This window comes from Aphidius gifuensis, linkage group LG1 (genome assembly GCF_014905175.1).
Source record: "Aphidius gifuensis isolate YNYX2018 linkage group LG1, ASM1490517v1, whole genome shotgun sequence".
Taxonomy (NCBI): domain Eukaryota; kingdom Metazoa; phylum Arthropoda; class Insecta; order Hymenoptera; family Braconidae; genus Aphidius; species Aphidius gifuensis.
This window is the reverse complement of record NC_057788.1, coordinates 16,132,789-16,204,877: the sequence shown is the minus strand read 5'-3', so window position 1 is coordinate 16,204,877 and position 72,089 is coordinate 16,132,789. Positions and strand designations below refer to the sequence as shown.

The window sequence follows — 72,089 nt, the reverse complement described above, 5'->3', positions numbered from 1 at the left end:
ATAGTCTAGGTCTTGGATTCACTGAGTACCAAGTGAATCCAAAAAGGCTGGACCTGGGTCGACCAGGAACCACGTACCACTTCTTGGATCAACCAATAACACCAAAATTTAACTAAATTAAATCTCGGATCGACCAAGATTAAGTGAGGCCAATTGACAACAAAAGCTGGACCTGGGTCTACCAGGAACCAAGATGATTTATCAAGAAGACCAAGCGAAGATACTGGATCGACCAAGTATTACGTAATAATATCTAATCACAAAGAAAATATCGGATCGGCCGTTATTTCTCAAACTTATTTATTTTCTATAATTTAATTTTAATATTAAATTGTTATAAACAATATAATAATTATAAATAATTATATTATTAATAATAAAAGATATTCAGGTTGACCGGAATAAATTTTTTTAGACAAAGGCAAGCAAAGACAAAGGATTTCCTTTGTTACTAGGCTGAACACAAAGGATTTTTATTTTCCCCCCAAAATTACGCGTGTGTAAGAGAGAGAGGTCTATGAATTGCTCAACAGGTTTAAACCCGCATGGGCCTGTCGACGCACACAAAGGAAAAATATTAAATACACAATTTATACACTAAAAAATTAATAAAATTAAATGACAGTAATTAAATATATTATTAAATAATTAATAGAAGTGAAACTTTATAATAATTAATGCAAAAAGAAAGAGGAGAGAACTACAGTGAACAAAAGAATCTAATGACTTGGATGACCAAGTGGACAAACAAAGAAAACTATGTAAATAATTTTTTACCATGTACTGAGATAACACAATTATTAATACTTAATTTACACTTTATTAACACTTTTAATACACTTTAATTTTTCACGGCGTCTAAACTGACAGCTAGTCACAATGGCGGTACGTACACGGTTAACGCGAGAAAAGATGAGATGTTAGTCGCCGGTTAGCCGGCTTTTTCGTCTCCTTCTCTGCCATAAGGCCCGCGCACGCGCACTATAATATCTCCGCCATACTGCCAACTAGACGCGCGAGAATTTAAAACTATTAAGGCTACACTACAATAATAAAGTAATAATAAATAAATGTTTAAAAATAATTTATGAGTAATATCGCGTCTGTAATAATTACATAAATATTCTAGCGGAGTTTTATAGATAATATCGCGCTAAAATTTTATGATAAAATTAATTGACGGAGTTTTTACCTAAAATTATTAATTGTTGATATCGCGTCGCGTAAATTAATTAAATAAATAATACGACGGAGTTGTCCACAATATTTTATAATTATTTATTAATATCGCATCTAGTTAAACCCGACGGAGTTTTTAATAATAATTATTATCGTAGTAAAATAACAATAACAAGCATGTCTCTGTTCGGGCGCCATTTGTAACATGACATTTCTGCCAGTTATCTTCTCGGACCGCTTGTTACCGCCATTTTACCTGTAAATTGTCCTTTCTAATAAATCAAACTAAAATCCAATAAATCCAACATAATAATTATAATAATTTATATCCAAAAACGTAATAATTAAAATCAGGGGTTTTCAAATCACCTTAAAACCGGAAAAAGGCATAACACAATCTCGCGCTCAGAACACAATCATACCTGGACAATTACACAATTAAATGATGAATAAAACAACCGAAACAAGCAATCTAGAGGAAAGCCGCAGGGTCGCTCAGTGTGTGGGTTTTGGTAGAAGGGCCGGATAAAGCTGTTATAATTATTTTACCTGAAAATAATAATTAATAAATACCCCAAATTAATAACAAAAGACACCATTAATTCATTTACTTTATATTTATTTATCAAACAAACTCAATTATCAACGTAACTCAAACAGCCAACGTAACTCAAATACAAAATAACTAATCCAATTATATCTCAAAAATCCTAATCTAAAGGGACCGCGTCCAACAAAATATTTTAATTAATTAATAAAATAAATCTAATAAACGAATGTATCAAAAAGTATCTGAATCAACTCGAGGATTAGCCTTGAGTTGATCATAAAAACCAAAGCTAAACAAAAGGTAACACATGGTGGTTGATCCACCATGTTCAACACACAGAAATAACCTCAAACTCACCGTCGCCAGACGACTGGTTAAAACAGAGGTCCAGTCAGTCTGACGTCTCAAAGACAAGAGAGCGAGTTTTCACTCACTAATTATTTTCCTTAAATTTTACAAATCGAAAAGAGGGGGAATTTGCCCTATTCTAATGTGACTTGATGTTGATGATGTCGCTAGTTGAAGAGTCGAACCATTGTCTATGTGGCTTAGCCTTTAAGGCAACGAGAATCGTTACAATATATATATATATTTTCAAAGTTTACGTATCAATTTTTTTTTTCTATTTACCAGCTTGAAAAACACTTTGATACGATGTCAATATCAAATAATAATTTATATAAAGATTAATTTACATTAAAAAAATAATTTCAATAAATAACAATGAAATATCACTGTAATGTTCATTAAAAACTGTTTAATTGTTATAACTTGTCGTCACTCGTACATCAAAACTATTCAACAGTATCCTGGAAAATAAATCAACGGGCCTGTTGGTTATGTGCAGAGGGTGAGTGAGTCGATGATGGTGGGAGAAAAAATATTCGTGAATGCTTACGTTCTATTGGCAGCACCAATTGACTCGGAAAAAAAAGAGAAAAACAATTCGTAGGTCTTTTATGTTAAATATAACAATCTATATGAGAAAGAAAAAAATTAAAAAAAGAGAAACAAACAGAGAGAAACATTCCATAAAAACTGTGTATCAATGTTTTTTCACGAAAAAAAAAATTTTTTTAAGCTTTAATTATTTATAATTAGAGATTAAATTTATTCGGTAAAATTAAAGAAGAAATAAAAAAAATTGTCATTGTGATTAATAATAATTTTTTAAATTAAATTCAATTATTCATTTGTACATGAAATTAACTGTAATATTATAAATTATTTAACAAAGACCACAAAAAAAAAAAAAAAAAAAATACTCTTGAAATTTCAACAACGTTACAATAAAAAAAAATATAAAGAAAAAGATGAGAAACAAAAAATACAGTTAAAAATTTTTCATTTTTTATTTTTGGGGTTCATAAAAAACCTAACTGTCTTATTGGACATACCTTATTTATGATCTTGGTAAATTAAATTGTTTAAGAATTGTCAATACTTTTTATTATTACCGGTTAACAATTTATTAATAACACAAATATATAAATATATTTTTTCAAAGTTTACGTACCAATTTTTTTTTTCTATTTATCAGCTTGAAAAACACTTTAATACGATGTCAATATCAAATAATAATTTATATAAAGATTAATTTACATAAAAAAAATAATTTCAATAAATAACAATGAAATATCACTGTAATGTTCATTAAAAACTGTTTAATTGTTATAACTTGTCGTCACTCGTACATCAAAACTATTCAACAGTATCCTGGAAAATAAATCAACGGGCCTCTTGGTTATGTGCAGAGGGTGAGTGAGTCGATGATGGTGGGAGAAAAAATATTCGTGAATGCTTACGTTCTATTGGCAGCACCAATTGACTCGGAAAAAAAAGAGAAAAACAATTCGTAGGTCTTTTATGTTAAATATAACAATCTATATGAGAAAGAAAAAAATTAAAAAAAGAAAAACAAACAGAGAGAAAAAACATTCCATAAAAAACTGTGTATCAATGTTTTATTTTTTTCCACGAAAAAAAAAATTTTTTTAAGCTTTAATTATTTATAATTAGAGATTAAATTTATTCGGTAAAATTAAAGAAGAAATAAAAAAAATTGTCATTGTGATTAATAATATTTTTTTAAATTAAATTCAATTATTCATTTGTACATGATATTAACTGTAATATTATAAGTTATTTAACAAAGACCACAAAAAAAAAAAAAAAAAAAAATACTCTTGAAATTTCAACAACGTGACAATAAAAAAAAATATAAAGAAAAAGATGAGAAACAAAAAATACAGTTAAAAATTTTTTATTTTTTATTTTTGGGGTTTATAAAAAACCTAACTGTCTTATTGGACATACCTTATTTATGATCTTGGTAAATTAAATTGTTTAAGAATTGTCAATACTTTTTGTTATTACCGGTTAACAATTTATTAATAACACAAATATATAAATATATTTTTTCAAAGTTTACGTACCAATTTTTTTTTCTATTTATCAGCTTGAAAAACACTTTAATACGATGTCAATATCAAATAATAATTTATATAAAGATTAATTTACATAAAAAAAATAATTTCAATAAATAACAATGAAATATCACTGTAATGTTCATTAAAAACTGTTTAATTGTTATAACTTGTCGTCACTCGTACATCAAAACTATTCAACAGTATCCTGGAAAATAAATCAACGGGCCTCTTGGTTATGTGCAGAGGGTGAGTGAGTCGATGATGGTGGGAGAAAAAATATTCGTGAATGCTTACGTTCTATTGGCAGCACCAATTGACTCGGAAAAAAAAGAGAAAAACAATTCGTAGGTCTTTTATGTTAAATATAACAATCTATATGAGAAAGAAAAAAATTAAAAAAAGAAAAACAAACAGAGAGAAAAAACATTCCATAAAAAACCGTGTATCAATATTTTATTTTTTTTTCTCTTAAGCACTCTTTTTTGCTTAAAAGAAATATGATTATTTTCACGAATTTAATCTCGTTCATTATCGTTGACAAGTGGAAAAACATAAAATTTTGTTTTATTTTCTTCACTAAAACATTCAACCATGACGCATTTTCGTTTTATTTGGTTCAGTGAACAGCATATAAATTGATTACTTTCAATAATTTTTTTGCAAAATTTTATGCTGCTCCAATCGTTTTTTTTATGCAAGACTTCATCATGTAAATTTTCCAATTTTTTCCCGAGCACTTGATAGTGATCATCATTAATTTGTAAAAGCTCTGTGATTTTCATGAATTCATTATCTGTTGTTTCTATTATACTATTGTTCCGTTTCATTGACGCATGCGATTGATAAGCGTGATATATATTGTTTTTTAACACAAACCGTTTATAAGACTTGACAATTATTTTTCCATTATCCAGCTGGTTTAGTCGTATTTTTTCTTCTTCAGACAACATTCTTTTACTAAATGCGCCTTTGGTAGTAAAGCCTTCATTGAAACTATTTTGTCCTAAGTTACTACTTTTGATCAAGGATAAAAATAAAGATTTCGCTGACTCATTGCAATCTGGCTTTTCAAAGTCATTAGGAGCTTTTTTGATATATGCAATTCTGGAATAAATTTTTACAATTTGATCTGGTATAAATTGTGAGCCATGAAAAAGGCGTTTTAATACGCCATTGAAAGTCTCGAATGGAAAGTTAGACCATGCCCATACGGCTCCAAATCGTTCAACATTCTGTGGAATATGTAATAGTAAATGCACATTATATCTCATATTTTTTTTACCATATAATATTTCAAAATTATGTACGAATTCTAGAAGAGCTGTTTTGGCGATTATGAGTTCTTCAGTTGAAATATAATCTTGTGAAAATATACTTATACTGTATACTAACAGAAACCAATGTTCAAAGTATTCAACTTTCATTATACTTTCAAAGCAAGGTAATGAATAGTACAACAAAAAGTATTTGAACTCTGCGGCAGTCCATAATTTTATTTTATTAATAGGTCTTATATTTCTTCTAATTTCACAACACGGTTTGATTGAGTTCAATCGTTGAGCAATTTTATCAGAACTTTCTCTGTCTCCTAAGTACCATTCTTCACAGTGATAACGCGAGTGAAATGATAAAGTAAGTAAAAATTTGACTACGCCTTCTAGAACTGCGTGCATGTAATCTGGTGGGCAATCTTCGGGTACAGAAAAATGATCAAGCAGCATTAGAATTGATGGTCCTTTAATTCCTTTTAAAGCATCACTGCGATTGAGTTCATTTCTTATTTTGACGCAAGCAATATGGTATGCTCTAGTTCTCAATGCATGGACTGATCCAGGATATACTCGTGAACTTTTTGTTCCTTCAGCTATCTCACCTGGATGAAGACACATTGAACATCCAAATTCACCATTAAATTGTTTGGCATTCTGGATCATTGGGCGAGCGATTGAATCAACGGTTGCTAAAATGACATGAATTTTTATCACCACTTCATGATTAGACGTTATTGGAGTTGTACGAAAACCATTTGCTGACAATTCATTTAACTCATTAATAAATGGTTCTAAATACATGTTCATTGGTGGCTTGGAATTACCAAACCATATACCACACAATAAAATGTTATTGTTCCGAATCCGATATGGTAACTCGTTGGTAGCTACTTGAATCGGCCATATTGATGAATTCGATGTATTGAAAAGATTCACTCCGTCTGTGTTCCACTGAATACTCATGTCATTTTTTCCAATTATTCCTTCAGATTGTAAACTTCTGTATGCCGATCCGTGTATCACATCGCTCTTTTTTTCATTTATATCTCGACGCATCAGTCGATAATCATCACTTTTTGTTAATTGTATTAGTTGTGGAAGGAGTGGTAAATTATAAAAATACGATCCCGACTGTTTTAATTCTTTTTGATTATATTCACTTTTGCATTTATTGCAAAAAACTGAATCATTCTGCGTAAAATTCAAAATTTTGTGGCAGGGCAAACAATAGAAAATTTTATGGGCTTCCGGTATGATGAAATCTTTTAAAAACTGATATTTTGAAGTATGTGTATCTCGTGGAGAGTGTAAATTGGTAAGTTCAATTAAATCATTGAGTCCTTCTTCAGTTATGTTATGCCTTAAAGCGTATGCCATAATGATGGATGCACTTTCATTTTTTGTCAAGGATCCCACGTTCATGATCGAAAGTTTATGCTAAAGTAGACAAAAAAAAAAATATGTAGAAAGTTTCATGCGAAGAACATATGAAAACATATTGCTATGAATCAGGAACATTTGTATATAAGTGTATATTCTAATGTTGTCAATATCAGACCAGGAATATATATCGTAAATTTTATATGAATAATACAACTTATATTTCATACCTGAGAGGTTGTACTGCTACTATCCAATTCTAAATTTTCATCAAAATCCCAATCATTTTCTAAAATATTTTGTTCCCAATTGTCACTTTCATCATTATCCGATTCTTCAACCTCTGACCATCCAGTAGTGGGTTCATCATGAAAACTTAATGAATCTATATAACTGTCATTAGTCAAGCTGTATACATCCGGTGTAAAATTAATGTAGTTTTCACTGTTATAGTGAACATCATTTTCGTGTTCTTGATGTAACAATAATGGAACTGTCGGAAATACGACTTGATTTTCACGAGTTTGGTTTTCTGAAACTTTATCGAAGTTGAAAAAAAGACTTTCTTCGAATCGTTGATGGAACGGATTTTCTTCCTGGAAATACAGGTAAATAAATTTAAATATTAGGTGTAACATGAAAATATTTCAATGAGTATATTAAAAATGATATAACAATAATAATGATGACGCCATAAATGTATCGTAGAACTGTGTATACTATGATTATCAAATGATAGAGTACAAAATAAACATGGAATGAAAATACAAGCAGTAGCAAAAAAGAGAAATGTATGCGTAAATTAGTATTTTACATGTCAATATGTATATGAAACAATTATACATATACAATTGATGATTATACCATCAACATAATAATCATGATACCATCGAAATCATAATTGTCATATTACACACGGAGAAAAATAATTTGTAAATTTTGCATTTTTTTTGCGATTGAGGAATCCGACACAATTTATTTAAAAATTTACATTTTCTTTGGTAAGATTTACATTTTTAAAAACAAAACTGAATAAACATTTTTTTTTTGTAAATTTTACATTTTTATTGGGTGAAATTTAACGATAAAAATGTTAAAAATTGATTTTTTTTTTTTACTTAAAATGAATTTGAAATATTTCTTTGAAAAATGCGAATATTACAAATAAATGCGGTGAAAAAAACAAATAAAATAAACATTAACGATTTTAGATATTTTTTTGGTAAAATCTGCAGCTTTTAATTGTAATTCAGAAAAAAAAAAAAAGACACAAAAATAAAATGCAAATTTTACATCTAAAAACTGTAAAGTATATTGAAAAAATAAGTTTATAGAAATTAACAAATTTGAGAGGTAGATTTTACATTTTTTTATTGTAAAAAATTGAGGTTGTCTAATTTCTCGGAGACCTAGTAAGAAACATGTGTGCGCGAGAAAGTTCATTTTCAAATTCATCTTTTCTTTAACTATACTGATTTTCCTTGGATATTTTATTTATTTAATAAACAAAATACATATTATTTCATTATTAATGAATAAAAATGTCCAAGGAAAAGCAGTAGCTAAGAAAAAGATGTAGCTAAGGAATTGAGGTTGCCAAAAAATTATGTTTCATGGAAATAATTCCTTAGTCACATTAATTCCTTAGCTACATCTTTTTCTTAGCTACTGCTTTTCCTTGGACATTTTTTATTTATTTTATAAATAAAATTTATGTAAATTTATTTTTAAAAAATACCAATGTCCAAGGAAAAGCAGTAGCTAAGGAAAAGGTGTGGCTCCGGAATTGATGTTGGTTAATCTATCTGAATACTGTTATTACCTATCCTCATTTATTCCTCAGCCATAATTTTCGAAATAAAATAAAAGAATTTTCGCAAATTGCCGAGGAAACAATAGACTTCAACACAATTTATTCTTACATGAGTTTTTTGCGAAACGATTTCAATTATTCCAACAAATTGACTTAACACGACTTTTTAATATTTGTAATGTGCAAATTTTTATTTTTGTGTTAATTCTTCAATGTTACTAATTCATCAATAAAAAGTTTTATTTTCGTCGTTATTGGAGGTCATTCTTAATATGGACAAAAATTTTCCATTTGCATTTTTTTTTACTAAGCATGTCATACAGCAAAAAAAAATGTTAATTTTACATTTTTTTATACAAACTGTATCTCTCCGATGAAAACAATTTTTAATTGTAATTTTTACATTTTTTTTTGCAGAATCCCTTATTTACTAAAAAAAAATGTAACTTTTACATTTTTTTTCAATAAGCCTGATGTTTAGTGAAAAAAAATGTAAATTTTTTAATAATAATGTGAATTCCGGCTTTGATCTGATTACATATTTTTTTTGTAGTTTTTACACATTTTACGTTACGGATTCCCCAATCACAAAAAAAAAATGTAATTTTTACATTTTTTTTTGTTAAGTTTACAAATTATTTTTCTCCGTGCATTTGAATAAAAGAGGATAGTTACTAAACAAATCCAGTAAAATAGCTCGTGAAATTAGGGATGTGCGATACTCGGCGATATATCGGATACTTTTACTCGAAACTTTTTGGTCCGATATACCGAGTAACCGATATTTTTTACCAGATAACGGTCAAAAAATACCGGAGACTAGAGATTGAGAATTTCAGCAATTTTATGATATACAGTTATATTGCCAAAAAACATACCAAAAAGTATTATTTTATGAACAATTATATGAATTAAAATGATGAAAATTGTTATTAACTCGAAAAATATACTTAATAATTTTATCCAATATTAAATATTGTTTTGTATTTATTAAAAATACATATATATATTTATATTAATATATATTATTATTATTAATGAATATATTAATGAAAAAATTTTATTTAAAACAATTTAAATTTAAATAAAAAACAAGAACAGTATTAAATATTATTAATACTGATATATTCAAACAAAGTAATAAATAAAATAAAACACTCATTAAACATTGGTCTGTTTTTTTTATTTTGAAATTACTCGATATTCGATATACCAAGTACTTTTTAACCCAATATATCAGATAACCGATATACCGGATACTTTTAAAAAGTATAAAACAATATAGTGGACTCACCTGGTCAGTAGAATCACTTAGCTGATTTTGACGTTGACGTTTGTGTCTGCGCAGAGTACTAGGTGGCAAACTGTCTTCGTCAAAGCCACATGTTTTATATTTTTTATACCGGCTTCTTGGTTGATTTTCCATACTGATAGATCAATCAAATTTTTCAATAATAATTAACGTTGAATTATGAATAATTGACGTTACTGCAACTCAAAGAACCTACACGAAAAAAAAGACGTCGAAGTATTATTTTATCTCTCTTCATTGATGCTGCTCAACACACAACTCTTATTTCTCCCACCATCATCAACTCACTCACCATCTGCGCAGGCCCGTTGATTTATTTTCCAGGATACTGTTGAATAGTTTTGATGTACGAGTGACGACAAGTTATAACAATTAAACAGTTTTTAATGAACATTACAGTGATATTTCATTGTTATTTATTGAAATTATTTTTTTTATGTAAATTAATCTTTATATAAATTATTATTTGATATTGACATCGTATTAAAGTGTTTTTCAAGCTGATAAATAGAAAAAAAAAATTGGTACGTAAACTTTGAAAAAATATATTTATATATTTGTGTTATTAATAAATTGTTAACCGGTAATAATAAAAAGTATTGACAATTCTTAAACAATTTAATTTACCGAGATCATAAATAAGGTATGTCCAATAAGACAGTTAGGTTTTTTATGAACCCCAAAAATAAAAAATAAAAAATTTTTAACTGTATTTTTTGTTTCTCATCTTTTTCTTTATATTTTTTTTTATTGTCACGTTGTTGAAATTTCAAGAGTATTTTTTTTTTTTTTTTTTTTTGTGGTCTTTGTTAAGCATTTACAAATATTTTTTCTCCCACCATCATCGACTCACTCACCCTCTGCACATAACCAAGAGGCCCGTTGATTTATTTTCCAGGATACTGTTGAATAGTTTTGATGTACGAGTGACGACAAGTTATAACAATTAAACAGTTTTTAATGAACATTACAGTGATATTTCATTGTTATTTATTGAAATTATTTTTTTATGTAAATTAATCTTTATATGTGTGTCATGATGAAAATTAATTATATTTATATATTTGTGTTATTAATAAATTGTTAACCGGTAATAACAAAAAGTATTGACAATTCTTAAACAATTTAATTTACCAAGATCATAAATAAGGTATGTCCAATAAGACAGTTAGGTTTTTTATGAACCCCAAAAATAAAAAATGAAAAATTTTTAACTGTATTTTTTGTTTCTCATCTTTTTCTTTATATTTTTTTTTATTGTCACGTTGTTGAAATTTCAAGAGTATTTTTTTTTTTTTTTTTTTTTTGTGGTCTTTGTTAAATAACTTATAATATTACAGTTAATATCATGTACAAATGAATAATTGAATTTAATTTAAAAAAATATTATTAATCACAATGACAATTTTTTTTATTTCTTCTTTAATTTTACCGAATAAATTTAATCTCTAATTATAAATAATTAAAGCTTAAAAAAATTTTTTTTTTCGTGAAAAAAAATAAAACATTGATACACAGTTTTTTATGGAATGTTTTTTCTCTCTGTTTGTTTCTCTTTTTTTAATTTTTTTCTTTCTCATATAGATTGTTATATTTAACATAAAAGACCTACGAATTGTTTTTCTCTTTTTTTTCCGAGTCAATTGGTGCTGCCAATAGAACGTAAGCATTCACGAATATTTTTTCTCCCACCATCATCGACTCACTCACCCTCTGCACATAACCAACAGGCCCGTTGATTTATTTTCCAGGATACTGTTGAATAGTTTTGATGTACGAGTGACGACAAGTTATAACAATTAAACAGTTTTTAATGAACATTACAGTGATATTTCATTGTTATTTATTGAAATTATTTTTTTAATGTAAATTAATCTTTATATAAATTATTATTTGATATTGACATCGTATCAAAGTGTTTTTCAAGCTGGTAAATAGAAAAAAAAAATTGATACGTAAACTTTGAAAATATATATATATATATATATTAGGGTGTTTTTTTTTTTTTCAATATTTTTTTTTCTCTTCACCCATCTTTATACAAGTTCATACAACTCTAAATCATGCCCAGAAAAAATTTGAACTCAATTGAAAAATATTTAGAGGTGGTTCAGGAGTCATTTGTTTTTTCCATTTAATTAACATGGGGTTAATACACTTCATTCACTATTTTGATCATGGAGGCTTTAATTTTCGACCGTTCAAGTTCACGTTGGTCTCATTTGATAGAGTATTAAATTCTATAGCATATAATATTCATAGTTTTGATCATTTACAATTAAAAAAAATAGTGAAATAATGCTTCAAAAGGGTAGTATTTACAATTTTTCTGAAAAACAAAATTGTAAATGATCAAAACTATGAATATTATATGCTATAAAATTCAATACTCTATCAAATGAGACCAACGTGTACTTGAACGGTCGAAAATTGAAGCCTCCATGATCAAAATAGTGAATGAAGTGTATTAACCCCATGTTAATCAAATGGAAAAAACAAATGACTCCTGAACCACCTCTAAATATTTTTCAATTGAGTTCAAATTTTTTCTAGGCATGATTTAGAGTTGTATGAACTTGTATAAAGATGGGTGAAGAGAAAAAAAAATATTGAAAAAAAAAAAAACACCCTAATATATATATATATTTGTGTTAATAATAAATTGGTGACCGGTAATAATAATAAGTATCAAAAATTTGATTTACCGAGATTATAAATAAGGTATGTTCAATAGGACAGTAAAGCTCTCTGCAAACCTAAAAATCAAAAAATTTCTTCTGTCTTTTTTTTTTTCTGTATATTTTTTTTTTTATTGCGACCATGTTAGAATCTTAACAATATTCTTTTTTAAATAATTAAAAATATTACAGTTCATATTTCATCATATTTATTTGAAGCGAAAAAAGTGCTTGAGAGAAACAAAAAATAAGAAATTTATACACGGCTTTTCTTAGTATTTATTCTCTCTCTCTCTCTCTCTCTCTCTCTCTCTCTCTCTCTCTCTCTCTCTCTCTCTCTCTTTGTTTTTCTTTTTTAATTTTTTTTTTCTCACTGCTAATCTTTCATTAATTCGAATTATACATGCCTTACTTGCTTTCTGCAGATATAAGGTTATGGGCTAGTTTTCGTTGAGATATCTCTTTCATTTCATAATTCTAATGATTTTATATAATATTATATTTCATATCAAATACACATTTATTAACAATTACAAACTTATCATATATTTATAAATACATAAAAAAAATTTTATATACACCATGTTTTTAATCTTAAATTTTCAATAGCAAAAAATATGTCTAGTTTCTTCATTATAATGTAATGAAGAATTAAAAAATTTATATTATTTCGTACTTTTTATTTTATTTCAGGTACCTGAAAATGACAAAAAACATCGAGAATCAGAGCTGTATTTTAATACAATTTACTGAAGAAAGCAATGAAGAATTTGTTGGGTTAGAAGAATGGATCCAAGACGAAAATTTAGAAGAATTTTTTTTTGATAATCTTGAAAAAGAACCAAAAATAATAAAAGTAAAATGGCCGGAAAGATATCAAAAATTAGAAATGAAAAGTTACTTAAATAATCCAGAAAAACATGAATGGTTGAAAAATAAAATAGGATCTTTACGGTCAAGAGGCACTTGGATAAATATGATTGAAAAACAGAAAACAAATAAAAAATATGGAACATATGAAAGTGAACGAAATAAAAGAAAAATTTATACAAAAAAATTATGATAGTGAAGATGAAGAAAAAGAATGAAGAAGACAAAATCAAACGAAAAAAAAAAATTGAGAATCAACTGATAAATCCGACAGCAGTAGCAAAAAAAAAAAAAACTGATTCTTGCAAAGTAAACAATAATAAAGTTTTGAATGATGAAGATGATTTATTATGTAAAATTATTGAAAAGGAAAATGCTGAAAAATTATAATTAATCAATAAAAACAAAAACTTATTACTTGAATTGGAAAAAATAAAAAACAAGAATGACAATCAACTTGAAGTAATATCGGTATGTATGATTTAAATAGAAAAAATTGCTCCTCATATAACATTGATAAAGATAGTTACAGAATAATTTGACTTGTAATAATAAACATTGATATATATATATATTTTTTTTTTCGGAATAAAAAAATATTTATGTTAAATTTCAAGTAATTACTTTAAAAAAATGAGCAATTTTTTGTTAATTTTACTCTTCATAATAACATTCATCTATCGAGTATTGATTAATTGTTTTTTTTTTTTTTAATTGAGTCCAGGTTCCAAGTTCAAGTTTGAATATAAATAATGATGAACAATCGAATAATTCAAATCCCAAACAAAAACCAGCACTATTTCAAAACACATTGGTAAGATAAATGATATTTTATATAAAATAAGTAAAACAAAATTATCTTTTTATGAAAACTTAATATCCATATTACTATTTTTTCAATTATTATTGAGCATCATATAAAATATATACACAAATATATATTCATGATTGTATTTTTTTTTTTTTAATTTTTCTGAATATAAAAAAAAAATCAGAAGTATTTTAATTGATGTATAAATACTAAATTCATTAAATAACATCAGAAAAATATTATTTTCATAATAATATTTTTTTTAATCGTACCATACAAATTTTATTTTTTCTTAAAAATTTGCAAAATGAAAATTAAATAATGTTTCTAAAAAAAAATTTAAAAATTTATATATATATCAATGTTTTTTTTTAAAAAAATCAGAATTATTTCATTAAATTATATTGGATTTTTCAGACTTCGAATGTTACTATGGTAAATGCTGAACATGATCCACAATTATCTTGTTTAACACCAATTACAAGTATTGAAAATTTATCAACACAAACAAAAACTTCAACTATTCAACCAGCATCGTTTTTGTCAGAACCAGTAAGTTTTTATTAATTTAAAAGTTAACGACAAAACATATACATATTTATTTTATCACCTTGTACGTAATATTAAATAGTTTTTTAACTTTGGACAATTATTTCTAGTTTTTTTTTGTGTTTTATTCCAGCTTTTAAATTTTAACATCGTTTTTTTTTTTTTCCTTTATAAACTTAATCAGAAAAAAATTATTGGAGTAAAACTTTTTTTTTATATTATTGTTCAATTTATTTTTGTTTAAATTATTATTAAGAAAAAAAAATATCCAATTCCATTTTACAATTTTCAAGTTATTTATTTATAAAATGTATTTAATCATTTTTCCTGTAACATTTTTATGATGTTGATTGTAATAATTTTTTTTTTTTTTTTTTTAATTTATTTTTTTATTTTGTAAAATAAGTAAACTGTTCAATATAAATATTCGTTTTTTTTTTTTTTTTATAATATTTAAAATAATATGATATAAAATTTGAAAAAATTTAATAAATGATAATTTATTATTTTAGACTTTAGAAAATACTCCAGAAAATATTCAACAAACACAGTGGACTGATTCAACAACAATAAGTCATTTGAATTCATCAACACAATTTAAAAATTTAAACTTTGGGTCAAAGAAATTTCTATCAAAACCAGTAAGTATATAATATTTATGAATGAATTTATTAAATAACGTCAAGAAACAATTATTTTTATATTATTATTTTTTTTTCATAATGATGAGTAATTCTAGATTTAGTTTATAATTTATGTTTGCTTTTGTAATATATTTCGTTATTTATTTTAAATACTTGTATGTTATTTTAAGTATATCTCTTAAAGAGTATGTATCATCAAATTTTTGTTTTCCAATGAACTAACAAATAGAATTAATAAATTTAAGATCCATAAGATCATGATGTTTTTTTTTTTTTTTTTTAAATTAGAATTATTTCATCAAATTATATTGGCTTTTCCAGACATCAAATGTTACTATGGTAAATGCTGAACATCCACAATCATCTTGTTCAACACCAATTACAAATATTGAGAATTTATCAACACAAACAACAACTTTAACTATTCAACCAGCATCAATTTTGTCAGAACCAGTAAGTTTTTATTAATTTAAAAGTTAACGACAAAACATATTCATATTTATTTTATCACCTTGTACGTAATATTAAATAGTTTTTTAACTTTGGACAATTAGTTCTAGTTTTTTTTTGTGTTTTATTCCAGCTTTTAAATTTTATCATCGTTTTTTTTTTTTTCCTTTATAAACTTAATCAGAAAAAAATTATTGGAGTAAAACTTTTTTTTTATATTATTGTTCAATTTATTTTTGTTTAAATTATTATTAAGAAAAAAAAATATCCAATTCCATTTTACAATTTTCAAGTTCTTTATTTATAAAATGTATTTATTCATTTTTCCTGTAACATTTTTATGATGTTGATTGTAATAATTTTTTTTTTTTTTTTTTTAATTTATTTTTTTATTTTGTAAAATAAGTAAACTGTTCAATATAAATATTCGTTTTTTTTTTTTTTTTTTTTATAATATTTAAAATAATATGATATAAAATTTGAAAAAATTTAATAAATGATAATTTATTATTTTAGACTTTAGAAAATACTCCAGCAAATATTCAACAAACACAGTGGACTGATTCAACAACAATAAGTCATTTGAATTCATCAACACAATTTAAAAATTTAAACTTTGGGTCAAAGAAATTTCTATCAAAACCAGTAAGTATATAATATTTATGAATAAATTTATTAAATAACGTCAAGAAACAATTATTTTTATATTATTATTTTTTTTTCATAATGATGAGTAATTCTAGATTTAGTTTATAATTTATGTTTGCTTTTGTAATATATTTCGTTATTTATTTTAAATACTTGTATGTTATTTTAAGTATATCTCTTAAAGAGTATGTATCATCAAATTTTTGTTTTCCAATGAACTAACAAATAGAATTAATAAATTTAAGATCCATAAGATCATGATGTTTTTTTTTTTTTTTTTTAAATTAGAATTATTTTATCAAATTATATTGGCTTTTCCAGACATCAAATGTTACTATGGTAAATGCTGAACATCCACAATCATCTTGTTCAACACCAATTACAAATATTGAGAATTTATCAACACAAACAACAACTTTAACTATTCAACCAGCATCAATTTTGTCAGAACCAGTAAGTTTTTATTAATTTAAAAGTTAACGACAAAACATATTCATATTTATTTTATCACCTTGTACGTAATATTAAATAGTTTTTTAACTTTGGACAATTAGTTCTAGTTTTTTTTTGTGTTTTATTCCAGCTTTTAAATTTTATCATCGTTTTTTTTTTTTTCCTTTATAAACTTAATCAGAAAAAAATTATTGGAGTAAAACTTTTTTTTTATATTATTGTTCAATTTATTTTTGTTTAAATTATTATTAAGAAAAAAAAATATCCAATTCCATTTTACAATTTTCAAGTTCTTTATTTATAAAATGTATTTATTCATTTTTCCTGTAACATTTTTATGATGTTGATTGTAATAATTTTTTTAATTTATTTTTATTTTGTAAAATAAGTAAACTGTTCAATATAAATATTCGTTTTTTTTTTTTTTTTTTTTATAATATTTAAAATAATATGATATAAAATTTGAAAAAATTTAATAAATGATAATTTATTATTTTAGACTTTAGAAAATACTCCAGCAAATATTCAACAAACACAGTGGACTGATTCAACAACAATAAGTCATTTGAATTCATCAACACAATTTAAAAATTTAAACTTTGGGTCAAAGAAATTTCTATCAAAACCAGTAAGTATATAATATTTATGAATAAATTTATTAAATAACGTCAAGAAACAATTATTTTTATATTAATATATAGAGTAACTCTTAAAGGGTATGTATCATAAAATTTTCATTTTTCAATTATTTTTATACTTTTTTAGACTTCAAATGTTACTATGGTAAATGCTGAACATCCACAATCATCTTGTTCAACACCAATTACAAGTATTGAAAATTTATCAACACAAACAAAAAATTCAAGTATTCAACCAGCTTTGTTTTTACCAAAACCAGTAAGTTTTTATTAATCATTTATTAATTTAAAAGTTAAAAACAAAACACTTAAATTTTTATATTTTTACCTTGTTCATGATTATAAGTAGTTTCTTAACTTTAGTCATTTTATTTTACTTTTTATTTGTGTTTTATTCCAGCTTTTTAATTTTTAATTTAAAAAATTACTAGACAATTTTTTTTTTCTGAATATATTATTGGTTATTTATTTCTGTTCGTAAAATCTACTTTATGGAATTAACAAACCTTTTTTTAGTATTTTTTAGTCAATTTATTTTCAAATGTAATTTATCATTTTTTCTGTAACATTTTTATGATGTCGATTTTAATAATTTTTTTTTTCTTTCTATTTCATTTATCTTGTAGAATAAGTAAACTGTTCTATATCATTTATTGTATCATTTTAATAGTAGTTTAAACATTCAAAAATTTAATTACAATTATGTTAATCAATGATATCGATTTATTTTGTTTTTTTTCAAACTTCAATGAATACTATAGTGAATTCAAGTCCATGAACATAATCAAATTATTTAAATTTTGTGCCAGTATAATTTTTAACAAAATCATTAAGTAAATGTTAATTATCAGTGAATTTAGAAAATAACATCAAGAAAATATTATTTGTATTATTATTTTTTTTCTGTAATAACGAGTAATTTTTTTAACTATAGTTATTTAATTTTTTTTATTTAATTTTTTTGAGCTTTGAATAATTTTTTTTTTCTATTTTTTTATAAAAATTTATATTTAAAAAAAAAATTTTTTTAAAAGTTATTTTGAAAAAAAATTTACCAATAGAAGGTGTTAGCTGTTTTGTATTCCTTGTTAAATAATTCATTGTCATATAAAATACACTGTTGAATTTTTTTTATTTTTTAGTCAATTAAAAATCTATTTATGTTTTCTAAACATTATTATTATGTTTATTTCATTTTGAACAATGTCCAAATTTTTTTTAAGTCAAACTTTTCTAGCATGTTAATTGAGTAATTGAATATTTATAATGCTCTATTTAAATTTTTTTTAGAATGTTTTAATTGTTATTATGATTTCTGTATCTTAGTGATCTATTAAAAATTTTATTGCAATTTTTAATTCTCATATAAAATTAAATTAAATAGCATTCTCAGTTCGTACGATATATTATTTTCTCTTGACTCAAATTAGACATTGTGTTAATGAAGAAAAAATGACATTTTCTTGTATAGATAAATATTGTTATTTATTCAAGCTCATTAGTGTAATCAAATATTGTTCGCTTTCGATCATAATTTTCTAAAAAAATTTCGTTAAATTTCTATTGATATTAAAATTCAAAATCTTTGTAAAACTTTGTTTTATTATTTTTTTTTTTTTCTAGATAAGAAACTCTTCATACCATAATAAGTCATTGTTTCCTGTTACTTATGGTCATTGTTCAAATAATAATTCGATGCTATTATCGCAAATTAATTCTGTGTCGACATTAAATGATGTTAACTATAATTATCAAGAATGGGATAATTTTTATCAGCCTACTAATGTATGTATTATATGTTTAAAAGTCTATTCATTTATTTATTATTTTTCTGCTTAGTAGTAATTATAAAATATTTATTTCTGTTTTCTTTTTCTTTTTTTTTTATAACTTACCATAGACAATAAAGAAAAAAAAATTTATTATTAATTTTTTAATTAATGTTTATCTTCATTATACAGTTAACCAATTGGAATCGTCCTAGCCAGATGACACGTGATAATATTTTTCGCCCTTACAATATGAACAACACAATTACTTCTGGTTTTTATGATGCTTTAAACAAAAGTTCTACAGAATCTGAACTAAAAACTAGCGATGAGGTAGTGTAGTTATAAAGTTTTTTCGATTTTTATAGAAAAAAAAATTCAATGACATTTTATTAAATAATGGTGAAGTGGAGGGAGTAGGAAAAGAATTTATTTTTTTTTTATTTTTTATATAGTTCTAAATGTAAATGTTCAGTTTTTTTTTTATATCGATAATTCAATCGAATTCGTTCTGTTCTTCTTGCAGATAACTGGATTATAAATAGCGTAGACTAAAAATTAGCTATAAAATTAACTAATAAATTTATTTTTCTCGAATTTCTTAATATTTAAAAGTTAAAAAACTTACATGTAATTAATGTTTTTCGTTTTTGACAGATTGATATTCGTCAGTCAAAAAATTTTGATTCGGGTTCTCTACTCTTGATTGGTGAGCCTACACCTCTATCATCTTCTTTATCTCTTCGTGCAAATGCCCTCCAAAACACCGAAAATAATCAGGTATTAATATATCAGACATATATATATATATACAGCATAAGTTATCAAAAGTAAAACTTGTACTACATTTTTTATTTTTATGATGATTTGAAAAATTATCATGTTAAAATTTCTTTATTATTTTTATTTTGTGTTTTAGATCGTTCAAAATGATTTAGATCAGGTACATACTAATTTACATGATGGACGAAATGATGCCAATAGTGTTATTAATAATGAGGTAGAAATAATAATAATGATAATAATAATAATAGTAATGTCATAACGTGTATATATATACTGTAAAACGTTAAATGTATTTTTATATAATAACGAATTAAAATTAGAATTTAGTATTTCTATTGGTTTTATTTTGTGTTTTAGATTGTTGAAAACGATTTACAAAACAGACAAAATATCGATCACGATAATGCTAATAATGAAGTAATAATAATTATAATAATAATAATAATATTAATAATAATAATTATGTTATAACGTGTTCATATATACTATAAAACGTTGTAACATGACATTTCGAGTCAGCTACCTTCTCGGACTGCTGCTATGGGAATTAATATATTTAAATAATTATTCTTAAATAAATAATTATTTATATTGTACATGAAATTTATTCGTCTGATTTATAAGCCAAAAATTAATATCAAGAAAATAGTTTATAGCAAAATACAATAATCATAATATCCGGAACATAAAACTAAATCAGAATAAAACAATAAAATCTGTCGAAAACCCAACTGCAACACTGCAACGAAACGAAACTGAACGAAATCTCAAACTTAAACTTAAACGTAGTCAAAATCGAAAACTGAAAACACAAAACTTACGACAGACCTCGATCAATCAAACCTCCCATAGGCTCAGTCTTCGAGGCAAACCAAGAGTCGCTCAGTGTGTGGGTTATGGAGAGAGGGACGGGTAAAGTCGTATAAAGATTTATAAAAATAAAACAAAAGATAATTTTATTTAAACAAAGCAAATCATTTTACTCAAAACTTAATTTTAAAATATTTACAACATAAACTAACCAATATCGCAAGTACTAGTTTACCTCAACTTAATCGTAGTTTATAGTATATAAACCCCCAGTAAACATCAACTCTGATCAAAGGAAATTACCATGAAGAAAATAAAGAAATGACCCTGAACTGACTACCTCAACTTAATCGTAATTTATGGAACATAAACCCCCAGTAAAATCAATCCAAGATCAATATCAATTAATCAAAAATTGTTTGTAATAACTAAAATTCATCAGGATGAACCCAAACTTTAACAACACGAGGCCAATCCTCAGGGTTAACCCCAAAATCGTAACGTACCTTTCGAAACGAAAAATAAGCACGTCTGCTCAGTATGATGATCGAAGCAAGAGAGCCAGACCAACTCGCTTAACATAACATAAAGCCCTCAGACTATATCTAAATTCTCCCCCTTCTACTTCGTCTGTAGTAAACTATTGTTACATAATAATAATAAGTTAAATGAATATTGACAAGATTATAATATGTCTCAAGAATAAAAAAAAATAATAATAATAATAAATAAATAATCATCACTGGCAAGGAGCTTGACAAATAAATAAATAAATTAAATGGGTTTTTAAGGCCAGCGAGTGAATCTCGCTACAGCCCCCCCCCCAAGACTCGTTGACGGTGATCAAAACTCAATCCTGCGGTTCTTGGCGTTGAGATGGTTCTCCTGGTTGAGTCCTCGTTCGTAGGGTTCCTGAAACAACTGGTTGGGAAAAGGGAACAATAAACTGGACAAGTAAAATTTTAGTGTAACGAAACTAATTTTAATATCACTCAGCAATGGTACAATGACCCTTTAAGTTTAGGAGGCTATGGCTCAACCGACTAGCCTGAGTATATTTTTATTATTTTTTTTTTTTTATATATAGGGATTAAGCCCCGAATAACAAGTCTTTTTTCTTCCAGTCATTTATATTGGTTATTACTCTTTTTGGTAATTAACTAAAGGGGGTTTCTCCCCGAATAACAAGTCTTTTTTTTTTCATTTGTACTACTCAGTATCATACTGGTATAACACCAAGGGGTTTTTCCCCGAAGACTAGCTTTATTGCTGGAAACGACACGTTGGTAATGTACAGGGAAGGTGCCCATGTGAACTAGATCCCTGGCAATAGTAGTTCTTCCATGCAGGATCACCCACGTGGTTGTTTTGTGGCCATCCCATATATTCATCCTGGACTACCGCCCTTGGTACATACTGGTTCCAGTGAGAGTGGAACCTGCTTAATTCTGGTGGATCTGCTGGACCAAAATACCCACTTTGGCTGTCGGGATATCCCGAAACCCAGTCAAAAGAGTGCGAGGTACTCTCGCCAAACCCTCTTGACATATCAGCTGAGTTAGGTACCAACCTTTGTTGATCCCACTCTGAGCGAGATCTCGCGAGTTCCGCTCTACTTGGAGCCCGACCAGCACTGTCAGGTCTGGTACACTGGTGGGTGTGATGTAAATGTGACCGGCACTTCCAGCAATGTGGCCTCTTTTTCCATCTAATTTTCTCACCAGACTGAGTTGAACTACCAGCAGCTCGCGGAGTGTTTGCCTTTGCCTTTTTTATGGCCCCCATAGATGTTGTTTGCACTTCCAATGGCTTATCTATGGCCTTCGAAATCGATGATGCTTCAGAGGGAAGCAATTCAGCTGATGATGGTTGTTCGGATACTGGCGAAATTGTCTCTTTGCAGGTTGCCCCTACAGTTGTAGCGTCTCCGGAGTTTCTCACCTCCAGTGGTGGCATCACAACAGCTGATGATTCCATAAGTGGAATACCAAAACCGAAGGTGAGCTTCTCCAATGGAATCGACACCTTAATTGCTTCTGGTCGGGGTTCGGCGTCTACTTTTCTTGGTAAGATGCCGGTTTTCCCCAGTATTGATTCTGGTGCTTCCCATGGTTTTGGGTTTGTTTTAAACCTCTCGCGGTCTACACAGACATTTACCACCGACATTATGGTAGGCGTGGTTTTGGATTGGCCTGGATTCCTCAACTTGCGGGTGTTTATCATGTCGGCAAGATTGGAGGAATCAGATCCGAAAACGCTTGTGTCCAAATCCGAATCTGCTCCTGGCGTACAATCAAGCGTATCTTCAACTGGGTTTGGCACTAATGGCTTGATTAGTTGTGCAGCTTCTTCTGGTTCCATGGAGAGAAGATCCACCTCATGTGGCAATGTACCTGAATTTCCTGTGGCTGGTTCTAACTCCTCAGTGAGGTTTATGAACTCAAAGTGGTCGCCCAGTTCATTGGTTGCTGCCTGACGTTGTCCCATAACCTGCTCACAGACCTGTGATATGGCTAAAACCAAACCGGGGTTCTGAGTTGAAATGGCCTCTAATTCCCCACGATGTGGCTCCAACAGATCTACCAACACCAAAGGTACCACAGGTCTTTGCGTTGCCTCATCCGATCCTGACGTTTCTCCCTGTTCACTACCAGTATCGCTATCTAGAAGCCTTCGCCCCTTCATCGTTCTAGACAAGACCTCTAGATTCTTGCCTGGACTCGGCTTTGTTCTTCCTCTGGTTGACCTCCTGCGTGGTATTCGGTAGGACTTCAGTTCTCTCATCTGATAAAAGAAATAACCTTGGTGTTAGTGGCATGACACGGTATTAACTCGGAGGTTTATTTAATTCTGTGTTATCCACGGTTTTAGATCAGAGATCGCGACTTGTCCTAAAAATTTTCCAGCGAAATCGGTCAACTCATAACGATTTGGTGAAAGTTTACGCGTTACAACGAAAGGGCCTTCAAATGGTTTTTCGAGGTTAGCCGAATAACGTTTGGCCGCGTTGGAGAGTGGGTGAGTTTTCCTCAATACCAATTGTCCTTCAAAAAATTCCACGTTCCGGTGTCGCGCGTTATACTGGTTGGCCTGCCTATCTGTTGCTTCTCCCCGGGCAAAGGTTAAAGCCTGACGAAGTGTGTTCAGGCGCCTCATTCGCTCGTTCCACTTCTCTATGGGGATCGGAACCAGGGTGGTTTCACCCTCGAATTCCCCCCGAAGTGAATTTGGTGGTCGTAGTTCCCTACCTGAATTAGCAAATGCGGGATTCGTCATCAGCGCATCGTGATAGGCCGTATTATACGCGAAACGAAATTCTGATAGGTGAGTATCCCAATCTTGGTGATTACCATCCAAGTAGGCTCTTAACATTGTTTTAAGGCTTCGGTTAACCCTTTCCACTGGATCTGCCTGTGGATGATAGGGTGGTGTGGTCTGCAGGGTTATCCCTGCCCACGTTGCTAACGCTTTGATCTCTTTATTGGTGAATTCAGTGCCGTTATCCGTAATTAATACGCGGGGGACTCCATGGCGATAGATTACTAAGTCCTCGAGTTGTTCTCGAATGGATCTACCCGTAGCAACACGCAAAGAGACTAACTCCACGTATTTCGTCATCTGGTCTTGGATTACCAAAAGGTAAGCTTTACCGGTCCGAGAGCGTGGCAAAGGTCCCATGATGTCAGCCGCGATTACTGACCAGGGTTCTTGGATGAGCCGTTTACCCATTAGCCCACGCGGTTTAGCCGCATCAGACTTGGTTTTCTGGCAAATTTCGCATCGTGATACTATCGCGGATACTACCCGAAACATATTTGGCCAATAGTACTGGGTGGATACCCGTCGATACGTCTTATCGATTCCCATATGCCCGGTATGGGGGGGGGTATGACATTCCAAGACCGCCTGTTCGTAATGTTCCCGCGGTAACACCAACTTCCAAGCAGATAGGTCGGGAAATTCAGTAACAACGAAAGGTAACGGTCGGTGGTGGTACAACCGGTCCTCTATTATTTTCCAGTCCGGGTGACTATCAGGAAAATGTAGAGTTTGACGGAGTTTCTTTTTGTACCAAGCATCTCGAGTATCCTCGAGTAACTCGGCTTGTTTAAGGGATTCAGGGATGCGGGATAGTGCATCTGGCACGTGGTGTAACGCCCCTTTGCGATGCACTATGACGTAGTCATACTGCATAAGTTCGAGAGACCAACGTGCCAAACGCCCCGTGGGGTTGCGCAGATTGTTCAACCACTTAAGGCTACTGTGATCAGTGATAACCGTGAAGGAGTAACCCTCCAGATAACATCGAAATTTACGGATAGCCCAAATCATCGCGAGACATTCTTGTTCGGTGACTGTATAGCGAGTTTCCGTATCGGCCATCGTACGACTAGCATACGCGATGACTTTCTCGTCTTCCCCGAACTTCTGAGTTAATACGGCCCCAAGTCCTACACTACTAGCGTCCGTTTGAAGGGTAAAAGGTAGTGAAAAATCTGGACATGCTAGCGTTGGTGCTGAGGTTAACCTCACTTTTAATAATCGAAAACTTTCCGCCTGGGGTTCACCCCAAATCCACGGAGTGTTCTTTTTTGTTAATCGCGTCAAAGGTTCGGCTACAGAGGCAAACTCTGGTATAAAACGGCGGTACCACGAAGCCATTCCAAGTAGCCGGCGTAGTTGCTTAATGTTCGTAGGTGTTGGGTAATTAATTACTGCCGCGGTTTTCTCAGGATCGACCTGGAGACCGTCGCGGTTTACGATAAATCCCAAATATCGAACCTGCGAGCAACAGAAATGGCTTTTCTCCCGGTTGATCGTAAGGTTCGCGGTTTTGAGGTCCCCTAAGACTCTACCTAAGTAAGTCAGGTGTTCCTCGAACGTTTTTGTTACAATAATGATGTCATCGAGATACACAAATACAGTGGGATAATATCGGTGTCCCAATAATCGATCAGCTAGGCGCTGCATCGTCGCAGGAGAATTGGATAAACCAAACGGCATGCGCAAAAAATGATATAAACCGTAACCTGGAACGATAAACGCGGTGATCTCCCGAGATTCAGGAGTTAGAGCAATCTGGAAGAAAGCTTGGCTGAGATCGATGGTAGTTATATACTTGGCCAAACGTAATTCGTCAAGGATAGACGTCATATCCGGGATCGGATACGCGTCCTTTTTAGTTACAGAATTAACTTTACGAAAGTCGATACAAAACCGGTATTCGTTCTTGCCTTTCGGGACCATCACAACTGGGCTAGCCCATTCACTTTGTGATGGCTCAATAATCCCGGTAGCGAGCATTTTGTCGACTTTGGCTTTCATGATCGTGCACATAGCAGGGTTGGCCCTGTAGGGTTTTTGACGTATTGGTGGATTGTCGCCTACGTCAATGTTGTGCATGGTCAGAGGAGTCACCGGAAAGGGTGAATCTGCTGAGGGTAATTCTGGAAGGTTGAAATCGAGGAATTTCCTCAACTCTAAGTCTTCCTCTGAGCTTAAGGTTTGTAGTCCGTTACACTGGATGATTTTGGTGGCGTTTATTACTGGAACGAAAAGGAATTTACGCTCTGGATCGTCGCGGTAGTGCCAAGATCTATCACCGAAATCTATCACCATACCAGCAGTCTGGAGAAAATCTAACCCAAGTATGAAATCCTCAGATAACGAGGGAAGGATCAGGGCCTCCATTTCTGTTATCTTTTCTTCAATCATAACTGATAAGGTAACCGAGTGATTAACCATTTCGATCTGACCACCAGCAGTCATTATTCTACGTGGTGTAATAACCTTCTGTTCTAACCCGGATTGTTCAAACAACTGTGTTGCGGTTTTACCAGCAAACGTTCGATTTGCGCCTGAGTCTACAAGTGCGCGAATAATGAGCGGCCCAATGACTATGTCTAGATGAAAAGCCATGAGTTTAAATGGTGGTGGTTTGACCTCCTGAGGTATGAACTCTGGAGCCGTTGGTGAAAGTTGGACTGAATTCGCCTCCTCCGGAGTTAGAATTCTGCGGTTTTCCGCGAATCTCCAAGGAGTTTTGATCGATGGTGCCGGTGGTAGTGGGGAACTAACGGGTTGAGACTCATAGACCGGCTCTATGGTTCTCGGCTGGCGTTTCCCGGATTACACGAAGGGCACGTCATCGTGGTAACTCCCGAACGTCGACAACGAAAACAAAAACGACGTCTAGGTTCTGGACAGTCGCGATGCAAGTGGCCAAACGAATCGCAGTTCCAGCACTCGATAGCATTATCCCCTGGTAGAGTTAATCTCTGGTTCAAGTAATACCCAGCGCGTGGCGGGTTGATAGAATCATCAGCTCGAGCAACAACTGGAGCGATCGGGCTTGTAACCTGGGTCGACTGATCAACTGTTACCGGCGAATTCTTGGTTTGATCACGGTGTTTACTACGTAAAATCTCACGACCGATTTTGAGAGCCTCGAACTCGTCAATGAAATTAGGTTCTACCTGATTGTCAAGAAGCTCGCCATCCTCATATAAAATACGGAGGTTATTTGGACGAATTGGTCGAGATGGAGCAAAAGTGGTAGTGCGCAACGTTGGACAGGCGAAACCCGGGCAAAGAGATAACTCTGGCCTCGGAGGTGGTCTCCGGGTTTGAGCGTTTTGGTCAATTTGTTCCTGTCGGAACGCCTCTTCCTCTACGGCTCGCATTGTTGTGAATGCTCGCGACGAGATCATTTTTTGTAAAGGAGGCAAGAGATTACGGATCGTATAGATGACGCGCTCGCTTTCAGGCCAAGGAGGTGAAGTGCGCTGGAATAAACCTCTCATACATGAAATATAGCTGCGTACCGACTCTTGTGCCCCCTGGGTCCTCTTATCAATTTCCTCGCGTAAGGCTCGTTGATAATCGAGGTCAGAAAAACACATTCGAAGAGATTCCTTTAGATTCTCCCAGGTTCGGAGTTCATCCGAATGGGTCATGAACCAGGTCAAGGCTGATCCTCGTAAACAGAAAGATAAGGCTTGTAACAACTCATGGTCTCTTGCACCTATAATCAACCGCGCTTGATCAACACGATATAGAAACTCCTCAACATCTTCTCCAGGTTTGCCTGAGAAAAGGAGGTTACAGTTTAACAAGGTACGCAAAATCATGGCTTGGTGACGAGAATCTGGTTCTGAAATACGACCATCCTCGACCGAAGGTGTGGCGACTCGCCTACTTGGCAACACAGGTAATCCTGATATATCATCGGGATATTCCCGTCGGCGAGATAAATTATAACGAGTGCTGCTACTTGGTGGTAATCGATAATCCTCAACAAGTCTCCGCTGAGCTGGAGGTTCGCAAAGATTTATTTCCCGAATTGGTCTACGCCCTTCTAAGCTATGCGGATAGCTTGTTGGTTTCGGAGGTTCCACACGAGCTGCTCCATCGTTCACTTGAATTCGAGGCAATTTAGCAAGTTTAGTTCTACCCAACGTTGGTGTGGGCTTGGCGAGCTGATTCCCGTAGGATCCTGGAAACGACGTAGGGTTCAACCCTCCAGAAGTGACATTCGCATCGGCCTCGGCTGTTCCAAAGGTTAATCCTTGGTTACGGCTAGGAATCGCTTTGGGAGGTGGCATATTGACTGCGTCAATATCAGCAAACATATCCCCTAAATCGGTGATCGACGATTTAACCGAGCACGTTGGTGACAAACGCCGGCGTTCACTGCGGGTTCTCCCGTCAGTATCACTCTCGTCAACCGAATCAAATAACCCTGGTACCACGAGACTTTCCCCATCACTGGTCGTAACCAACTCCTGCGTCTCCTTCACAAGATCAAACGAGGAAGAATTTGTTTTGCCCTTAGGTCGGCCACGAGGTTTCTTAACCACGTCCAATACTTTGGGGATAGCCCCTTTCTTAGATTGAAACGAGATTGACTCTGCCATTCGAAAATTAACGAATCTAGCAAAACAAGAGAATTTAGTATTAATGTACTGTGATTACCCGCCGAACAATTTTCGTATAAAATAAGATCGTGCTGATCGCTTAACTAAGAGACAGATAGCTCAGTCGTTGGGTTAACCCAGGTTTAGGGGAGATCTAAGCACTACGTAATTCAACCGGATAAATACAACAACAATCAAATACTAAACTTCTTCGGCAATAGTAAGTCTGATTATAATTACCATAAACGATTTGTAAACGCAAAACTTTACTCAAAATCGTAAGCTACAATTTATTTCTTTATCAATTAAATAGACAATTGTCAATAATATGATTTTCTTAAACTCGAAATAATACTTGATCGAACTTCTCTGAGAAGAAAAAAAAAAACGTGTTGTCAACAAGAACTGAGTCGAGCGTCTGTGGTCGGAATGGCTCAGGCACACAATATAAAGTAAAAAAAAAATAGAGGGATTTTCTTCTCCTAGTTTCTCAGAGCTATCACAATAGTAAAAAAAAAGGTAGGGGAAAGGAAATGTAACAAGGAAGCTATAGAGAGGGGGCGTACGGCGGCTCGTCGTTGGCTCTGCTAGTCGGGGGTGCGGGCCAATATTTTCCCCCTCTTTTTTTTTTATATACAGTAACAAGCAAAACAAAATAAAACAAAGGTTTTTTTTTTCCTCTTTTTTTTTTTTTTTTTTTTTTTTTTTTTTTATAGCTAAAACTCGAGAGATTAACTAAAACAATAAAGATAACTCTTACCGGTAACTATAATTTCAGAGATCGACTCTTTCTTTTTTTTTTTTTTTTTTTTTTATAGCTAAACTCGAGAGATTAACTAAAACAATAAAGATAACTCTTACCGGTAACTATAATTTCAGAGATCGACTCTTTCTTTTTTTTTTTTTTTTTTTTTATAGCCAAACTCGAGAGATTAACTCTTTATTTTATAACTAGAACTCAAGAGATTCACTCTCTTTTTTTTTTTTTTTATATTTTACAACCGAAACGCAAGAGATTGACTCTTTATTTTGTAATTAAAACTATAGAGATAACTCTTTATTTTATAACTAAAACTCGAGAGATTTACTCTTACGGTACTTTCGGTTAAAATAATAAGTATTTATTGTTTTCCCCGGAGAGAAAAAAAACGTCGTGAGTCAAGCGTACACTCACGACAATGGGCTTGAGCGCGCGGCGAATGTGAGACAGAGAAACAACTGTGGGGGTGTGTTTAAGTCACGCGTCGGTTTACAGACAATGGCACGAGCCATGAGTCCCTTAGACTAAAGAAAGAATTTATTTTTCCTATCAATTACACCCCGATCGTATACATATATATATATTTATTTTTATTATATATTTTTTTCTTTTTTTTTTTTTTTTAATTGTTTTTTTTTTTTTTTCTTAAAACACGGGAATACAACTGTCCCCGCAGTGGTTTAACCACCGGGAGTTTTAAAAGAAAGGAAAAGAATACACCACTATGTAAGTTCTAACTTACCTTTTTTTTTCTCCCAGTTGTGTAGTCAGGTTTATCCCCGGTTCCAGTCTAATAATATACACTACACACACCGTTAACCATATATTGTTTTTTTTGTATATATATATACCACACGTAGTTAATTTAATTGTTAATTTTATATATCTTCAACACTCAATCCAGATACACAGAATTTTCACTCAAACGCGTTTGACAGCTGCGTGGTTAGAATGCAAGTGGCGAGTCAGCCGGCTGATTAGTTAGTCGACATCTTCTCCACTTGTATCCCTCCGCGCGCATGCGCGGCCGAATAAAACCGATGCTGCTTCGTGTGCTGTGTTTGCCCGCGAGTAATTCGAACGCTAATTTCAACAATCTCGCTTCTGGGTGATTTCCCATTGTTTTAATTAGTTCATTAATAATTCTAATTAATAGATTAATGGAGTTTTATCTCCAAAAGCATCTCACGGTGGTATTTTTCTTTTAGGCCCAATTTAACCGGGTTTATTCCCGTAATAGTATTTTAATCTTCGGAGCTTGTCTCCCATAGTCACCCCAGTGTTTCTCCATATTTTGTTGGTTTCCCAGAGTAACAGGGTGTTCCAGTCTCTAGAGTTTACCTCCGATTATGACGACAGTCGTTCTCAACCCAAAAAAATTTTTCTTTATTTTTTTTTCTAGGTTTAGGTTATTCCTTCCTCTTTATATTTTTTTTTTCTTTTTGTATATATTTTCCTCTTTTTCAATATACGTCTTCTTTTTTTTTTTTTTTTTTTTTTTTTTTTTTTATTTAAACTGAGGATCTTCCTCGAGCTTTTTTGTGATTGAGGATCTTCCTCGTTTTTTTTTTTTTTTTATATATAATTTCCACAACAACATGTCCCTGTTTGGGCGCCATTTGTAACATGACATTTCGAGTCAGCTACCTTCTCGGACTGCTGCTATGGGAATTAATATATTTAAATAATTATTCTTAAATAAATAATTATTTATATTGTACATGAAATTTATTCGTCTGATTTATAAGCCAAAAATTAATATCAAGAAAATAGTTTATAGCAAAATACAATAATCATAATATCCGGAACATAAAACTAAATCAGAATAAAACAATAAAATCTGTCGAAAACCCAACTGCAACACTGCAACGAAACGAAACTGAACGAAATCTCAAACTTAAACTTAAACGTAGTCAAAATCGAAAACTGAAAACACAAAACTTACGACAGACCTCGATCAATCAAACCTCCCATAGGCTCAGTCTTCGAGGCAAACCAAGAGTCGCTCAGTGTGTGGGTTATGGAGAGAGGGACGGGTAAAGTCGTATAAAGATTTATAAAAATAAAACAAAAGATAATTTTATTTAAACAAAACAAATCATTTTACTCAAAAACTTAGTTAAAGATATTTACAACATGAATTAACCAATATCGCGAGTACTGATTTACCTCAACCTAATCGTAATTTATGGAACATAAATCCCCAGTAAACATCAACTCTGATCAAAGGAAATTACCATGAAGAAAATAAAGAAATGACCCTGAACTGACTACCTCAACTTAATCGTAATTTATGGAACATAAATCCCCAGTAAAATCAATCCAAATTCAATAACAATTAATCATATTTTGTTTGTAATAACTAAAACTCATCAGGATGAACCCAAACTTCAACAACACGAGGCCAATCCTCAGGGTTAACCCCAAAATCGTAACGTACCTTTCGAAACGAAAAATAAGCACGTCTGCTCAGTATGATGATCGAAGCACGAGAGCGAGACTTACTCGCTTAACATAACATAAAGCCCTCAGACTATATCTAAATTCTCCCCCTTCTACTTCGTCTGTAGTAAACTATTGTTACATAATAATAATAAGTTAAATGAATATTGACAAGATTATAATATGTCTCAAGAATAAAAAAAAATAATAATAATAATAAATAAATAATCATCACTGGCAAGGAGCTTGACAAATAAATAAATAAATTAAATGGGTTTTTAAGGCCAGCGAATGAATCTCGCTACAACGTTAACTGTATTTTTATATAATAACGAATTAAAATTAGAATTTAGTATTTCTATTGGTTTTATTTTGTGTTTTAGATTGTTGAAAACGATTTACAAAACAGACAAAATATCGATCATGATGATGCTAATAATGAGGTAATAATAATAATAATAATAATAATATTAATAATAACAATTATGTTATAACGTGTTCATATATACTATAAAACGTTAACTGTATTTTTATATAATAACGAATTAAAATTAGAATTTAGTATTTTTATTGGTTTTATTTTGTGTTTTAGATTGTTGAAAACGATTTACAAAACAGACAAAATATCGATCATGATGATGCTAATAATGAGGTAATAATAATAATAATAATAATAATATTAATAATAATAATTATGTTATAACGTGTTCATATATACTATAAAACGTTAACTGTATTTTTATATAATAACGAATTAAAATTAGAATTTAGTATTTTTATTGGTTTTATTTTGTGTTTTAGATTGTTGAAAATGATTTACGAAACAGACAAAATATCGATCATAATGATGCTAATAATGAGGTAATAATAATAATAATAATATTAATAATAATAATAATAATAATAATAATAATATGTTTACTTATATTGAAATCTTCATAATTTTCAGAATGAACGAGATGAAAATAGACCATTTTCTCATGAAGTAGATGGGATTCAAGTAGGAGATAACATCGATCGTTCAAATCCTCGGGTAATTTCTCAATAGTTTATAAATTTTAATTTGAAATTTAAAATATATTTTTTTAACGATATTATATTTTAAAGAAGATTTTGTTTATTTTTATTTTTTTAGGTTTGGACTCACTTACATGGAGCAGTATATATCAAACAAGCAAAACTTCGTCGTCTTTGTCTGGATGGGAAAGCTGAAAAAAGGAACTTAGCCGGATCAGTCAGTCGACAACTTATGAACATGCTGGTACCAAGAGACGTACTAGCTGTCCATTCGTTGTCTGGCAAAAGTTCCCCAGCTTTTCCAGATAAACCCCTTTTACCGCGAATTGATTCACGGATTACTGAAGCGATTTTTCGTAAGTTCTCATTTATTAATTATTTAACTGTTATTAATTAAATTTTATTATTAATGTAATACAATATATTGCAATTTTTTTTTTTTTGTTATTGCAGAGTATATCAAAAAAGAAATTATGCCCAATGCAGTAAGAGCAGACTGCAATGCTGGCATTACTGGCATCTGTGCTGATGCAGCTAAAACTTGCAGACGACGTCGTAATAGAAATGCCAATTAAAATAATATTATATCGTAAGAAGAGTGCCTTTATTGATATATCATGATTTTTTTATAAAAGTTGAAAAAAAATTCAATATAATACATATAAATAACATTTATCAAATCTAAAAACATTGTTTGCTTTAAAATATTAATAATAATAATGATAATAATAATAATAATAATAATTTATTTACTTATTTACTTACTTACATTAGATGCTTTACATGAATTTGTTCTATAAGATCTTGACACTAATCTTATTGGATTTCATATCAATAAGAATTTTTCTTACAGGAGTTTGTCTTACATGGTATATTTTTCTATTGGATTGTTTTATAAGGATAAGTCTTATAGACGCTTTTTGATAGGTCAACGATGTCTTATTGGAGAACAATGTCTTATTGGACCCGTCATCAAACAATTCTTATAGGATTTTATATCAATAAGAATTTTTCTTACAGGAGTTTGTCTTACATGGTATATTTTTCTATTGGATTGTCTTATAAGGATAAGTCTTATAGACGCTTTTTGATAGGTCAAAGATGTCTTATTGGAGAACAATGTCTTATTGGACCCGTCATCAAACAATTCTTATAGGATTTTATATCAATAAGAATTTTTCTTACAGGAGTTTGTCTTACATGGTATATTTTTCTATTGGATTGTCTTATAAGGATAAGTCTTATAGACGTCTTTTGATAAGTCAACGATGTCTTATTGGAGAATAATGTCTTATTGGACCCATCATCAAACAATTCTTATAGGATTTCATAACAATAAGAATTTTTCTTACAGGAATTTGTCTTACATGGTATATTCTTACAGGTTTATCCTATAAGAATCAGTTTGTCAGTGGAGAAAAATTTTCTTATTGGAAAACGACCAAATTCTTATAAGCAAAGCGTATAAGACCTAGAAATAAGACAGCCTTATCAGACTGTTCTATACGATTTTTTCGTACGTGCTCTCATTATTATTACTAATCAAAATAATAGTTGTATGAAACGACTCATGTTAAAGATTGTAAGTACATTAGTTAACAAATTAACATTGGCAAGCACAACTGTAGTTGCGTACGCTGGTTATTGCGCAGGATTGTTTTGCCAATATTTTTGAATCTTTGCTGCAATCTGCGATACTGCAAGGCAGTATTAAACGTATGACATTGTCAGACATTATCGTCAAACTATCCAACGCTGAACACTGCCTCAAAATATTGCGGTAAAACATTTGGATATTGCTTTATGATTTTGTATATTATATTTTATTGTTGTGTGTGTGCTACTACGAAATTGCTATATTTTATTAAAGAAAAAAACCAATCAACGAATTTTAAACTCTTCAATTGTGAGTATTTGTAATCATTGTTGAAATAATACATATACAATAATAATACATAATACATAAATAACAGTATTTTATAAGAATATTATTGATACATAGTGTATTAGCTTTCAGTGTCTGTACTTTTTACCAAGTTAATTATAAAATAATAATATTTATTGATGATAGTAATATATAGAGCTTTTAGTGCCCCTAATTTATACAAAGTTAACTCTCGATGCGATCTGAAATACTTCCACGAATTCCCAGTCAGTATTTCAGATCATAGTGTGACAGAAATTATTCACCAACCAACTAGTTATTAAATTTGTAGCTATTGTTTGCTTTTAGTGCCCCTAATTTATACCAAGTTAAATCTCGATGCGATCTGAAATACTTCTACGAATCCCCAGTCAGTATTTCAGATCATAGTGTGACAAAAATTATTCACCAATCAACTAGTTGATAAAGTTCTAGCTATTGTTGGAATAACATTGATAAAATAATTGAGAAATGATAATGTTTATTGATGATAGTAATATATAGAGCTTTTAGTGACCCTAATTTATACCAAGTTGAATCCCGATGCGATCTGAAATACTTCCAAGAATCTCCAGTCGGTATTTCAGATCATAGTGTGACAAAAATTATTCATCAATCAACTAGTAATTGAATTTGTAGCTATTGTTGGAATAATATTTATAAAATAATTATAAAATAATAATATTTATTGATGATAGTAATATATAGAGCTTTTAGTGCCTCTAATTTATACAAAGTTAAATCTCGATGCGATCTGAAATACTTCCACGAATTCCCAGTCAGTATTTTAGATCATAGTGTGACAAAAATTATTTACCAATCAACTAGTTATATTAAATTTGTAGCTATTGTTGGAATAATATTCATGATATAATAATATTCATTGATGATAACCATATATAGAGCTTCTAGTGCCTCTAATTGATACAAAATTAAATTAATTATACCGCAGCAAGAAAATAATTGGTGTATATACCGAAGAACCTAGCTTTAGACAGTATTTTAGATCGCAGTGAAGTGCCTATTGATAGATGGCGTAAGACACCTGCGTGCGCCGTTTGTTGATAAATTTTTTAAAAAGATGCCTTCGTAATGGTAAATTAACGGCCTTGCCACTAAAATCGGTATCACTCTGAACTATATAAATTTCTAATGGATTTTTTATTTTTTTATTTCACTTATATTTTTAAAAAATAATTTTTTTATTTTTTTTTTTTTTGGTAATACAATCATTCATGAATTGATTGATTATTTTTACTTTTAAGCTGAATGTTTAAACAAAAGAAGTGAAATAATATACAAAATCAAAAATATAATTTTTGTAAAAAACAAACTCGTTAAAGTTGTTCTTTACGTTAGCTTAGTACTACTGTATATACTAAATTTTTATTCAATTTAACAAAAAAAAATAAAAAATTAAAACAAACGATGATAAATAGTTTAGGAGAATTAAAGCTGCCTGTGTTTGAAAAATAAAATCGAAATAAAAAAAGATCACGTTTTATCCTTATTACACAAACAAACTTTAACGCCGCGGTTTTCTTCACAATTCCAAGATAAGGTTTTTCAGACGAAAACTTTCCAGCAAAGATGCAATTTGGTGATTAACAATCTCACTATTTTGCATATATCTTGTTATTGAATTAACTTTTCAGCTTGTCTTTAGATGAGCTTGATATTAGATTTTTTGGTATTTGCAGGGTATTTCATATAAATTTTTTTGGAAACGTAAATTATATTTCTGTTTTTCTGTATTTTTTTGATAACTCCACCTTCCATTATAGTTATCACAACACTAGTACAGCTGTAATTGAGTTGCTGATGAATAACAATCAATAAATCAATCAATGCAAACGACAAATATTCTTGTTTACCTGGGATAGGCATAAAGAAAAGATTTTTTAATTTCTTCATTTTCAATTTAAAATAGGCTATTTTGGAGTTACATCACATATTTGAGTCCTCTTAAAGAAAAAATTTGTCAGCTGTACCTGATTAATAATCAAAAAAAATTTTTGTCAAATACGCCCTGGTAGAAATATTTCTCCGACGTTTCTCCTTCTTTTTTCCAACTTTTCTCCGCCATTTCTCCACCTCTTTACGAAAATGACCCATAGTTGGAGAAATGGCGGACAAATTTCTCCAACCTTTTTCCAGCCAAAAATTTACTCCATTTTTTTCCGACTTTTCTCCAACTTTTTTCCGCCATTTCTTCAACCTGAAATTTACTCCAACTTTTTTTCAACTTCTTTCCAACTTTTCTCCAACCATGGGTCATTTTTGTAAAAAGGTGGAGAAAGTTGGAAAAAAGGCGGAGAAAGTTGGAAAAAGTTGGAGAAATATTTCTACCAGGGCGTGCATACGATATCTGTTTTCTAATAATTTGACGTTTCTATTGAAAAATTATTTATTCGCATGTGATACAATATCGAGTCTTAGATAAAAGTATTGTCGATTATTTTGAATGGACATATCATGAAATTATATTAAGTCTTAGCTGTCTGTCAACCTGATCTTGGAATTGTGAAGAAAACCGCGGCGTTAAAGTTTGTTTGTGTAATAAGGATAAAACGTGATCTTTTTTTATTTCGATTTTATTTTTCAAACACAGGCAGCTTTAATTCTCCTAAATTATTTATCATCGTTTGTTTGTAAATTGAATAAAAATTTAGTATATACAGTAGTACTAAGCTAACGTAAAGAACAACTTTAACGAGTTTGTTTTTTACAAAAATTATATTTTTGATTTTGTATATTTACAACTGTATGAGTTTGTATACAATCATATATGGTTGTATATGATTGTATATGGTTATATAAAAACCGTTTATCCCGGGTAGATAGTTTGTCAAAAAAAAAAAAAATAAAATAATGAAACATTCACATCATGTGAATTTAAAAGTACATTATCAACACCATCAGTTAAAAGATCATTAATTTCTAATGCTCCATGTGATACTGATTTGCCCAATCATTTAAGCTATGCATTGTAACAACAGATTCAGACTCATATTATTATTTAGAAAAAAATCAAAACATTAATGACAGTATTCATTTACAACTATCTCCAAACTCAACATGCAACTGTCCGAAAAATCAAGATGATGATGATTGTGATGATAAAAATACGACATTTAGATTGTCCAGATGTTACATCAATAAATCGTTGACATTCAGCCTACATTTGAGGGTCCAGATCGTAGAACACGCTGAGCGCTCGAAGCCCAAGAAAACGCGACTTAAAATAGGTAAAAAATTAAAAAAAAAAAAAATACAATCTTATAAAAAATTAAAAAATACATATTTTCCTTTTAATAATTTTTTTTTTATAATTATTAGTTAACGCGTTAAAAAATAAAAACGAAAATTTTTTTTTTTTTTAAATATATTAAGGGAGTACTTTTAAGATAATCCAAATAGAAAGTTTAGGAAAAAGCGTAGTGTTAATTGCAACAAAAAGTCTATATCGGAGCCCGAAATTTTTGCCTGATACTGTACAAATCCCAGCCAATCACAGCCAAGTTGTGTTCGGGAAAACGCTCGGATTAATGTGTACTTGTGTTTGTGTGAATCTATGATGCTTGTTGTGACAGCTGTTTATTTAGTTGTAAATTGAGATTATCAATATTGGAATATGCATTTATTTATTTATTTCATTTGTTAATATAATCAATTTGTTTAAAAATAATTGGAAATTTTAATTCAATAAAATTACAGTTTATTTATTATCTAGATGTTTGTATGTATATGTGTGATATATAAAATAAGTGGAGAGTTTCGCACGACCCATCATTGTCGCTCGGATACACTCGGCCTCACGTTCATGTCAAATATTGATAAATATTGCAAACTTTAACTAACAATATCTCTGATTCTAGAAAGTTCAAGCGTTTAATTTTTTTTCCAAAATTTTCTAAATTATATCAATTTTGACATATTAATTTTTTATTAAATTTGTAAGAACCGTTTTTTTGTTAGAACTAAAAATATAAAAAAATTAAAAAAAAAACCTATACCTGCAATGTTAAACCACGTAAAAAGTTCACCTGTTTAGACTCAATTATCTCTAATACTAGATTGTTCATCATCACAAAGTTAAGATCATTAGATGCAGGGGAATTTCAAGATTTATATATCCAAAAATTAGAAAAATTGTAAGAAAACTAATCGACGGATGTACTCCCTTAAAGTTTATATAAAGAGTGAAAAACACGGTCCTGTGTGCCGCTCGACTATACACTGAAAAAACGTTCCCGCTGCAGGCACGGTCTATTAGACCGGTAATGGTAGACCGCTACAGTAGCAGGATGTCCATGTAAATCTGGTTTTTTTCAAAAAATGAATTGACGCATAGAAGGACGTCGGAGTTAACTTGATGAAACTTAGAAAAAATAAGAAGCCCTGTGGTCTAGTAGTCAAGGCAAACGCCCGGAAAGCAAAAGACCCGGGTTCGATTCCCGGCGGGGGAACTTCGTTATTTTTGGTTTTTTTTCAAAGCACCCGTATATTCTTGGTAAACTGTACTGCTGTGGCAACTGAATGCGCACATCTGTATGCGCGGTCATATACGGTTTACGACTTTGACATCACTTATAGGTTAGGATTGAAATTTAGAATTTTTCAAATGTTCAATTAAACATTTCTTTTAATGCAATACGTAACCTTAGCCTCTAACCTGAAAGGAGGAAAGGGAAATAAGATAACCAGAGAACAAGTAATTTCATTTTTACCATTTATTTATAAAATTACCAACACTTAAAATTATTAGAGAGCAAAAATACGAGATCCATCTGTCGGCCATCTTTATGGCTGGCGACTCGAGCCACGTCGACCTCGTCCTCTGCGTGGTGGACTTAGTGCTCTGGCTTCATCTTGATGAGGGAACCTTCCAGAGTGAGCAAAATCGAGATCCGTTTCGCTTGGTGGTGCTGATGGCAAACGTACTCCTCGTGGTACATTGCACCCATAAGCTGGAACATATGGACCAGCAGCCAACCAACGTGCTGAGCACTTTGGACACGTAGCAACAGTGTGTCCTTGGCGCCCACATCTTCTACAGAACCCCTCAGGTGCTGGTGTCTTGGTGCACTGCGAGTACCGATGCCCTGGTTCACGACAGTTGTAGCAAACAGCTGCTACAGTGCCAACTGTCGGTGGTCTTACAGCACCACTCATTGGCTGTACTCTTGTGACGACAGCACCTTGGTCGGGAGCATTTCTTGCGAGAGCCTGGCTTGGTTTCTGTTGGAAGTTTTTCTTCATCATCAAGTCATGATGTCTGTCTTGATCGAAACCACCTCCAACATACGCCTTGTTACCAACTGGTTGCTTCGCCTTTTTAATACCAAAGGCTGGCATTTTGAAGTCGCCAGTTGGTGTCGGGATCCGAGGGGAGGGAGTTCGTGGATCTCTTGGAGATGCACGAGAGCTCCTGCCAGTCGAGGGAGTACAACTCATCGTCATCACGTGGACGTTTCAGTGCAGTGACTCCTCTGACGATATCACGCCATAATGCGGGATCCTTCGCGAACTGTTCTACCAGTGAACGTACTGCGGTATCCACATGTCCGAGATCCGAATCGGGTGTGTTGACAACCCCTGGACTAGACATCGCTGAACGTTCTGACGTTGAACCCTGGGTCATGATATTATCGACCTCAACGTCATCGCGATCTTTTTCGCCAACCACTTGGTCTGGTTGGTCGTTTACAACGAGATCCGAGGACCTAACCTCTATTACGGGATCCATGCTGGCTTGTTCAGGGGTGAGAGGCATCTCTGGAATTAATTCCATAGCGCTCCACTCCTGGATTTCTTCGGCCACCTTCTCCAAGATGTTCTTGGGTTAGTCGATGTCCAAGTTAGCCAGAGAACCGGTCAATGGACTCATTGCCCCGAGAGCTGGTGAAGCTGTGGTGAGTGTTGTCTCTGTGGATACAACACCTCCAGCTACATGCTGTTCGTGATCTCTGGACATCTCGTCCATCAAGGTATCCAGGTCCATGTTAACCTCTTCGTTATCCCTGCCGTGATCCACTATATCGAGAGCTTCGTCTTGTTGAGCTGAGGTAGCCATGTCGAGTGATCCAAGTCAAGTAGTGATCCAATACGTTAGAAGAGAACCAAGTCGTAAGGTAGCCAAGACGATAATGAGCTGCTCTGTTTGAGACAGCTCCTTATATAGGCTATCATCCCTTCCATCGAGAACTGATAATTGCCGTCTGCGCAACTCCTAGCCCTTCTCGACCAATGAGGAGTGCCGGCCAATCACAAAAGAGAACCCAGACATCATCTGATGGCGTCAGCCAATCAGAAAATTCGACGACAACTTATCCATTCTTCTAGGTTTTCGCACCTAGCGACATCTGTTGGAATTTTCGTGAACCACTTTTGGCGGGAAAGTTTGAAAATATTTTTTTTTTTTTTAAAATTTAAACTTTCGTTTTTACGGTAGCCATCTTGTTTAATGTATCCATCGGTAACTACGGTATCCAGTCACTAGTTCTATACACAACGTAACCACTCACTATGATTTTTAATCTATAGCAGCCTCAGTAGGTAACCCCTATTTCATAATCCTTTCACGGCAGGCCCCACGTTGGGAGCCATTTTGTAACCGATTTTCTGACCTGCGCGGCGAGAACTATCGGCCAAGGTTAGCAACGAGGGTTTCTCACCATCCTCCTCAAAATCACCGGGGGGAGCCATGTTGGTTATCTCGGAAGCCAACAACCGTGGGAGTCACGAGAACTAATTCGGGAGCCTAACTCAGTCTTAGAAATGGTAGAGGGGCGCGGTCCACCTGATTGGATTATGAAATACGTAACCAAACCTGAGGGAACTATCGTGAACCAAGTATAGTGTATTACATACGCCTATATTACATTGCGACTATACTATAGTAAAATACCTACGTCACAAGTATCGTAAGTGTGGGAGCAAATAGTCTACATGTGAGATATGTATTTTGTATAGGGAACCATACAGCGATCCATCCGTGACCAGGTCTTACACATACGTTGCCATTGCAATAATAATATATTTCAATATTATTATTATTGTTATTATTTACAGCGATCCATTCGTGAACTCACACATACACATTTATGCACGATAATAATTATTATTATAATAAGAGAACCATATAGCGTGATCATAAGTATTAGTCCATCATTGGAAATTCAGACAGAGTTTCACCAGGACTTAACGTCTGATACCTAGGGAGCCTTTACGAGAGATCCAAACGATGTCGAGAGAACCAGTAGTGAACCAAGAGAGCCAGTCAAGAGAAGAGAAGTGATCAGTTCGAGAGCCAGACAAGTTGTGTCGTCTCACGACGACGTTCAGTGCTTAGCTGCTGTGAGCTTTAACCCCACTCAGTAGCACTCTCCTACCTATCGCCCCCGGACATGCGCAGCACGCTTTCCTAGCCCGCAGTTCGATAGGTTTACGATCGGGCTTCGTACGCAGCCTTCGGTGAGTTCGTCTCTTCGACGGAGGAGTGGAGCCATCGCCGCGATAAGGTTTATGTGTCAAGACATCTTATAAACATCGAATAGGCGCCCCATTGATGTCATGTATAATAGTCTTGACCCTACACAGAGCCTTGCACTAGTGATCCTTTATTTATTAATAACAAACCTATTATAAACGTTAACAAATAAATAATCCATATCTATTTGAATGATTATTTATTTCGAGAACCCACGAAATAATAAATTTCGTTACAATATATATATATATAAATGAATAAACAAAAAGAAATATGATGAATATTCCGATATTCAGTGCAAATATTTTATATCAATTTCATTAATATTAATTCTCAATGACTGACAGATTTTTCTCTTAAATCATTAATATCTATAAAGTTCTATTTCAATAGATAATTTTAATTATTGTAATGTTGATCAACATGTGATGTTAAAGGAAAATCAGAAAATGACGTGTAGATCGCGGCCTTCGGGCACTCAACCCTTGATTTTCTATTATTCGTTTTTTAAAAAAAACTATTATGTGAATGAAAATTTTATGAACAAATGCATGGCACCTTCAAAAATCAATATTTTTAGATTATTTTTTTTTGTTTTAAAGAGCAGAACGTGAGCTAATTTGTATCGATAAAAACGGGATTTGTACCCCTATAATTAAAGCAGATATGCAATTGTTAATTATAATTTTGGAGTAAATAATTTTTTTTTGTTGTTATTCTTGAGGTACAAATTCCGGGCTTAGTGGTACATATTAGTACAAATTATTCTGCGTCTGTAGCAATTTTTTTTCCCCCCTAAGTCATGTAGAAAAAAAGTCGATTTTTAACCGTTTTTCCACCCTTTAAATTTGGGGTACAAATTAAATCAATGGCGGTACAAATGGATTTTTGACAAAATTAGGGAAAAAAATCACCTCTACTAATTCTGAGGTGGGGAATTTGAGGGTGGTAATGAAAAGTAGCTGAAAATTTTTTTAGAAATAAAAAAAAAATAAAAAGAGTTGAAAATGGATGTTTTTTGGGAATATCGCGAAAAGTAAGAGATTTCGGGAAAAATAGTTTTTATGAAAGTTGTTCAGAAAAAAATTAGCTTCAATTTAATTATCGGGGGTTTTTCACGTATTTCGAAGGGTTAAGCGGGAAATCGCGATTGAAAATATTAATAAAAATACCTCTGGTTGATCGGGAAAAGGGGACGCGGATTCTCTTTCACCTCTCATTCGTAGCTCATCGCAGACCCAAAATCTGAGAATTTAAAATAAAATAAAATATTATAATATTTTAAAATTAAAAATTGCAATTGGGCTTTGAACTGTTTATAAAAAATTTTGTTTATAACAATAGCATCAATTTAAATAATTTTGTTGAAAAAAAAAAATAAAATTTTTTTCATGAAAAAATTTTTGTTGAATTATTTATTTATTGCTTTGGGTGAAAAATCAAACATGGAAAATTAAAAAAAAAAAATATACAATCATTAATAGAATTAAAAAATACATATGGCATATTGGTGGGTCGTTGGTGGGATACATAATCCGCCAAAATTTTGTGGCGGCCCGATCGAGTGAAAAATGAGATCCGGCCCACACGGAAATATTTTATAAAATTTTTATAAAATCATTTTATAAAATTTTCGACCCCCCCCCCCCCGTGAGTTGATTTGTTTTAAAAATTTAAAAAAAACAAAAATAAATCTTTCGTCGGGATTTGAACCCGGGTCTTTCTGAGTGTGAAGCAAGCACTTTATGAAGAAATTCTTTGATAAAAATATACATAAGAACATGACTATTCTAAATTCTTTTACTTTGCTGTTTAATCAGAATTCTATTATTGACTTTCATTCAAATATAAAAAATTTTAATTTTATCAACTCTTTGTTCATATTTGTATGAGAGAGAAAGATAAAATCGGGAATAAAACAGCAAAGTAAAAGAATTTAGAATAGTCATGTTCTTATGTATATTTTAATGAATTTCTATCATAAGAATTCTGGCTTCGAGGTAAAGTGCTTGCTTCACACCCAGACAGACCCGTGCTCAAATCTCGACGAAAGATTTATTTTTTGTTTTTTTAAAATTTTTAAAACAAATCAACTCACGGGGGGGGGGGTCGGAAATTTTATGAAAATTTCATAAAAACTTCTTAACAAGTTTGCCTAAATTTTATAAAAATTTTATAAAATATTTCCGTGTGGGGGGCAACCAGTTCCTTATCCAAATTGGATCTATTACGGCTAAGGTAATCCGGATCCGGGTTTGCTGACCCTTTTTGGATCCGTTATGGCTAAGACTAACTGGATCCGGCTTTCCTTATTCTTTCTTGATCCGAATCGGATTTGGATTGCCGGACTTGAATCGAAGCGTGATTTTTTATTTCAAAGTCAACATCCGGGTTCAGTTAGGTTTGACTAAGCCGGATCCGGGTTTCTTGACTCTTTTCCTGATCTGAAACGGATCCAACTTAGTGTTGCCGACTTGAAGCCCCGAGATCGATCCCCGTAAATTCTGAAACTTTAGTTTAGTTTAGGTTGAATTTTTAAAGATAGAAATATCGTTAATAATGATTGTTAAAAAAAAATGATTGAAAAAAAGCATATTTTTTTTTTTTAAAATCAAAATTCGGATCCATGTCGCACTTAAGTCTTAATTGTTTACATCCGGATTGGCTAAGGCTCCCTTCTCAAACCGGATCCGGTCCAGACTGAAAATGTAACGCTGGATAGGCTCCGGACCGGATCCGGTTTGAGTAAGGGATGCCGGAGCCTAACCGGCGTTACAGTTTCAGCCTGGACCGGATCAGGCAGGCCAGATCCCGATAGGATTTGCAATCAGGTAAACCGGATCTGACCCGGATCCGAATCGGACTGAAATTTCCACTAAGGGGGAAATATATGAATATAACCCGTTGATATGTTGTTGCGGGATATTGACAGGACACATAACCCGCTAATGGGTCAATTACGGAATATTGGCGGGATTTTTTTTCCACCAGGGAACTGAGTTGATAAAAAGATCTCTTTGTTCGTATAGTTCGCCAATACGAGTTAACGCCTAGAATCGTTCTGGTGGAAATATTTCTCCGGAATTGCTCCGGATTACTCCGGATTATTCCGAATTGTTCCAGATTACTCCGGATTTATCCGGAATTGCTGTTTTTCTCTTTTTTTTTGTCAATTTTTTTTTGTTAATTTTATAAATATTGCGGTTGGCAACGGTTGCTGTAGGGCCAAACATTCTCTTTTTTTTTTAATTAATAAAATAATTATTTTAAACTTATTATTTTGTTTCTTCGTCTGTTTTTTAGGTGCCTGAGCCTAGCCTGCATTAAATTTTCCAGGTTATTCATCAGAAGCGTTTTATCTGTACTATTTTGAGCTGCAATTGTTATATTTCGTACCTAAAAATTAACGGGTGAAGAAAGGGTTAAGAATCGACTTTCTTTATAGATGACTCACGGGGAAAAAAAATTGCTACAAACGCAGAATAATTTGTACTAATTTGTACCGTCACACTGAAAAAACGTTCCTGCTGCCGTAGCAGTAAAGTAGACTGCGAAGCGCTGTACTGCTGCTGCTGCAGCCGAACATTTTACTGTCGATGAGTTCAGGCGTATTAGCAGTACAAAGAATAGCTGTATGACACGTAAAGACTCATTCGATAAATTAATAATTTTTTTCTCGGTGTATTTTGGACCAAAAAACGACCTTATTTTTTTTCAATTTTTTTCCACCATTTTTACACCATAAAATAATTTTTATCTATAAATTAGACCAGGTTTAAAATTCTGAAATTTTTCCTATATCATCTCGAGGTAAAAACAAGTCACCCATAAAAATTTGGGAATGGGCCGAGAATAATTACTAATTTTTTTATAACTGATTAAAAAAAAATTTTTTTACGAATTTTAAAAATAGAAAAATTTAATAATGGTTTCTTGTAGAGAAATCAAAAATAAAAATAAATGATATCTTGATGAATTTTGTTTTTCCCTATCTTTAAGGATGGAAAGATCGAAAAACTGCGATGCTCAAAATTCAATTTTTGAAGCTTTTACCCTCGAAATATGGAAAGAACCAAAATTTGCCCAGATATCATTTATTTTTATTTTCGATTTCTCTACAAGAAACCATTATTAGATTATTCTAAAATTAGATTATTTTAAAATTGGTAAAAAAATTTTTTTTCAATCAGTTATAAAAAAATTAGTAATTATTCTCGGCCCATTCTCAAATTTTTATAGGTGACCTGTTTTTACCTCGAGATGATATAGGAAAAATTTCAGAATTTTAAACCTGGTCTAATTTCAGAAATACTCGATAGTAGGAAAAAAAAAATTATTTTATGGTGTAAAAATGGTGGAAAAAAATTGAAAAAAAATAAGGTCGTTTTTTGGTCCAAAATACACCTAGAAAAAAATTTCTAAATGAATCGGTAGGGGTCAGGCCGATGACTCGGTGATTTGACTTGGAATGCCCCATGTATATTGTATATTATTAATATTAATAAATATAATTATATATTACTATTATTATTGAATATGAATTGATTTTAAAATCTTGTATATTATAAAAAAAATATGAATAAAGAATATGAAAAAAATATATTTTATCTGAATATAAAATTAAAAAAAAAAAAAAATTACATTTTTAATTTACCGTGTAATAATAATAAATTAACTTATTGAATAAACGAAGAAATTGCATTAACTATAATGATAGCATAAAAATAATATTACATGGTAAGTTAAAAATTTAATTTTTAACGTGAAAAAAAATTTTCAAATTTAACATTAAAAAAAATGTTTAATTGAACATTTAAAAAATTCTAAATTTTAATCCTAACCTATAAGTGATGTCAAAGTCGTATACCGTATATGACCGCGCATACAGATGTGCGCATTCAGTTGCCACAGCAGTGCTTTGTACTGCTCTCACAGCAGTACAGCTTACCGAGAATATACGACTCGTATAATACGAGTGCTTACTGTGGATTTACATGGACATCCTGCTACTGTAGCTGTCTACCATTACCGGTACAATAGACCGTGCCTGCAGCGGGAACGTTTTTTCAGTGCAAGCCCAGAATCTGTACCTCAAAAATAATCATTTACTCCAAAATGATAATTAACAATTGCATATCTGCTTTAATAATCAACATATTTCAATGTTATTTTTTCCAAAATAAAGAGTAAGTTATGCATTAATTTGAACGATCAAACTTATAATAAAAAAAAAATTATTTAAAAATATTTATTTTTGGAGGCAGTATAGAAATATTTTGGAGTAAATGATTTTTTTTTGTTGTTATTTTTGAGGTACAAATTACGAGTTTGGTGGTACAAATTGAAGCACAACTTACGCTTCATTTTAAGCCTTTATTAAAGCCTTTTACAAGCTAGGTTCACGCACTCCTGTTTTTTCTCCTTTTTTTTTTTCAAAGGTTGAAGAGGCAGAAAGGCACGTCATGTTGGCTAGTTATAAAAAAAGTGCAATATTAAAAAGTGTAATTTTAACGATTACTCGTTGAAACTACCCAGGGAAAAATCATCAGAATAAATTAGATCTATTTTGATCTGAGCCAGATCTAATTTGATCTAATTTGATCTGGCTCAGATAAGATTTAATCTAATCTGATCAAATTTGACCTGATCAGATATGGATACAGATCAAACTTGATCTGTTTAGATCTGACTAGATCTAGTTTGAAAAAATTGATCTGCACTTAGATCAAACTAGATCACGGGCGAATGAATGTTTAAGAAGACAAATTTGTCTTCATTTTGTAATCACTGCCGTGGTTAGGTAAGGCTTTGGAATTTCACACTAGAAGCATTGAGTACAAGTCCGAGTGATGTCAATTATTTATCGTAAAAATATAGAATTCTCAATTGTATTCCATTAAAACTATAAGAAGAAAAACCAAATTTTTCAATCGAGCATTGACTAATTTGAAATTATTTTTATTAAATTAATAAATTTTTATCCAGATCAAGTCAGATCAAGTCAAATCAAGTCAAATCAAGCCAGATCTGAAATTGCCCAATAATCCTTATCTGACTTGATCTGGAATATGATCTGATGATTTTTCCCTGGGTATTTTTTTTCGACTCTCTAGTCTGCGTATTCTTAAAAAGTTGAAATTTTTAAGGGTTTTCTTTTTTTTTTTACCCCTAAAAAATTTTTTACTGATTTTCAATCACTATCTTTTAGTATCTTACCCCTGAATCAGTCTACGTTAATTTTTTCATCAAAGTTATCATAACTGTATAGTCCTAGAGCTTTCAGACGTCCTGATGTCCTGATTTTTGAAAAAACTGTAAATGTCTTGATTTTTCGTAAGCGTTCACTATATATAAATTCACGAAAATCTATTATATTCTCTTTACCGACAGGTATGGTAATCACTCATCATAATATGAATATATGATATCGTAATATCATCATTTTTTACGTCCAGAAAATGTTGTATCAAAAATTTTAATTTAAAAACTATATCTAATTAATTTTTATAAAAAAAATTTGAAATAATTTACAAATAAAGAAATATAATATAAAAAAATAATTTAAGAAAATTTAGTGGTGGGGAAAAAAAATTTAATGTCCTGATTTATACCCTAACTGGACACCAAGCGTCTGAGTTGTCTGGATTATGAAACAATATGAGAGTAAGAAGATTGTACATGAATACTCATTAGATAGTTTTTAGTGTGCTAATTATTATTCTCTTATTAAAGATTAATGGCAGATTAAAACTTACTAGCGTTCTAAAAAATGAAGAGAAAACATGCTATTGAAAACATATATTAACTAATATGTACCCTATGTATCATCAAAAAAGAAACTTAATATAAAACGAAAATAATATAATTTTTAATTAGTAGCTGACCTCATTGATCTGAAATGATTAGAGGTAAATTAAAAAAAAAAAAAAACAACTTTGAATCACCTGTCACTGACTGTCAGACATTATTTTTATTGTTGGCATCTTGATGATAGTTTGTACTTCAGAATACTACAAAATGTTTTGTTGTTCTTTTTATTTTTCTGCTGGTCGATTTTTTTTACTTCTTATTATTGAGTATATAGATACACAATTGTACGATTGCATATTATTATCCTTTCTTGTTTGTAAAAAGTAAACACAAAATAATTTATTTTCAAAATTAATAATATTCAACATATCATCAATTTATAATCATTCAATCAATAATTTAAGTCAATTCATTTCATTGTTTGTATAATTCATGTTTTTTTCTTTTGTTGCACAATGTAGTTCATTAAATTTCACAATTGGCCTTTTGAATTTCATCAATTAGCATTTTTCACCCATTACCCTTGCATACTTGTCAAGTGATCAAGTTCATGTTTATTTTTAATCATTTTTTTGTGTTGTCAGTCAAGTTTCAGACAGAATACGTATTAAATTGATCAAATGGGCCTATTTTTGCTTTTATATACTAGTGGCAAATTTGACACATTGAAGTTACTCAAAAAAAAATATTTTTGATTTATTACAAATGAAAAATTATAATCTAAAATTTTATTGTTTTTCTTTTTTTTATCAGCAATTGTTTCTGTACCGGTTGAAGTTCTGTCTTAATATTTTTTCTTCTAAAAAATTTTATTTTTTATTTTTCTCTATTTTAACACAAACCAAGACATAAAAACTCGTGTTGATTTTATGTATTTATTAAAAAAAAAAAAAAAAAATGATATTTAGTCGTCTTCCTCGCCGGATTCTGATTCCTCCTCAGCATTTTGAAGCCATTCTATGAATTTTTTGGTTTGATCCAAAAAGAGCATTTTTCCTTTAACCAAGTGTCCTTCTTTGTACCACTTAAGTATTACTTCTTCCGAAATAACATCCTCTAAAAAAGTGAAAAAAAAAAAAAAATTTTCTATTAATAAAAAAGCAACAGAAAATATAATTTAAAAACAAAAAAAAAAGTAATCAAATAATGCAACGAACTTTTATAGAAAAGAAGAGCAATCTTTTGGAAGGCTTTCATGAAATTCATATTTTCATAGCAAAATTCTTGAACTTTATTAATAAGAGCAAGTTCAGATCTGGCAGTTGTTGTAAATGCACCAAAAAGTGGTGTGTAAATTTGTAGATGTTTGAGTGCTTGTTCAGCAACAAGTTCTTCTTTTTTATTCCATTCAGCCAAACTCATGACAACACCCCAAATTAAACCAATCACTTCATGTTCAGGTATACCACGTTTAAGTGCCATTTCTTTAACATCCAGTACAATATCTTTAACTTGTTTTTTATCATTCAAATCATCTTCAAGTAATTGTTGTAAATCACGCTTAGCTTTTTGACTGGCTTGTGCTTTATGGAGCTTGACAATATCATCAAGACCAACAGCTTCAAATGTTGTACGAAAATATTCTTCAGTTCTTTTGTTTAGTGGTACAAATTCCATAAGTTTGCCTTCAATTCCACCACGTTTAAGTGCTGTTGTTAAACTCTGTAAGCCTTTTTCATTTTTCCATGTTACAAATACTTCAAGTAGAAAATCAAGCGCGAGATTATCTTTAATCAGATGTTCATTAATAAGAACTGACAGTAATGTTGGTGGTACTGAGCCATTTGAAATCCAAAGTGCTGTCATACGCGCAAGTTTCATTCTATCTTCAGGTGAAAAACCTTTGATAAACACCAAAACTTTTTTCATTTCTTCTTCAAACATTTTTTCAAGATATTTATAACGACGCATTAATTTCATGAAAACTTGTTCATAATTTTTCATCGACTCCATATCTGATGGTTGGGCAAAAACACAAGCTCGTGTCTTAACAAGTTTATCACCGTCTTGAGCAATTGAGCCACCTGGTACGAGAAGACCACCGGCTATGAGTATGTCAAAAAGTGCTTCGCCATAACGACGATAATCAAGTTTGGATCCAGCTGTGTCAAGATATTTTGATACTGCCTCTAAATCATCACCTGCTTTTTCCAATCCAAGAAGAATTGCATCTCTGAACCCTGTCGGATCGTATTTTTCTTTTTCATCTGTACAGAAAAAAAAAAAAAAAAAAAAAAACAAAGAATTTCATTGATATGCTGTTTTATATTTAATTTTTTTATTTTAATTACCTCTTTTTCTGGTCTTTATGCGTTGACCTGACAGCACTGGTTTTTCTATTTTTTGACTCATACAATCTTCTAAAAGAGCAAATGAACAAGATAAATTATTAATAAACTTTAACATAAAATCATAAATACGTTTATTTTTCAAAAAAAATAACAATAGTCGAGAAAAAAAAGAGAAAATGGTGAATGATTTGACAAAGCTTGTAAACACGAAAAAAAAAAAAAAAAAATTCAAGACCTAATTGAGCTTTGGATAAAATCGTTGAAAGTAAATCAAAACCAACTATAAGGGCAAGAAATAAAGGTCAATTAATGCTACATCAAGTAAATTTTTCGTAAAGCGAAACAACTTACCTTGAAATGTCAAGATACAAAAATATTTTATAGATATGAATTTTACTAATATTTATTATTTACACAACATGGAGCCCGATAAAATAGAATACATATACGAATACTTCTCCATCGGCAATTGTCTATTTTCTGAATTAAAAAAAAAAAAGAAAACCGCAAAAGACACGCGTTAGCCTAACGGAAACTGACACTTTACCTCAAGTATATTTTGTTGCTAATTACAGAAAGCTGACTTCCAAGTAGATTTTCCCGTTAGATTATCTTGACTCTACGAATGAGCAATAAAAAAAATAACGATGCTCAAAAAAAAAATTATGAGAAAAGAATGCAAGAACCGAGGTTAAGAGAGGCCACGATGGCAGAGTCATTTCTAACTAATATGGTACGAAAAAAAAACTGAAAATCAGTGTGATTTTGAGAGTTTAAAATTCGTATCTACATCGTTTGCAGCTTTGGTTGCACGATGGATTATTGTACATATCCTTAATGATCGAAATAACTATATATATGTTAATATACTTACTTTATTACACGATATGAAATTGATAATAATTGTCCTTTGCAGGTAGATTTTAAGTTCACGAAGAGATAAAACGCGAGAGGTGCTTCAAGGAGGACTGTGAAACGCTCGAGGTTGTCGGGTCAGAGTGAGACAAATGAAAACGGAAAATGACGTGGGCCAATTCTCAGCCTGTAATGGTTTTGTAAGATACCGTGTAATATACTGTGTATTTTACACAGCTTGGTTTTTTACACGATCATGTGAACTTTTATGTCAGATACTTGAAGTGTTCAGCACCCGTATTCAGGATAGCTATTCTCGACATAATTATCCCCTCAGTTATCCCCGGCGACAGGGATAACTATTTTGTGGAAATTTACCTTAATTTGAGGCTTTATTTGTATCTTCTTCAATGGTTTCCATCAAACGACTATATCGCTTTCGAGCATTTTCATGTTATCCCCGGTACAGGGGATAATTATGTCGAGAATAGCTATCCTGAGGATGTTAAATTAGGGCTTTTTTTTCTGATGGCGCCGCTTGTGAACTTTTTATATAGATTTTACATAGAAAAGCTTCACAAGCGCCACCATCGGAAAAAAAGCCCTAATGAGAACATCCTCTGAATACGGCAGTCCAATTCACAGGGCATTACAATTTAGGGCTTTTTTTCACCACTCACGGCGCTTGTGAAGCTTTTGTATGTAAAATATATATAAAAAAAATCTTTACAAGCGCCATTAGCGGCAAAAAAAAGCCCTAAATTGTAAAAAATTTGCCCAGCACCCGTATTCACAGGGCATTACAATTTAGGGCTTTTTTCATCCACCGGTGGCGCTTGTAGAGCTTTTATATGTAAAATCTATATAAAAAAAATTTTATAAGCGCCATCAGTGGCAAAAAAAAGCCCTAAATTCTATAAAATTTGCCCTATGAATTCGGCAGCGGGAGTTATTGCGAGTCCCGCAATAACGATTCGCCGACAAGAAATATTAGTCGCGATAGAAAAACATGAAGTCACTTTTTGTTGCTTTCATGTAAATTTTACCTTATTTTTGCAATTTCCTACCACTATGGCAGCTTCACGTGAAAGCAACACCAAGCACCTTCATGTTTTTCTATTGCGACTAAAATTTCTTGTCGGCGAATCGGAACCCGCAATACGGGACCAAGTATAGCACTCCAGGATAATTATCCCGCCTACCCCTGGTGGAAATAATTTCTCCGTAAAACTCCGGAAAAACTCCGTAAAATTCCGGGAAACTCCGTAAAATTCCGGAAATACTCCGTAAAATTCCGGAAATACTCCGTAAAAGTCCGGAAATACTCCGTAAAATTCCGGAAATACTTCGCAGAATTCCGGAAAACTCCGTATCGCTCCGGAATTAGCCCATTAAAATTTTTTAGTCATTTATTTTCCGAAAGGAATTCGAGTATTTTGAAATTGCTACGGATTTTTCGTATTTTTTCTGAGTGAGCCAATTCTGGAATAATCCGGAGTAATTCGGAGCAATTCGGGAGTAATCCGGAGATATTCCTGAGTAATCAGGAGCAATTCCGGAGTTTTTGCATGTGTTTTTTTCGCAGAAAAATATTTCCGAACGTTTCTTCACCCAAGTCGATTCGGAAAGAAATTTTGATACCTTTCTCCACTTATTTTTCCGCGTTGATCTATTTTGGAGAAATTTGGAGTGATTGCGGAGAAATTTGGAGTAATCGCAGAGAAATTCAGGAGAAATCGCGGAGACATATTTTCATCAGGGTATCCAACACTGAGCTCAAATTTTTACCGTATTATTTTTTTTTTCTACATTGATTTCTCAGCTAAATTTTTTTTTTAGCAACTGCTTATCCTTAGTATTTTATTTATTAGAAAAATAAAATACATAAAATTAATTTTGTCAAACTAAGTTACTAAGGATAAGCAGTAGATATGAAGAATTACATACATTGCATGTATTTTTTTATTTTAATAAATAAAATACTTAAGACAAGCAGGAGTTAAGGTTGCTTATAAATAATTGAATCGTCACTCAATTTTTTTTTTTTTGGCTCATTTTTCAAATGAAATAAATATTTATACTCTCAATTTTTTTCAATTTTTTCTGACGTCGTTTTTTTGAGATAATTAATGTCAAAGTTGACAACTTTTATACGCGAGGATAGGACTATAAGTTGATATACCGTGGGTGCATTCCTTTAATAAAAATTTTTTTTTCGCTCTGCAATTTCGCCCTGTAATACCGACATACAAAAAATGTAGCTAAAAAAGTAGCTAGAAACAGAAACAACGACAAAAGTGATAAAATTCTCCATGCAATATCCTAGACTTTACTAATGTCTAGTATGACCTATGTGACAATAACAAGCAAGTACAACAAGTCTATTTTCTATTTATTTCAGTTTGATATAACAATTGAACAGTCATTTAGGTAATTCTTCCAATAATTGGAAGCTTAAAAAAATAATGTCATGTGCCAGTACTGCCACTACAAGAAATAGCATTTTCCTATAAAATTTTGGTCGGTATTACAGGACGAAATTGCAGAACGAAAAAAAAATTTTTATTAATGCACCCCGGGAATGCACCCCGTACATTTTTATTTTTAACGAGTTCGTTTTTCACTAAAAAATTTTCAAATTACTATCAAATTGTAGTGCTCGGCAAGACGAATACGATAAAAAAATTTGAATTTTTTCTGACGTTGATTTTTTAAGATATTTAATATTAAATTTTGAAATTTTCGTCTTTCTCGCAACGAGAGGACATGAGAGAATTGCGATCCGGCAACACTGCTCTCTTCTCCTTGTTTACTTTTCACTGCTTTTCACTTGCTGAGCGGGGTGTTATACACCAACGTGACATACACAATGATGCGCTGTAGTAGTGGTAGTATATAAAAAAATGCAGTGTCTCACGATTTCCGGGGGACGTTCCAAAAATCACTTGGAAACCCGGAAGTTCAAGATTGTGATCATAGAAAATTTTTGATATTTTGTTGTGGTAGACATGATTGTTTGTTCATGTATTTTTATAGGCACAAATCAATAAATTATTATTGTTTAATTATTAATAATAATTATAAAAATACTTTTCACAACTGTAATAAGTAACAAAAGTAAATGGCATATGCAATATGGCTGTTTTTGTTGTTTACAATATCTACAGTAACCTCTAGTTACTTTTAAGTTTATATTATCACTATATTTTTTTGTCTACTGCGCCGCTTCCGGGTTTCCGAGTGATTTTTGGAACGTCCCCCCATTTTGCTTGCTGGAATAGTGTTGGTGCCTATCTGTTTACACACACGCTACGATTTTTAAGACAAAAGCGTAAAGGCATGTGGCCACTAGCATAGTTTTTCGACCAAGTTCTATGCCATGGCACTTGTGTCACTATATTTAACTAGAAATTTACTAGAAAATGGCTGCCGAGGACTATGTTGAAAAAATGCATGCAGCATTTTCAGCATAGAACCGCTAACTTCACACTAGTTTTTTTTGATACAGCCAACATTAAAAAAATACAACAACAGTCAACAATGGTTAGCGTTGTTAATAAATTTCTTTGTTTATATTTACACATGTATAGTACATATAGGGGAAAGCGGGGCAAAATGGAACACTTAAGGAAAAAATATAAATCGATGTGTGACAATAGTATTTTCTGATTAGTTTTTCTCACTTATTAATAAAAAAAACATAAATAATTTTTAAAAATTCGAAAAAAAAATTATTATTATAAATTTATTTATCGTTGTTTAATAAAATGTGATATTAATCACAAAAATTAACTTTTTTTTATTTCTCTTCATTTATAATTACGAACAATTGCTTTTAAATTAATTTATCACTATTTTTCTCGACGAACAAAAAAAAACATATAAAAAATAATTTTCTTTGTTCTCAAAAAAAATGCTCAAAAAATTTTCTAAAAATTTTTTTTTTTATTGCATCTATTTTCTTCCGGCTTTTTTAATCGAAGAGTGACGAAAAAATGAAAAAAAATGTGAGTCAAAATATTTTTTCGGGTGTCCCATTTTGCCCCGCCGTTCCATTTTGCCCTGCTTTCCCCTATATAATGATTGACTGTCAAAATATCAAATTGTCAACGAATAAAAAAGGTTATATTTTTATTTGTCTTTTATGTGTTTGTAAGCAAGTTGGTACAGCTGAAACAATTTCTAGAAACGATTAAAACGCCGCCCTATAGCGGCAGTCCAATTCACAGGGCATTACAATTTAGGGCTTTTTTTCACCACTCACAGCGCTGTGAAGCTTTTGTATATAAAATCTATATAAAAAAAATTTTACAAGCGCCATCAGCGGCAAAAAATAGCCCTAAATTGTAAAAAATTTGCCCTGTGAATTGGACTGCCGTCATATGTGAACTTTTCCTTCCATAGCGCTATGGCATAGAACTTGGTCGAAAAACTATGCTAGTGGCCACAAGCCTCAACAAAATTTTTGAAGAGGGGCCACAAAATAAACGTAGTGGTATATAAGTCCTCCAAGCCTAAATAAAGGCTCTAGATTATTCCCAGTTATCACTAAAAAAGTCAGTTGTTTCTGGTAATAAATGGACTATAGCATAGAACTTGTTCGAAAAACTATGCTAGTGGCCACCAGTGATTGGTAAATGGTCGATTTTTGAGGTTTCATACACTTACAGTAAGATACTGTAAGATACTGTAAGAAACCGTAAGTTACCTCTGACGCCATTTTGAACATTCTTATTGACTGTCGACTCGACAATTAGTTCTTATTGCTCGATATATAGTGATACATGTAATTTATTTGTTATATAAATATATATAATATCAAGGAAAACCAGTTTTAAGGAATTAATGTTGCTTGAAACATAATTTCTTTGGCAACTGTAATTTCTTAGCTCCATCCTTTCCTTAGCTACTGCTTTTCCTCGGACATTTTCTATTTATTAAATAAATAATATACATGTCATTTTATTTTTAAAAGATGGAAATGTCCAAGAAAAAGCAGTAGCTAAGGAATTAATGCTGCTTAAAAAAGAATTTCTTTGGGAACTGTAATTCCTTAGCTCCATCTTTTCCTTAGCTACTATCTTTCCTTGGGATTTTTATTTATTTAAAAAATAAAATGCATGTAATTTTATTTATTTAATAAATTAAAATGTCCAAGGAAAAGCAGTAGCTAAGAAAAAGATGAAACTAAGAAATTAATGTTGCCAAAAAATTATGTTTTAAGGAATTAATGTTGCTTTAATTTTAAATAACTAATTTTTTAAATAAATAAAAATCCCAAGGAAAAATAGTAGCTGAGGAAAAGATGGAGCTAAGGAATTACAGTCGCCAAAGAATTTTTTTTTTAAGCAACATTAATTCCTTAGCTACATCTTTTCCTTAGCTACTGCTTGTTTTTGGAATTTTTATTTATTTAATAAATGAATTACATGTATTTATCGAATAAAAAAAAATTGTAGCACGAAGGTTCCACTTTTATTCGTAGAAGGCGCTGGGAACGCAATGTAAGATACCTCGATGTATGAAACCGATGATGTAAGATACGGTATCTTACATGGTATATTAAACATGTAAGATACCAAGGTATCTTACCTACCCAACACTGGTGGCTACATGCCTCAATAGTACGACTATGTCCCTTGTAAGCAACCTTAAGGAAAAGATGTAGCTAAGGAATTGATGTGGCTAATTATAATAGCTGTGTTCGATGGTCGTCTCGGCTCAGTTCCGTCTCACTTACGGCTCACTTATGGCGCTAGCGACGTACGGTTGTTTGAAGAACTACAAAGGCACAAAATCTCAATACAGGTGCCTATCTATATCATCACTGTAAATAAACAATATTTATTGGGGCAATCATACAGTGATGTGTCTTATACCCTGTGTGAAACCACCTAGCTATGACTCAACAGCTAATTTCTACATTAATTTTTTAGACACATCTTTTCCTTAGCTACTGCTCATTCTTAAACATTTATCCATTTGACAAATGTTATTTTGTTTATTCTGCAGTCCAATTCACAGGGCATTACAATTTAGGGCTTTTTTCCTCTATTGGTGGCGCTTGTAGAGCTTTTGTATGTGAAATCTAGGGTGCATTCCTTTAATAAATATTTTTTTTTCGTTTTGCAATTTCGCCCTGTAATACCGACTAAAAACTAGAAACAGAAACAACGACAAAAGTGATAAATTTCTCTATGCAATATTCCAGGCTTTACAGTTTACGATAATGTGTGGTACGACCTATGTGACAATAACAAACAATCACAACAAGTCAATTTTCTATCTATTTCAGTTTGATATAAACTGATATAAACATTGAACAGTTATCCATCTAATAATTGGAAGCCAAAAAAAATAATGTCATGTGCCAGTACTGCCACTACAAGAAACAGCTTTTTCCTATAAAATTTTGGCCGGTATTACAGGGCGAAATTGCAAAACGAAAAAAAATTTTTTATTAAAGGAATGCACCCCTATATAAAAAAAATTTGACAAGCGCCATTACCGGCAAAAAAAAGCCCTAAATTGTAAAAAATTTGCCCTGTGAAGGATGATTCGCATTCGCGTCGTGAGTCGCTCGGCACTGACGCAGGCACTTGCGACTTTTCTAAAACGAAGACGCAGAATGCTTGCGGCTTGACGCAGAGCCCGCGACACCACCTTGCGTCTTTTTCGAAATAATAATCCGCCATTGTTGTTGACATATATTTATTTGTTTACATATTGTGCAACAACCTAACCCTCAAATAATAAATATGTCAACAACAATGGCGGATTATTATTTCGAAAAAGACGGAAGGTGGTGTCGCGGGCTCTGCGTCAAGCCGCAAGCATTCTGCGTCTTCGTTTTAGAAAAGTCGCAAGTGCCTGCGTCAGTGCCAACGCTCTGACTGCGAAATCCTTTCACAGCACCCGTATTCAGAGGATGTTTTCATTAGGGCGTTTTTTTTCCGATGGTGGCGCTTGTGAAGCTTTTCTATGTAAAATCTATATAAAAAGTTCACAAGCGCCGCCATCGGAAAAAAAAGCCCTAATGAGAACATCCTCTGCAGTCCAATTCACAGGGCAAAGCCACAATTTAGAAACTTTGCCGGTGATGGCGCTTGTCAAATTTTTTTTATATAGATTTCACATACAAAAGCTCTACAAGCGCCGCCAGTAGAGGAAAAAAGCCCTAAATTGCATATATTTAATACTACTATATTGCGCATAGGGTATGATTTTGTTCGGATTCATTACGGTGCAGACAATCTCTCTGTCGCAGTCATACTCCTCGACAAAAATCTTTTGCGCATGTCCGAATTATCATTCGAGTCGGGGCTCGGAAACATTCGGCGACGCACACAAATTCATTGTGTATACGTGTGAACCGAACAGATTATTCGGACATGCGCAAAAAATTTTTGTCGAGGAGTATGACTGCGACAGAGAGATTGTCTGCACCGTAATGAATCCGAACAGCCCACTTATGGGAAAGCATAGGCGATGCGCAATATAGTAGTATTAAATATATGCTAAATTGTAATGCCCTGTGAATTGGACTGCTGAATACGGCAGTCCAATTCACGGGGCAAATTTTTTACAATTTAGGGCTTTTTTTTGCCGCTGATGGCGCTTGTAAAAATTTTTTTTATATAGATTTTACATACAAAAGCTTCACAAGCGCTGTGAGTGGTGAAAAAAAGCCCTAAATTGTAATGCCCTGTGAATTGGACTGCAGCACCCGTATTCACAGGGCAAATTTTATACAATTTAGAGCTTTTTTTTGCCACTGATGGCGCTTATAAATTTTTTTTTATATAGATTTTACATATAAAAGCTCCACGAGCGTCACCGGTGGATGAAAAAAGCCCTAAATTGTAATGCCCTGTGAATACGGGTGCTGGTGCTGAAAAAATATCGGATATCTATATATTGATTATCGGGGTCAAAAAATATCGGCGATAATATATCGATATGTATCGATATAATATCGGCTATTAAATATATCGGTGACTATCGCACATCTCAACTGACACTGACAGATCACAGTATAGTTTGGTTCAGTTTAGTTATTAAAAACATATAAACAAAAAAAATCAAAAACTGTAAATATTTATTGCTTTGATTAATTCAAAATGAGTAAAAAACGTCATGGACTTTCTGTAAGTATAACAAAATTTGTAAAAATTATTGAGGTGTAATAAATAAATAAATTCATCTATATATTTTAGAAAGAAGAAATAGCCAAACAGTTCATGTTGCCAGAAAGAAAAAGTAAAATAGCCACACTATTAAAACAAGATGGACAAGCGTATTGCATTTGCCGTAGTTCAGATAGTTCAAGATTTATGATTGGTTGTGACTCTTGTGAAGAATGGTATCATGGTGATTGCATAAACATTACTGAGCGTGAGGCTAAACATATAAAACAATTCTTCTGTGTACGTTGTCGTGAAGAAGACCCATCACTTGTTACTCGATTCAAACAAAAAAAAATTGATCAGCCAGAACAAGAACGTAAATATAAAAAATACAAGGATAAAGAACATGAGCTAAGGTACGAGTATGATGCACCATATGATCCGACCATAATCAGAAAAACATCGAAACGTTGTGGTGAATGCAGTGGTTGTTTACGTATAGAAAACTGTGGTAAATGTGATCAATGTAAACGTTTGGAACATTTGAAAGAACAAAAAGTATCATCAGCTAGAATTAAGTTGCGTTGCATACAAAGGACATGCCGATCTGTTGGTATTCCGTTCAAACCATCGAAAAATATTAACAGAGCTGATAAGCCTGTTAAAAAAAGAAAACGCGATTCAAGTAATGAAAGACCTGATCATTTAGAAATACCAAGGCAATGTTATGGTTCTGCTTGCGTTAAACAATCGCGTGTTGGTTCAAAATATTGTTCAGATGAGTGTGGTCTTAGACTTGCAACAAATAGAATTTACCACATTTTACCAGTAAGACTTAAAGAGTGGGGTATGACACCTTGTGTTGCTGAACAAAACAACATTAAAGCACTTGAAAATGTCCGGAAACTAATGCACGATGTCAAAAAAATATTACATGACTTGGACAAAAGGCATGTTGAACTTGACCGTATTGTTGAGAAGGCAAAAGGTGATAGCATTGATCCTCACTCAGAAACTGATGAAAATGATGATACCGAAATGAGTATGTATTGCATAACTTGTGGTCATGAAGTACATGCAAAAGCCGCAATAAAACACATGGAAAAATGTTTCAACAAGGTAGTTTTTTCAAAGTATTATTAATTAATAAAAATATTTACTCTGAAAGGAAGGCATTATTCGCATTATTACTATTATTATTTCAGTACGAGTCTCAGGCATCATTTGGATCCATATTCAAAACAAGAATTGAAGGTCAAGTGATGTTTTGCGATTTTTATAATCCGGTTAATCGAACATATTGCAAACGACTTCGTGTACTTTGTCCAGAACATTGTAAAGATCCAAAAATATCAGATAATGAGGTTTGTGGTTGTCCGTTGGTTACAAATGTATTTGACCTTACTGGTAAATATTGTCGTGCACCAAAAAAAAGTTGTGTTAAACATTATGTCTGGGAAAAATTACGTAGAGCTGAAATTGATATGGAACGTGTAAGGCAATGGCTTAAAATGGATGAATTAGTTGAACAAGAAAAAAATATACGTGATAATATGAAAAATAGAGCTGGTGTACTTGGTTTGTTACTCCATTCAACACATAATCACGTACTTGAACAACAGTTAGAGCTTAAACGAAAAGAAGCTGGTGCATCTCAAGCTAACAATTTTTCTCAACAAGTAATTTAATAAAATAAGATTCTATATTTATCTGACTTCATATCATTATTTTTTACATTATTTTACACCTACATTACTGAAGGTCTGTGCATAGTTGCATACAAAGATTTTCACCAGCGTTACCCGACTGATTTTTTTAGATATACAAAATACTAAGGATAAGCAGTAGCTGAGTAGTAGCTAAAGAACCAATGAAACAGAAAAATGATGCTGGGTTATCTTTTCCGTAGCTACGCTGGCCTTTAGTTTTCAATTTATTGATTTTATTACAAATCCTAGGAGCTGAATGGCTCAGCCGCAGTATTGTATTATATAAACAAAAAAAGTTATAAAAACTTACGAATTAATCGACATAGAGTCTTCGTTATAGGCTTGAACGAAGCGTCTCAAAAAACTCTATCGCCAGCATAATAAGTTTTTTTTTCTATCTATAATAGTTTTTGAGAAAAAAAAAAAAGTAGAAATTTTGAATAAATATTTTCGCTTTAGAGAAATTGCGTCTAAACTGTCCATCGCTAAGTATTTTGCACCGGAGGTTTTTTATTCGTGAAACTTTTTTCTATGAAACTATAGTGCTCTCAAATTACTGTGTAGTTAACTAAAAATATCACATACGTTTTTATGTGGAATTTTGAAAGTTCTAAAAAACGGCGTAATAATAAACTCAACGTAGAACTGAGATAAAGACTTTGTATTAGACTCATATAATACCCCTCAAAAAACTATCTTCCGGATTGTGGGTTTTTTTTTTCTATCTTCAATAGTTTTTGAGAAAAAAAAAAAACTTCAAAATTTTAACGAAAAAATTTGATATTTAGTTATTTTTAGAAAAAAAAACCCTTATATGGCCGTTTTTTTCGTCCAACATATGCGAAATTTATTCAGGACATGTCCTGATTTGAGAACAGATGTCCTGATCAATTGTGAAAATGTCCTTTTTTGATAAAATGTCCTGATTTGACGTAAATGTCCTGATTGGGCAATTTTTTTTTTCATTTAATTATTTTTTTGGGAATTCCCAACTATGCGAAAAAAATCAACTCAACGGAGCATGGTGCTGGTTGAAAAAGTTATTAGATTACTTTCACTCAACGTCTTTAGATGGCAGACTTATACAAGTCTTATATTCTTTCTTTGTTTATATATTTTGTCTACGTTTATTGACTGAAAACAAATTAATAACAAAAAAACTCTCGTCATTGCACGTGTTTATTATTGAATGTTATTATCTGTTCGGGTGCATTTGATAATTGAGAAATAACAAAAAAATAATAAAATATTGTTTAATAAAAAAACATTAATATTGTAGGAAACAAAAATTTCGCATAATTTTCAAATTTAAAAATTTTTTAGAAATCTAAACAAAATTATGATGCATTTTTTAAGCAAAGTTGGGAAAAAAATTGTAGATTTTCTTGTTTCAAATGATTGTGAAGAAAGCTGCTCCGAAATTATAAAAACCCTGGTGAAAATATTTCTCCGCGATTTCTCCTGAATTTCTCCGCGATTACTCCGAATTTCTCCGCATTTACTCCGAATTTGTCCGTGATTACTCCGAATTTCTCCCAAATTGACCCATGCGGAGAAATGAGTGGAGAAAGGTATCAAAATTTTTTCCGAATTTTCTCCGAATCGACTTGGGTGGAGAAACGTTCGGAAATATTTTTCCACGATGAGAATACGCGGAGTAACGTTCGGAAATATTTTTCCGCGATAAGAGTACGCGGAGAAACGTGTGAAAAAAAAAAAATTATCACAGAGAAATTCTTCCGAAATCAACGACGAGGAGAAATTTTTCCACTTATTTTCCCACATTCATCAATTTGATGAAACGATCACGGGAGTTTCGTAGACCAAGTACCTCAGGTATATCAACTTTTTTGAAAAAAAGTGTCTTCGAATTTTCATTTTTTTCAAAAAAAATAAACATCATTGTGCTTTGCGTTATGTAACAATTGAGGGTCTGGATGCAATAACACGTCGAGCGCTCGAAGTGAAGAAAATGCTATGTTTCTGTGGGTGGAAATTAAGAAAAATTAAAATTGAAAAATTAAAAAAAAAAAAATACAGTCGTCGATAAAATTAAAAAATACATGTTTTTCTCCAAATAAACTTTTTTATATGATAATTACTTTACGAGATAAAAAATAAAAACGAAATTTTTTTTTTTGAAAAAAATACTTTTTTTTAATCATATAACTCGAGACAACTTCTTTAAAAAGTAATAAATCGACTTGAAATTTTGACTGTAGCTTCATTATAAGCTACCGATTGCAACAGTATAATAAAAAAAATCATTTATTCATATTGTTTAATTTTTATTATATGATTATTTAATGTCGAGGAAAAATTCAATTTGTCTAACTTTGAATGAAAAAAGAGTCGGAGAAATTTAAAAATTGAGTAACTTGTCAGCGGCAATATTGTTGAGCAGTATATCAAGAAGTTTTTTACAAATTTTCAGATATTTTTATTAATTATTTACTGAGTTATTAATTTAACAACAAATTGCGCGTATACTGTTTGTATTTATATGGATATACAAACGCGCGAACATACGCGTTCGCGAGAGAGGGGGGCTGACGATCACGCATACATAGCCCTAACGACAGCTCGCAATTAATAATCCTAATAATAATCCTTTTAAATAATTCTTTTTTTATCTTTGGAGAGAAAAACGTTGGCTGATAATAGCCCTAGCGAAAATGGCGACACCGATCCGACACCAATCCGACAGTCGGTTTGTGCACTGATCTCATACAAAACCGACACAAAACCGACACACGACTATAAGAATTTCTGAGTCACAAAAATAAATAATAAGAAGCATTTAAAAAATAAAATATTATGTCTAAAAATTTCTAAATAATATTCTTATAACTAAAGACACATTAAAATTTTTTTTAAATAATTTTTTATTGAAAAAACTCAATTCATGTTTATGTATTAAAAGTGAGGTTAGCTGTCAGAATCATCTATACACGACTGTGAGATTTTACAATTCTCACACAATTCCGACACACGACTGTGAGAATTGTAAATCCGACACAATTCCGACACAAATCCGACAGACGTACGATCGTACGACAGTATAATATTATTTTGTTATTTTTCAATAGATAAAATCATTTTATTGATAAAAATTTTTGTTCAATAATGAAGTTATAATATTTTAATAATTATAGGCATATTAGATATTTTTTTTTTTTAATAAGATTTGACAAAAAAAATAATTGGAATCGTCTGTGAGATTTTACAATTCTCACACAATTCCGACACAATTCCGACACAAATCCGACAGACGTATGACAGTAAATTTTTATTTTGTATTTTTCAATATAAAAAACCATTTTATTGATAAAAATTTATGTTCAATAATAAAGTTATAATATTTTAATAACTTTAGTCATATTAGATAAAAAATTCGAGTGGGAAACACATGGGAACCTGATTAAATGTATTATTTTCAAAAAAAAAGTATTTGATAAAAACCTTCCTCAACCTCATAAAAAAACCAAAAAATAATAATTTTCTAATAAAATAATCAATTTAAAAAAAATCTAATATGTCTATAATTATTAAAATATTATAACTTCAATTATTGAACAAAAATTTTTATCAATAAAATGATTTTATCTATTGAAAAATAACAAAATAAAATTATACTGTCGTACGTCTGTCGGATTTGTGTCGGAATTGTGTCGGATTTACAATTCTCACAGTCGTGTGTCGGAATTGTGTCGGAATTGTGTGAGAATTGTAAAATGTATATGATGATTCTGACAGTTAACCTCATTTTTAATACATAAACAGAATTGAGTTTTTTCAATAAAAAAATTATTTAAAAAAAATTCTAATGTGTCTTAAATTATAAGAATATTATTTAGAAATTTTTGGACATAATATTTTATTTTTTAAATGCTTCTTATTATTTATTTTTGTGACTCAGAAATTCTTATAGTCGTGTGTCGGTTTTGTGTCGGTTTTGTATGAGATCAGTGCACAAACCGACTGTCGGCATTTTCGCTAGGGAGCAGAATTCGTACTTCAGTGGAAAATAATATGAAAAATTGTTAATTAACGATTGCATGTCACCTCGAACAATTGTTAACATTTATTTATAAATATTGTTGAATTATTTTTTTTTTTTCTTGAAGAGAATGTCGTGAGTTTATTTAAACCAATGAATGCAGGTTTCGTACTTCAATAATGATTGAATAAAAAAATCTGATTACTTAAAAATTTTAATTAACAATACTTTGTTATTATTGTTTATTATGTACAAATCTTGATTTCATTCTTACAGGTTCGCGTGCCCTATTTGAAAATGAATCTATCTTTTTTTTTTGTGTTTGGATGTAGTTTTTTTTTTTCAATTTTTCGTCATTTTTTTATTTATAACACATTAGCTACTTTTTTATTTATAACAATTTAATTAAATATTGGTAAATCATTTGAAGGTTATGGGCATTCATATTTTTTGACAGATATAAAATGTTGTTATAATCACATATGTCAACACACACATGCATATGTATATGCAATTAGCGCCACCTATATCAATTTATACGACATGCACGTGACCTTCTGATACCCCAATCAGATTCCAGGGGTGCGTTCCGTAGAGGACCGCGGTCTACCAAAAATAGGCGTGGTTTATCATGGTGAATTTAATTTCGTTGTAGTGTCAGCACTGCTATGTATTGGAAAACGTAAACAAACATAAGCAAACGTAAACACCGAAAAATATGATTAACGTATTATAGAGAAAAAAATAATTTGGCATCAAAAAAAAAATTGTCAATTATAATAGTAGGTGTATATTGTTGTTATCTCAATTATTTAGCCTGTAAATTGTATTTCTTTTCAAAGTTAATGCTTCAAAACCTATCATAACTCAAATGTAAGGTTAGGACAGCACTTATATTTTTGTTATTTTTCAAGATCTTAAACTGGCTGATGTTGCTGTTCATTTTCAACAAAAACAACAATTACTACCTACATCAGTCAATAGATAATGTGTTTGAAGTGGAATTTTTCTTTTCATTTTGTTAACTGTTATTAACAAATTTATTGTTTTAATAATTTTATTCAGTACAAAATTCAGTAAGCACTTTTTGATCACATTTTAATTTAAAATACTTTTATAATTTTTTGATCACATTATGTGATTATTCTATCAATGTGATCAATAAATAAATCACATAATGTGATCAAAAAATATAAATGTGATTTTAAATTAGAAAAGATCATATTTTTTGATCACATTATGTGATTTATTTACTGATCACATTGATAGAATAATCACATTATGTGATTTATTTACTGATCACATTGATAGAATAATCACATAATGTGATCAAAAAAATATAAAAGTATTTTAAATTAAAATGTGATCAGAAAATAAATCACATAATGTGATCAAAAATATAAATGTGATTTTAAATTATAAGTGATTATTTTGTCATAATTAGTGTGAGTGCTGTGTGTGTGAGTATGCAGCTGCGCATTCATCCAGCGAATTTATGATTTAGCTCTATCTGGCGTTCGAATTTTGAATTAATTAAAAAAACAAAAATATTTTAATCCATGGCGCGTAAACACACACGTGGGTTCAGACGCCATAATGATAATAATTATCGACGCTCGATTCTCATTGGTCAACTTAAAACGTTAATAACTCAGTCACAAAGCGTCGTAGACCCAAACTGTAAAAACATTTACTATTTAAAATTTCACGTACAATCTCGTAGTATACTCAGTGTTCGCCATTTACGCTTCATCCTGTATATCACCCCTGGTAGAAATAATCTCTCCGGATTATCTCCGGATTCCTACGGATTTCTCCGGCTTTTCTACGCAATTGAGACTTTCGGAGATATTATTCCGGAGTTTTTTCGGGTTTTCTCCGGATTTTTTCAGAAAAAATTTCTTTTTTATTTTTCGTATGTAAACTCTTATTTCTACTTTTTCTTATTAATTTTTCCATTTTTATGTGTTTGTTTTTTTAAGTCAAAACTCCGGAAAAAATCCGGAGATATTATAGAAATAGTCTGGAGATTACTCCGTAAATATCTCCGGAAGTCTCAATTACGTAGAAAATCCGGAGAAATCCGGAGAGATCCGGAGAAAATCAGGAGAGATTATTTCTACCAGGGTACACCTAACAAATGATTTTTTTTTCATATATTATATCGATGAAAATAGGGCGCAAAATATAATTTTGCCCAGGGCGCAAAAATTCTTTGTTACGGCACTGGTAAAAGCCAGGTATTAAATCTTACTAAAAAATAAATTTTCAAGCTGAAATGTCTAATTTCTTCGGATACGTTGCGCATACCCCGCGCTTATCACTACTCCTGAATTTTTCTTTACATGCATATATGTGTGTGTATGCAGCCGCATGTATTAGTTATTTATCATTGATGGTTTAGCAGAATTTGTTTCTTTTTCCTTTTATTCAAAGCGTACATATATAGTATACATGGTATACATACACGTTTAAATTTTTATATTCCAGAAAATTAGTATTCGATTATTATTTATTATTTATTTATTATGGTACTCACGGTCAATTTAAAGTAGACGAATTACAAATATAATTTATTATTAATTTAAACAAAATAAGTGAAATAAAAAAAAACATAAATTTACAATTAATGTCGCCAAAAAGCCTCAATTTTTAAATACCTGTCTATTCATCATACCTTCAATAATCAAAAGACGTGAAATATCCAAAAAAATGTCAAAATTTTGAAGTATAAAGTTAAATAATTTGCTGGATAAAAAAAAACTAAAAAAAAAATTAGGCGCTTTTTCGATACATGGTATAATAATAATATAATAATAAAAACTGCAGCGCCTAATTTTTTTTTCAGTTTTTTTTTATCCAGCAAATTATTTAACTTTATACTTCAAAATTTTGACATTTTTTAAGATATTTCACGTCTTTTGATTATTAAAGGTATGATGAATAGACAGGTATTTAAAAATTGAGGCTTTTTGGCGACATGAATTGTAAATTTATGTTTTGTTTTTATACATAGGTGCTTTCTTTTGTATATTTATTCCTTTTCCTGTTTATTTTCGCGCATGCGCAATGAAATGTGCAGTCAGAAAAAAGTCAGTTTGCAACAGCGTAGGACATGAGGGACTGGATCAGCCATGTTTTAATTCTTATTTTTGAAAAATTATTTGCTCGACGCCACTGTTCTCTCGACAAGTTTTTATGACAGTCGCATGTGCATGATCATGCGCATGAAAGTGGAAAAAAATAAATACACAAAAGAAAGCACCTAATGTGTGCGTTACAAGGTGCTTTCTTTTGGGTGTTTATTTGTTCTCTTCATGGGAGAAAGCAGTGGCGTTGAAACAAATAATTCTTGAAAAATAAGAATTAAAACATGGCTGATTCAGCCCCTTATATCCTACGCTGTTGCAATCTGACTTTTAACAGACTGCGCATTGAACTGCGCATGCAAGAAAATAAATAAGAAAAAAAATAAACACCCAAAAGAAAGCACCTACACACACTTACAAAAATTAAAAACTCACGTGCTTTTTTAGCTTTTGCGCAAATGCGCGATCATGATGCGCCAACAAAAAATTGACGAAAGAACGCACCTAATAAAGTTAAAAGTTACTATGATACATCACTATAGCCAAAGAGAAGGCCAGAGATTTATAAAAATTTAAAATATTCAGTATTACCATGTTTTCCAGGTTTAAGTTGACAGAGTTTCTATTAGGTTATTTCAAATCTATCAACTAAATTAGCTACTGGCAGATTGTTTGTAAACGAAAAAAATCAGATCTACCACAACAAATGATCAAAAGATTTCCAAATTCCGCCATTTTGAAGTTCGTACGGAGTGGGTACTTGGGTAGCCAACTAGCCACGGAACGCACCCCTTGCTGCAAAAACTCGCATGAGGTTTCTATCGCGTGGATACTTTGATGTAAAAATTTTTGTTTGCACCAATACAAATAAATTCAACAATTAGATATAATAGTGAGTGAGCTCCCGGCGTTCTCCGAGTGTCACATGCGCGCGTCGTTTTGGTAGGCACACGACAAGGAAGACGATAGAGTCTGCACCGTTGCCCATGGAGAAAGAATCGAGCCATGTTAGCAATATAAAAGTATTACATAGATGGAAATCTCATGCAAGTTCTTGCAGCAAAATCTTGCACGAAAAAATATAACATGGCCCATTGGCTGCGATAGTCTTGAGCGGTGTCTCCACGCTATAGAAATGCTTGCAAGATCTTTCATCACTAGATAATCACTAGAATTTTGGTGGAAATCAGCCTTTAAAAGCCTTGCAAGACTATTGCAGCCAATGGGACATGTTCCATTTTTTCGTGCAAGAACATGCATGAAATTTCTATAGCGTGGAAACACCGCTTAAGAAACATTATGTAGTAAGTTAATGAAATCATATTTTTATAAGCTTCAATTATTCATTCATTTTTTTATATTTATATTGGCTAATGGCATTTTCGTTTCAAAAACTCAGCGGTTAATCACACACTGGTCATAAACTCTGCACATACGCAAAGTCCCACGATGAGGGACTTTTATATTTACAAGTTAACTCAGGTCAGGCAGAACGTTTTCAGCGCTCATGTCCCTAAGTCCGCGTTTTATCTTTCTGTCTGTTTCATTTTCTATCTCTTTCTACGACGAAAATTGGTCTTCTGCGCTGTCGCACGGTGCGTCTAGTAATAAAAATAAGCCACCTCGAATTTACACGTAGTGCTGGGGCCCTGCGAAAAAGAGCTCAGCACCCGTATTCACGGGGCAAAATTGTTCTCATTAGGGCTTTTTTTTTCCGCGGATGGCCCTTGACAAAATTTTTTTTGATATAGAAAAGCTTCACAAACGCCACCATCGGAAAAAAAACGCCCTAATGAGAACATCCTCTGAATACGGGTGCAGGAATTGGTGTGAAATACTTAGGACAAGCGGTAGCTAAGGAAAAAATGTAGTTAAGAAAAAGATGTAGATAAGGAATTGATGTCGCTTACCACATACTTTTTTTGGCAACATTAATTCCTTAAGCGTTGTCTCCACACTATAGAAATGCTTGCAAGATCGATCATCATTAGATAATTACAAGAAGACTAGAAATACAGGAGGACGAACTTGCCTCAAAAAACCGTTCCGCTATGTGATCGCCGCATAATTGAGGGGCGCTAGTAGTATCACGGTAGCGTGCGCGACTTGTATCGCTTTTTTTTTACAATTTGACAATACAAAGTCCAGTGATGGGTAAATGGTCGATTTTTGAGGTTTCATACACTTACAGTAAGATACTGTAAGATACTGTAAGAAACTGTAAGATACCTCTGACGCCATTTTGAACATTCTTATTGACTGTCGACTCGACAATTAGTTCTTATTGCTCGATATATATTGGTACATGTAATTTATTTGTTATATAAATATATATAATATCAAGGAAAACCAGTTTTGAGGAATTAATGTTGCTTGAAACATGATTTTTTGGTAACATTAATTCCTCAGCTCCATCCTTTCCTTAGCTACTGCTTTTCCTCGGATATTTTCTATTTATTAAATAAATAATATACATGTCATTTTATTTTTAAAAGATGGAAATGTCCAAGAAAAAGCAGTAGCTAAGGGAAAGATGTAGCTAAGGAATTAATGTTGCTTATAAAAGAATTTCTTTGGCAACTGTCATTCCTTAGCTCCAACTTTTCCTTAGCTACTAT

The 72,089-nt window shown here is 31.5% G+C and overlaps 3 protein-coding genes across 4 annotated transcripts; 2 read left to right on the top strand and 1 right to left on the bottom strand.

Moving 5' to 3' along the window:
• The first annotated feature begins 14,725 nt into the window (after positions 1-14,725).
• Positions 14,726-33,750, top strand: LOC122858345 (putative uncharacterized protein DDB_G0291812). The gene is made up of 16 exons (XM_044161223.1): positions 14,726-14,845; positions 15,355-15,483; positions 15,808-15,939; positions 16,453-16,581; positions 16,906-17,037; positions 17,537-17,665; positions 17,803-17,934; positions 20,102-20,224; positions 20,364-20,444; positions 20,588-20,647; positions 32,542-32,601; positions 32,751-32,810; positions 32,960-33,019; positions 33,108-33,191; positions 33,294-33,531; positions 33,629-33,750. Exons 1-16 carry the CDS (start codon positions 14,726-14,728, stop codon positions 33,748-33,750), a joined length of 1,791 nt encoding a protein of 596 aa, XP_044017158.1.
• Positions 33,751-49,531: 15,781 nt separating this feature from the next.
• LOC122849736 (protein krasavietz) lies at positions 49,532-52,731 on the bottom strand. 2 transcript variants are annotated; one of them, XM_044148534.1, is made up of 4 exons: positions 52,567-52,731; positions 51,693-51,761; positions 50,559-51,608; positions 49,532-50,457 (listed from the first exon to the last, which is right to left on the bottom strand). In XM_044148534.1, the coding sequence occupies exons 2-4, from the start codon at positions 51,751-51,753 to the stop codon at positions 50,306-50,308; spliced, it is 1,263 nt and encodes a 420-aa protein (XP_044004469.1). In that variant the 5' UTR covers positions 51,754-51,761; positions 52,567-52,731; the 3' UTR covers positions 49,532-50,305. The 2 variants fall into 2 exon arrangements, with proteins under 2 accessions (XP_044004469.1, XP_044004477.1); XM_044148542.1 differs by lacking the exon at positions 52,567-52,731 and adding an exon at positions 52,044-52,484.
• Positions 52,732-60,410: 7,679 nt separating this feature from the next.
• On the top strand, positions 60,411-63,062 carry LOC122849721 (CXXC-type zinc finger protein 1-like). The gene is made up of 3 exons (XM_044148507.1): positions 60,411-60,694; positions 60,764-61,792; positions 61,879-63,062. The coding sequence occupies exons 1-3, from the start codon at positions 60,668-60,670 to the stop codon at positions 62,359-62,361; spliced, it is 1,539 nt and encodes a 512-aa protein (XP_044004442.1). The 5' UTR covers positions 60,411-60,667; the 3' UTR covers positions 62,362-63,062.
• Positions 63,063-72,089: the final 9,027 nt, after the last annotated feature.

Coding starts and splice junctions, on each gene's coding strand:
- LOC122849736 (XM_044148534.1), bottom strand. CDS start 51,753: ATGAGTCAAAAAATAGAAAAACCAGTGCTGTCAGGTCAACGCATAAAG. Junction 51,609..51,692: donor CATAAAGACCAGAAAAAGAG/GTAATTAAAATA, acceptor TTTTCTGTACAG/ATGAAAAAGAAAAATACGAT. Junction 50,458..50,558: donor TGCTCTTCTTTTCTATAAAA/GTTCGTTGCATT, acceptor TCACTTTTTTAG/AGGATGTTATTTCGGAAGAA.
- LOC122849721 (XM_044148507.1), top strand. CDS start 60,668: ATGAGTAAAAAACGTCATGGACTTTCT. Junction 60,695..60,763: donor AAAAACGTCATGGACTTTCT/GTAAGTATAACA, acceptor TATATATTTTAG/AAAGAAGAAATAGCCAAACA. Junction 61,793..61,878: donor TGGAAAAATGTTTCAACAAG/GTAGTTTTTTCA, acceptor TTATTATTTCAG/TACGAGTCTCAGGCATCATT.
- LOC122858345 (XM_044161223.1), top strand. CDS start 14,726: ATGGTAAATGCTGAACATGATCCACAATTATCTTGTTTAACACCAATT. Junction 20,445..20,587: donor ATAGTGTTATTAATAATGAG/GTAGAAATAATA, acceptor TTTGTGTTTTAG/ATTGTTGAAAACGATTTACA. Junction 32,602..32,750: donor ATGATGATGCTAATAATGAG/GTAATAATAATA, acceptor TTTGTGTTTTAG/ATTGTTGAAAACGATTTACA.